The following is a 71889-nucleotide window of genomic DNA, read 5'->3' as shown; positions in this document are numbered from 1 at the left end:
GTGTAAAAATAAAACTTGTGTATTTGTTTTACTTATCTTTGTGTTATTTTATTTTAGTTGGCAATATTGGGATTTTGTATAATTTTAAAATTATTGAGTAAGTATTAATAAGTTTAACCGAGTTCATTTTTGATATAAGTGGCGAATTTAAAGTAATACATTTTACATCAAGTAATTTGTTGCATGACTTTTTAAATGACAAATATATGTTATTTTATTTATAAAAAAAATTTATATGAAAAATACGGGTCAACCCGGCTGACCCTAACTTCGACCTGACCCGCGCCGTTTGCCATGTCTTACATGTTCTATCTTGTGCCGCTTAGCACGTGTCATTCTCTAATAGTCTCCCTTTTTAGAGAATGAGATCGATTAGAAAGTAGAAACAACGGTAACCATACAAATTTAGAGCGCGAAACATATAAAAACAAAGAAAACACAAAAAACACACACGCTTGCCAAAAATGATTTCAATCCCACCCACCACTCTCGTCCTCCATAGAAACCCTAGCTTCTTCTTCTCCTTCCCCTCCACCACTACCAGACCAAACCCTAGCTTTCCCTCCTTCTTCACAATCCGATCCTCCTCTTCCTCCTCTGCCTCCTCCTCCACCACCAGCCTCCAAGAGCTCGAGAAGGAACAGGGCGAGCTCCGCTCCGAGCTGTACGCTTCGGCTCCGTTCCCGCCGATCAAGTCCGCGAAGAGAGTCATCCTCGTCAGGCACGGCCAGAGCACGTGGAACGAGGAGGGTCGGATCCAAGGGAGCTCCGATTTCTCCGTACTCACCAAGAAAGGCGAGGCTCAGGCTGAGACTTCGCGCCAAATGCTCATCGATGACTCCTTCGATGCCTGCTTCTCCAGGTTCTTTTCGCCTTTTCCCATTCGATTTCTCGAAGTACTTTTATTGCTTCTTAAAACAAATTTGCTCTTAAAGCACTTTTAGCTAATTGCTACTTAAATAGTACCTAGATTGTTTAGTTTTGCGTTTTCGTTGATTAAATCATTGTGTCATAGGTTATGGTAAAGTATAAATTGTGTGTAAAGTTTCAAAATTTGAGATTTTTTTGGAACTCTTCCTAGCTTAAGCTTTTGAAGAATCGATAATTTGAGATGGTATCAGAGTAAGAGGTCTTAGGTTGAGTAGTGTTGGGCCTCACTCAATGGTACCTCAGGTGGCCCACACATGAGTGGGGAGTGTTAGATTAAACGCTTACGCTTTTGGGAGAATTGGTAATTTATCAGCGATATTGATTTATTTAGTTTTGGTTTGGATAATAAAATGCTTTGGTTTGTAATTTGTATGAGTTTCTTTCAGCCCCTTGATACGATCGAAGAGAACCGCTGAGATCATATGGGGATCTCGCGAAACTGAGTTGATTACTGATTCTGATTTGAGAGAAATCGACTTATATTCGTTCCAAGTTAGTTTGCTTATGCCAGTTTTTCTTACTCATTTTTGGGGGAAGGGGTTGAATTGGGTTAATTTGATATTGCATTACAGTTTCTGAGTCTATTGGTGGAGTGTAGGGTCTTTTGAAGCATGAGGGGAAAGCAAAGTTTGGTCCAGCTTTTCGTCAATGGCAGGTAGATGCCGCAAATTTCAACATAGATGGTCATTATCCAGTTAGAGAGTTGTGGGCGCGTGCTAGGAGCTGCTGGACTAAAATTTTACTCCATGAAAGCAGGTCTGTTCTTGTGGTTGCACACAATGCTGTTAATCAGGCTCTCGTTGCAACAGCGATTGGTACTATTTTCCTTTCTCTGCTCTAACTGGATGTGGAAAATGTGCAAAGTGTGAATTTGAAAGTAGTTTCCCTCATTTTCTGTGGAAAACAGGTTTGGGAACGGAGTATTTTAGGATTTTACTTCAGAGCAATTGTGGTGTAAGCGTTTTAGATTTTACCCCACAGCCAGAGGGCGGGTCACCTTTTATATGTCTCAATCGTTTAAATCAGGTATATGGCATCTCTACTGAAAAAAAAAAAAAATTTAGGAAATTCTATAATTTCTACTGCTTTCATGTGGAAGATAGTGTCAGTAATATAAAGGAAATGCTTCTTGGTCTGAGCTAGTGAAGGGTATGAAGATCCACAATCTGTATTAGTATGTATGCTTTTTTTGGATAAGTTATTTATATGTATTTGAATAAATATAGTTAAATGGATGTTACTTTTTAGGGCGTTATTATCAAATGCACTTGTTTTACCTCTGGGAACTATTTTCAATTTCAAAAAATTAGGTTTTGAATGGAAAACTTTCAATTTTTGTGACAACAGTCTCTCCCCCTCTTTCTCAACCTTGCTTGCTTATATTGTTCCGAAAAACCAAGTAGTTGGAAAGGTAGAATTGAATTCTTGTAAAACTGTTTTTATGTGTGCACGCGCACACTCACTTGCGCGTGCATAACTTAGTCAGGGGACATATTACTCGGATGTAGCAATGGCTGAAGTAATTAACATACTTCATACTACCCAGATGTTATAACTTATATCTTCAACCAAAATAATAAGGGTTGATAATATATATTTGGACGAGGACATGGTTACTAATTAAAATTACTTTTCTGTTTGCAAATGTAATGTAGTGTAATTTAATTATTTTTTATATTTAAATTGTTTATGTGGTGCCACAATTGCAATGTTATGTAGGATGTGTGGCAGGTTATGCTGGCCTTTAATTGTTATTGAACTATTGCAGACCCCGAATTCACCTATTGCTGCTGGAAGTTCTGGAGGCAGAAAAACGAGTAATCGGATCATACTTGCCTGCCATGGATACACACAAAGCAATACAGAAGTAAGAAGAAATGACCAAAAAGTGTCTAGTTGGTTCTTTTAACACATAGTTGACTTCTCCTTCATCTTATTCTTCTTTGTTTAATTGCTTGATTAGATGTAATTGGTAATTGAATTGTTGTGAAAAACTTATTAACTATATGTTTCTTTCATCTCTATTTGCAATATGAGAAATTTGTGGTCTATTGATAGAGTTGTAAATTGATTCTGCCTGAGATATTTGAATAATGGAGTATGGGGCTGGAAATCAGATCACTTATATAAAATATTAATTCTCCCCTGACCTCTCTTTACTCATCCCATATCAGTAAAGCTTACATTATATTAAGAGACTATAAATGCCACTTTCTGTGTGAAGCTTTTCAGATTTAAAACTGGACAACAGTGGATAAGATCAAGGAAAATGTTTTTTATTTTTTTGATAGGAATCAAGGAAAATGTTGATTTTAAGAAGTATAGTGTAAGGGGAGTCATTGGGAAAACATTTAACTAGCTCTTGCACTATATTGGGAAATCTCAGTATGTGTTAATACGTAAACAATTTTATACCAGGCATATCACAAAATTAATAATGCACGAGAAATAGACACAGGGTTAAAATACCTCTGAAATTGTATTGTATATGTTAGAAGTATGTGGTTAAATAATTAAATTTACCACATCTCAATAGTTTAAGCTTTTGGAACAATCGGTAATTTAAAATGGTATTAGAGCAGGAGGTCTTAAGTTCGATCCCTGTCTCCTCCAGTCTATCTCCCATTTAAATTCTCATATATTGGGCCTCAACACCTATTAAAAATGTATTTTGCTCACACGTGAGAGGGAGTGTTAGAAGTATTTGGTTAAATGATTAAATTTACCATATCCCAATAGTTTAAGCTTTTGGGACAAATTGTAATTTAATGGTATGATATTGAGTTACATATCCATGATTGTTTGAAATCAAATTTCAACTTGTTGTACTTTATATCCTTTTTTTTTTTTGGGGGGGGGGGGGGAGTGTTAGAGTATCAGTGCTAGGAAAATAATCACCTTAAATGTTCAACAGGCTAGTACTTCTGAGGATCTACCAATGAACATGCTCGGGATGATACAGGTAATGCTTCTATTATCATATGCATAAGACAGGTTACAAAATCATGATCTAATTTTCTTTAGTGGTTAATGACAGTCCCAGAAAACTGCGGAGCTACTCCTCGATTTGAAAGTGAGTTCCATAATTAGCAGTCCTAAGAAAGCTTGTTTTGAGACAGCCATGGCTATCTCCAGAGTAAGTTCATTCTTAATACTGTTGAGTTGGAATGTACCAAAATGTTCTCTCTCTCACTCTAAAAATTATTTTGGGACGTGGCATTCATGTCTTTACTCGGGCTAGCTTAATTGGTTGTAGGTACAAGAAGCTGCAGATTGCTTGGGTGCTGACTGTGTGCCACGCTATGTGGAGATGAAGCAGATAGAGTACCTTGATGTTGAAAACACCCTTCAGCAATCAGACAGGGCAAGATATCTTAACTTTTAGAGATCTTTTCTTCTTGCTTTGTTCTGAAATATAGAAACTAAGACTAAGAAAATCTTGTAGCCCATGACTAATATTGAAACATTTGACATAGGATTAAACTACATTTTTTTATACATCCAAGCTAGTTAGTGATTAATAGCATGAATCTATACACAATGGAATGAAATATACATGTGCATATTACATACATAATGCATATGTATATGTTATTTTCCTATTTTTGGTTTTACTTGTCCATAGTGACCTAGGCTGTACTAATCAGTCTGAACTTGAAGATTAGCACAAGTTTTTGTTTTTGCTTGACCCAGTACTGTTTTTGATTTTGTTTTTTCCACAGGATGCAACTGAGGTTTCATCTCTTCCACCTGGTTGGTTAAATAAATATGAGGATAGAATTACATCAGCAGTATGGAATCAATCTGAGAAGGCTTGGCAATCGCTGTTGGGTGAGCTGTCTGCTGAATCCGAGCCATCAAAGACAGTTGTTGTAGTTGGCCACCCTGCAATTCACATAGCATTGATGGGTCATTGCCTAAATTTGACTAAAGAATGGATGGGATCATTTCATCTTGATGCAGGGAGCATTAGTGTCCTTGATTTCCCTGATGGCCCTTCCGGAAGAGGGGTTATTCGGTGCATAAATTACACTGCCCATTTGGGGAGATGGTCAATACCTATCACTAGATCAACAGTGGATGACGAAGAGTTTTGATTGTAAATCTGTATAGTTCTTAATTAAACTTGGAAATAATACTTCCATAACCAATTAAAGGAATATCAAGGTGTATGTGATCAAAATGTAGATTAGAGGAAATGAAATACTTACATAGTTACATGTCCAATTAATGGAATATTAATGTGGTTGTGATCATGATGTATATAAGAGGAAATGAAGAACCAGTTTTAAATTTCCAACATGCCAGTTAATGCAATATCTTTAAAGCATCAAAGGCCAAATTATTGGTGTTTTATTTTTTATTTTTTTTTTAACTTTTGCCATAGGAGTGTGAATTTTGAGATTAATAGTATGTTTTTCCCCCCTTTTCGGTAATTAAAAAAAAAAATAAACAAGAAATATTTTCCGCCCTTTAGGATTCATATATATATATATGTGGGTGGTGGAGAGTGGAGTGTTAAGCAAAAGGACTAATGGAATTTGGGATTCATACTATTATTATATAAATATATATATATATATATATATATATTTTGGGGTTATGTACAGTGCTTAAACTTGGAAAGAATACTTCCATTCCCAATTAAAAGAATATCAAGTGGATGTGATCATGAAGTATATTAGAGAAAATGAAGAACCAAGTTCTAAAATTTTAAGATGCCGGTCGATTTAACACATTTGAAGCATCAAAGACCAAACTATTGGTTTAAAATAAAATTCTGTTGCCATTGAAGAATTATAAATTTATAGGTGTAGTTTGGGATTCATTATGGTGTCCAACCTTCTAGGTTTGAACCAAAGATCTAAGGATTAGCTTTTAATTACCAAATATAATCATTAGTCATCTGAGCTAAGGATATATATAGTCGAGTTTTTTAGAGACATTCAAGTAGTGGGCTCAATGGACTTGAAAGATGTGTTATAAATTTAGAAGTCTCAAATTCCTTCAACCACAATATCAATCCACAATATTTTTGAAGTATTTTATTGACAGGGAGTTGAATAGTTTAGCTAAATTAAGACCTCACTTCCTTAATTCCTTTTTATATATAAATTTTTTTTGATTTGTTTGTTTGTTTAGCTGGGTAAACTAGGTGTGATCCCATCTAGTCTCAGTTTTATTTTATTCTTATATAACCTGTAAAAAACAAGGCCCATAAGAACACTAAGACCCAATTGAAATAGGAACATTTGAGACCCAGACAACCAAATGGGCTTGACCATTGACTCTGTCAGTCCAGTCCAGTAAGCTCTCTCACCTTTCATTTCATTTCAGCTGACAAATGATAGCCTACCCTTGGGTTTTACAGAGGTTTTAGGGTTTGGAAATCTGAAACTACCTAGGAAGTGAAGAGAGTAATGATTACTCTCTCGCCGTTTGAACAATCAATCCAGCAAATTCTAGGTATGTATGTTTCATTCTCTTAATTCTTTAATGCTTTCGATTTCATACTGAAATTATGTCTAACACAATTCAGAGGTTTGTACAAAACAATCAATTATCTTTCTCTCTCTGTTTGTCAATTTAATTTCAAAAACCCACTTTATTTATTTATTTTTTAAATCTAATGGGTTTCACTGAAAAAGTTTAACCTGAAAATTTTATCAGCTTAAATAAATTGAACTGTTTTCTCTGTAGATTTGTTGCAATGGCACTCATTGAGATTTTGGGTCAAAGCTGCTTTCTTGATTGGAATGATAAATGCAATCACTTTTTTTTTTTGGTCTACTCACATACACTGAATTGTATTAGGGAAATCCATGTGTTAAATGGGTCTGTAACTGTAAGTAGAAAACAAGCCCCTTTGAGAGTTGCAAAGTTGCAAGTAGATATTTCTCCACTTGTACTGAGTTGTGGATTTTATGGTCTAAATTGGGTGACCCAATACACTGACTTGATTTCTGATTATTATCCATTCTGATTTTCCCAAGTTTCATTTGACATTTTTATACTCAAGTTTTTACCGCCAAAAAAGAAGGTTTTTGACAGCTTACAGCTTTAATTTTGTATTGTTCCAATAAGCGATCTAATAGTTTCAAATTCAAATTCAAATTCTTATTTTTCTTTTGGTTTCTGGATCTTAATGCTGCATTTGAATGAATTAGAGGTCTGATGCTCTGTTTGTTTGATGAGGTTTTATGTGACACACAATGATGGCAGACCAATTACTAGCCATCCACAAGACATTTTATACTTGGAAGATGATGAGATGGTTGGGTTTTGTGATAACACAGGTCAATAATTTGTATTAGTAATACATAAAATAACTAACACAGCTCAATAATTTGTATTAATAATACATAACAATAACCAATTTTAAAATTATTATTATTATTAAAAAGGGAAATAGGCAAATCAATTAGACAATAGTTTTTCGTTTTGGTAATTTTTTCTTCTAATATTAACTTTAGCTAGTATCAACTAACTGCTTAGATGATTGAAAACAACACTTTTTGACAGATTTTACCAAATGCTCTTGTATTTTTTATTTTCTTGCAGCATTTTTTCATTCAACAATTATTGAAGAACAACACACTTTTAACTAGCTGTACTGAACCAACTCTAAGACTGTGAGGGAGAGAAAGACATTCAAAATGGCAGCTTCGGTTGCTGGAAGATCCACACTAGTGCGTGCATTTTGCAGAGCATCAATGAGTCCTTCTTCGGCGACAAGAAGATTCTCATTGCCCCCACGCATGTCCAATTTTGTGCCTCATCGATCTCCAACTTCCTCTCCTCCTTTAAGGTGCTACTCTTTCTCTCTATCTCTAGCTCTCTGTACTTTGACACTAATAATATCTAATCCTTTTTGAACTTTGATTGGCTTGAAAAGGTTGCTCCGAAGAGAACTGAGTTCTCTTCAGCCTGTCCACTCCGCAATTGCTTCCGCTTGCCTTGTCTCCAAGCTCCCCAGTGAAGCCAGCACCTCCACTGAAGGTAAACACTCTCTGTCTCTGTCTCTGTCTCTCTAACATATATTTATGCATGCATGTTGAAATTATTTGAAGAGATTGTAACTAATTCTAGTGAGCTGTACAAAATTTGGTGATGGGTATTGTATAATTGGGTCTTAATTGAGTTTGATTGATGCATGATCAGATACTAGAGAATGGTGCACTGTGGCTGGTGTCTTTAATTGTGTCAAGAGACATGACAATTGCAATGCTGGATAATCTTTATATAAGAAAAATAAAATAATGACCAATATTTATCTTTCAATTGGAATGGCAATTAATGATAGTGTAATATAACTAGTTGCAAAAAGCACCTAAATTTCTAAGAAGTGGATGATATTGATCTCTCTTTTTTGGGTGATGGTAGCTAAATAGTTCTATTGAAATCAATTATCATTCCTCATGAAGTGGACGAGCTGAAGAGGAATGACCATTGATTTTATGAGGAAACGTATCAGCTGCAGTCATCTCCACTTAGGTAGTAAGGTTGCGGAGATGTATCATGGTGTGAAGGGTCCAACATAACCTGGCATCATCAGTACCAAATGTCTCAATGTCAAGGTCACTAATGAACAGTTTGTTTGGCCTCTGGTGGGCATTTTTGTGAACTTTTTTTTTTTTTTTTGGAATTGGAAGGCAGACAAGTGGTTGAGGGAAGCAGTGCAGATGTTAGAAAGAATCAACCTTGTGAGAGGCATCCTTGATGGAACAAGAGTGGTTATTTTGTGTATGATACTGTTGAGTGTAACAAATGGTTGGTATTAATGATAAATGATGTTGGAGAAGAGCTTTGAATTTATTATGATCGGATGAGGGAACAGGGACTCTTATGCAGCCATGCTCTGAGAAGAGAAGTTGGACAGATAGGTTTTCCTGGAGTGCTGACTGCCTTTTTGATGAACTTTACTTGTGACTACTCTGTATGAGTGGCTATTTGAAACCTTTTTTGCGGTAAAGAAGTTAAGGATTAACCAAAAACAACATTCTTGTTGTCCCAAGTCCCAACTAGTACTGTAGAGATTAGAAGATGCATCCGGGGGAGATTGAGTGCAAATACACTGGGGACTTCAATTATCTCAAGCTTGTAGACGACATGATACTGTGTGAATTTATTCTGCTTTACTTGGAAATAACACAACAGTTGATGAGATCCTATGCCATGTAATTTTAATCTCTAAGAATATGTGAAAGGAATGTTAGGGGATTTTTTTTTCAGATAGTTGTTTGCAAACCATTTTTAAGGTTGCTTTGAATTTCGTGTAAAGAAAAGAAAATACAGATCTTACTTAGTTTATTTACTTATTATGTTTTGCAGTTTGTGAGAAATTAAAAGTTATGCATAAGTAAGCTGAAATAACATGTGAACCCCAGACTCTCAATTGAGTGGAAATTTATTGTCCTGGTTCCTGCAGCATTAACAAACCTAGATCCATAATGTCTCATTGTTTTGTCCACCATCTGGTCCTTGATTGGTATGAAGGAAACAAAATAAAGTGTGTAAAAACTAAAAATGTTAAATGAGATCTTATGGAGGCCTTTGCAATTTTATTTTTCCCTTCCCTTGTACACTTCAAGAGCCAAACTGCCATCACGTATTGGAAAGCATGGTGAGGTAAGAAAAAATGTCAATCAAAACCTTGATAATCAAATAGCAGTGAATGAAACAGGACCCTTTGTATGAATGAACTTCAGAACAATCTGGATAGAGGAACATATCACTCAGAACAAATAGTTTGTAAAGATTTACATTAAGTAAGGAGTCGTCTTTTGGCTAAAAAAAAAAGAAAAAAATGCAGCTTGAGATTTAACTATTTAAGCAGCTTTACCTGTTGAAATATTTGTATTTTCGGTTTGTGAAATTTTATTGATTGTTACTGTAAGAAGCAAATTCATAACATCTATTTCTTCTCACTCTTGATGACAGGTAGATTTGCAAACTATCTCAGTCCCATCTAGTACTGAATGCAAGCCAAGATCAGAGTTGTTCTACTTTTTATCATTGGCTCATTAGTTCATTTCTGAAGTTGGAGTTCAGGTCTTCCAGGCTTAATTGCTAAAAATGCTTTTCTAACTTTCTTTTACTAAGTAGCAACCCTCAAGCTATTTCCTGAAGTTCTCCTATTTTGTTATATATATGATAAATTTGATTCACCTTGATGAGGGAATCTATGTTTCCTGTTGTTTTAATTACTACCACATGAATCATTGATAAAATGTTTGGATGTAGAAGCAGAATAACTGCACATTGGTTATGATGGTAATTATTGAGTAAGATTAATCAATTATAAATAATGCATCACTTGCAGGTGTAGTTTTAGGAAAGGAAATTAATTCAAAGGCATCCTTTGGTTTTCAGAACTTATTGGAAATTGTCCTAGGTGGAATGTGCTGTTGATTGGTATGAAATTGGCTGATGTTGAAAACATATGATGTACCAGAATTGAAATGGGGAAAAATTTCATCTGCTAATAAAATTCTTGCCATTTTTTGAAAGAAGTTTTTCTAGAAACATAATAGTACATGAATGGTGAAACATTGGAAAATTTGGTTGTATTCGCATTATTTGCTTCGCTTGATCCTGATGAATCTGGTAGAAAGTTCACCAGAATTTTAAAATTTGGATGAAATATTACAATCTCTGGGAGTATTTAAAGGTTGTCAGCTGCTTGCTGAGACAAGCTTGGTTTCAATTTTGGACCTGGCAGAGATGTGCCAAAGTTAAAATTGTTCTTAACCATACAACTCTAGTTGGGCACCTATTTTTGAAAGAATGAGGTGGAGGGTGTGTTTATGAGTTCAAGAATGACTTGGTGCCTATTGATCTAAGAGAAATTCAAAGAAATGAGAGGTGCCTGTACACCTGAGCTCCTCTTACTGTTTAGTTCTTGTTACATTAGTTTTCTTGCCATTGCTTGAATTGGTTGCTATATGTATGATTTTGGATAGTTTTATGCAGCAGTAGGATCAAAGAAAGAACACTGCTTCTTATCGTGAAACTTTTTTTTTTTTTTTTGAGAATCAATCGTGAAACTTAAGGGTTAAGGACATCGATCGATCTTGGTATGAAAATACAAAGTTTAGGGTTGAATTACTCTCATTTAACTTTTCCCACTTCGCAGAATAGAAAGAAGAAAAAAGGGAAAAGAGGGGAAGGGGGGTTTGTATATACCGGCAAATATTCGATTTAGGTTCTGGGTCAAATATCCTTCAGATGCCAGATTAATTAGAATGAATCAAGCTGACATTATTGAAATATGACAACCATGAGTCTTTTAAAAGACACGTATTCATGATGTGATCTTAGGGAAAATTTGGTCAATATTACTTGCCTGGCTGGCTAGCCATTAGGGAAGTGTTCACAACTGGTCTTTGCTTGTAATAGGTAAATTCAACATTCAGTTCATTTGTACGCTTTGAATTAGAGTAAATCCAAAAGGCTAGCTGCAAAAGCTATATAGAGACATGTCTCATGCACAAATCTTTTGTGGGTTATCATGTTACATTAACATAATCTTACTCTTAACTTCATCTGCACAAGACTTGGACAAATAAAAATCTCTCTATGTAAGCAGATCTTTTATATTTGTTAACTAAAAGAAGGAAGAAAACAAAAATAGTTTAATTTTTACTAATTATTGGGTGAAGGAAAAGGTCCACTGTCCATGCAAAACTATAATACCAGTAATCAATTTCCTTCAGTTTCGGTGAATAATAAATTTTCTGGTATTTAATGGTTTCTTCCTCAACAATGGTTACTAATTAATGGTTTCTTCCTCAACAAAGTCGCAAATTTTGTGAAAGAAAATAAAAGTGGATTCTCTGCTTCTGGAAATATATATTATTTTTTATACCAAGGTATGTTTAATTTATTATTATTATTTTTTAAATAATTCGTTTCTTTGACTGAAACTGCCACGTTTTGTGTTTGCATTGTGGACCATTATAAAGTGCTTAAAATCAATTCTGATGGAAACATTGTCTCGTTTGGTAAAGCCATTCACGTATTTGCAATTTACCAAGTCATAAAGTGATCCTAAAAAAAAAGAAAAAAGAAGAAGAAATAAAGTGATAAAACCCTGTCAAACTCACTCTCTCATCTTAAATTTTTGCTAATTGATGGAAGACCCCTTTATATACATGCATTGGATAAAATGACAGACAAGCGCAGATGAGCGTTTTAGCTCAAATGATTGGCTTTCTGTTATTTTTTCAAACATAGACATTTAGAATGCAACCTGATAGTAAAGGGGACATCACGCCAAGGTGCGCAGTGGTAAGTGTTTGAGATTTAAAAAGTTATAGACACCCACATTAATTAAAAAATTTAACTTTTTTTAGCAAGTTTTTTTTAGATAAAATAGTAATTCAACTTATGTCGTCGGCCTTTATGATGATTGCTTTTTATCATTAGATTAAGACATCATGTTGGTTTTTGGTGTAGGCAAGGATGGATTGAACCTTAAATCTTTTATTTGACAATAAAAAACTTTACCAATTGAATTAAGTAAAACCCAAATTTTTGTTTGTGAGAAATTAATAAAGAAACCTGTTATTGTGGTCCATACACAGGTTATATACTCCTTATGATGACTATTTTAAAATACAATTCCATGAAATTGATGCACGTATTTCCCATTAAAAAAGAAAAATTAGGAAAGTTGTCAACTTGGAGAAAATTATTCGACAATTTCTTGGACTTGGATACCCAAGTTTTTTTAGTAAACTTTGGTGATTTTTTTATCTTACACAATAGACTTTGACATTTTTTTGGTCATCAATGTTTAGCCGAGATTCCTTTCAAAAAAAAAAAAAAAATTGTTTTCCCGATATTTTGCAAATAAATGAGACTAACTTGTGCTTATTGATGTTAAGATTTTCTATTTTCCAAATCAAGTGGAACTAAAAATGTATATATATATATATATATATATATATATACCCACATGGGGGGTATCATTGTGGTGAGTTTATCGGTTTGGGATGTGATGTGAACTCTGGAGGTCTTAAAATTAATCCACCACCATATCGGTTCATAAAGTTTATGAGATATTTTATAAATAGAGAGTGTAATAGTCTAACTAAAAATTGAGACACCACTTCCTTATATAAAAATAAAATAAAATAATACATATAGCCAGATGATAAGTTCTTTGTTCATTACATTTTTTGGTTTATCTTTTATGTATTTTAGAAATATTACATGTTTATGTTTGGGAAGAATTTTGGCTTGAAATTTTCTAAGGTGGTTTGGATAAGCACATCAGGTGCTCAATTGTCACCCATAACAAATTTCAGGACAGCTGCATAACTTTTCACTGAAAACATTGCGGTTGCTAGTTGCTACAAGTTGGACAATTGTCTGTCAATTTTTATACTTTATAATTTCAATTGGAAATTTAAAAATAATCTAGGAATGGAACTGCTATAAATTACTTTTGCTGAAGCATTCAATTTGGCTGGGATCCTAGAACTTTTCAAACATCACAGAAAAATTTCCCATACTAACAACAAGTGGATGAAATTAAAGCATATATATATATATATATATATATATATAGAAACACACCCGTGTAATACATTGACAAAAAATATTTATATATGATACATTTTTAATTAATAAATTAATAATTAAAATTTTGATTAACAAATTTATAGAAAATATTATTTCTAATTTAATTATAATTTTTTTTAATATTAGGTTGCTTTATCCAAAATATGGTGAAATCTAATTAGTTTAAACTAACACAGTTTAATACAATATATAACTCCAACAAATAAACTAAGGAAAAATATATTAGAAAGATGACTAATTTAATCTAATTTAATTTGTTTAGTGATAGGTTATTTTATCTAAAAAGATGGCGAATTCTAATTAGTTTAAATTAATATAGTTTAAGACTATTTGTAGTTCTATATTAAAAGTATGGTTTTTTTTTTTTTTTTAGAGAGAGTTTCAACTTATGGCGTTCGCTCTTAGAGAGAGAATTTCAACTAAGACATCAATTAGTTTTTGGTGTAGCAGGGATTGAATCCCAGATTTCTTATACAACTATTATAAACTTTACCAGTTGAGCTAACTAAAACCCAATTAAAAGTATGAGGTGAAAACCAATTGGTATCTTGACATGATAATTTACAGGTTGAAAACGCTATTGTATTTTTTTATTTATTTAATAAAAACATTAGAAGAAGTTAATGACAAAATCAATAGCTTTCATTATATATATGGGGGCTTGTCAACATAGATATTCACCGACAAAAGGTGAGCATGCATATCCCGTAGGATATGAGAAAATGGTGCAAGAAGAAGAAGGGAATTTCAAGTGTCATTTTCATCCATTAATCTGAGCTTTCTGTTAAGATGAAAATGATCTGTAAACAAATTCCAAGAAGCAACAAACCCAACAGACTCTTCAGTTGCAGTTTATTAGTATGTAATACCTTTGACTTGGTAAATATATTTATGGTCGAGTAGGACACTGCATTATTTAAGTCTATCTTATTTAAAATATATAGAGAGAGAGATAAATTAGCTTGGAAGAATAGAATAGCACATGCAATTAGGTAATGAATAATGTAAAAATAAATGGTTTCTATGGGACAAAATGTATTAAATGAGGGTGATGGGTGAGACGGTGGGTGATGACGAAGACTCTCTCAATGAAAGAAGATCGAAGATTTAGGTTAAGTAGTTGATACTTCTTATTCATGTGTCTTATTGGGAATCAAGGAGAGCTAGGAATACCACACGACATAATTAATTTTATTGTGGTGATGGGTTAGCGAGTTGTGTACAAGTCATCTTTGTTGCAAATTGCACCCTTACTTCATTAGTTTAAGGCAATTGTCGACTCGGACAGTGCAACATACACCGAAATTTTGAAAATTTTAGTTATAATAATTTGATAGTTCTGAGTTTTAATGCGACTTTTATTTTAAGAAACACAGACACTTCATTAAGAATATCATACCTGTGTCGTATTGGTGTTTTACTGGCTATATTGTGGTATAACTTTTCATAAATTGCTTTTATCGTTGTCTCGTACCCGTACTCATACTTGTACCTGTGTTAGTGATTCCTAGCTTCTATTGGGTCTTAAAACCTGTAATAATGTCTTCCCATGAACACATTAGATTATTGTTTAGTATTCCTGATGGCTAAACAAGTTAATCTATGTCCCTCTGATATTGTGCCTATTGATGATTGTAAAAGGAAATGTTTGTATTTGCAACTGAAACCAGAAACATGTACTCTGATCCTATATATATATATATAAAAGAAGAAGAAGAAGAAGAAGAAGAAGAAGAAACATGTATGCTGATTGATCGATGTAGAACAAGTGTTTTTGGGATTTCTCAAGAAGCAGAATAATCAAAAATCAAGGCAGAAGGGCACGTAATTCATTATAGTTGTCCCTTTTTTTTTTTGAGAAGGATTATAGTTGTCCGTTGATGCTTGTTTTCAGACCTTAAGTTTGGTTGTTCTATTTTAGCTTAGCTTATTCCGTTAATTTGGTCTTTTAGCAAAGTCATAGAAAATTTAAGTTTACTTTTTAATTTGTTAATTTTTTTAATTTTTTATAGTTTATAATTATAATATAATTTCAGAGAATTCTATCAAAAAGCCTAAGAGCTCCTATAAATATGTATTGTCCTAAACTAGTTTTATTTTATTATATTGAAATAAAATACTACTATGAGAATTTCACAAATTTTTAGTGGACTTTTTTTTTTGGGAGAAGAAATTTTTAGTGGACTCGAGACTCCTTTCCTTGAGTTTTCAAAGCTTTGATTAAGTTGGAACGATATGTAACTTTTCTGCATTTCCTTTTGGCGTTATTAATATATTAGGAAAATTGTTTAGCTTTGGTAACAAATATATATGGATGCAATTGATGCTAAGTTCACACTTTTTTTTTTAATTATTTATTTTTAGAGAGAGTTTTAATTTATAACGTCCGTTCTTGATGATAACTCTTTATTATCAGACTAAGACATTAATCTGTTTTTGGTGTTGTGAGAGTGCCTTTTTCGTGACACCCAGGCCCAAAGATCCCGGGCCTAAATAATAAGGATTTGATGAACCGGGCTTTGACTCATCGCAGCTAACGAGCTGTTTAAGAATCAAGTGGGATGCAGAGAATACTTCTGACAATATAAAGGAAATGACAAGCAAGGATATCGAAGAGTGCCAAAGATTAGCAAGATAAATTCGAAAAGAAAGAAAACAGGATTAGCAAAGCGATAAGAAATTAATGCTGAGGGGATCCTGGGAAATAATAAGCATGTTTCATTAATATATATTATCTGTTGGATTACAGAAAAGCTCGGTAGGACGTGATACAAGGTTCAATCAAGCTCAAAAATTACAGTCTTGAATGACTATTTCAGCCTTCAAAACTTGCAAAGTTTAATTCTCGTTGAATCTGAGTATGTGCAATAGTGGTTTTTACAGGATACCGGGAAGCAATATTTGTTTTTCCCTTAGTATTTTCTCTTCTGCACAGATTTTCTGATAGTTTTTTCTAGAGAATTTCTTCTTTCTGGTGTTTCTCTCTTTTTTCGTTACCTTTTCTTCACAACCCATCCCCTCCTTTTATAATGGAGTTTTTTGGTCTTCCCGGGGAACCGTTGGTTCTCCTGTTTTGCTCTTTTGCAAACAGAGCATGTCCTGTTCCCATCGTCTCGGTAAGTTCTTTTTCCGTTTTTTCTCATTCTTTCCTTCTTTTAACTCTGATTCTTTTGAAAGTTCCTGGTTGGCCATCTTCTTTGGGACGTGCTGAGGTATGCCATTCTCGGCATCCCTATTTCTGGCGTCTTCCACTTTTCCCTTTTCTTTCCTATTTGGGCGGAATCCTGTTCTGCCATTTTTGAAAGTCGTTTGTTATCATTTTTCTTCCCTGTCCTGGTTCCCCGAGGCCTTTTCTGTCTGTGCCATGAGAGGTCGCTTGCGTTCTTTTTTGCTTTTGTTTCTTGTTTTCTTCCTCTGTCTTCTTTCTATCGAGCTGTCCCAGTCTTCCTTTTTCTTTGTGCCTGAAGGGATCCGCCTATTGATGGTTCCTGAGGATCCTTGCTTCCTATACTTTGCCGTGGTCCTCTTTTTTTTGGATGCTTCTTTTTTTGGGCTTCAGGATCCTCCGGGCCTTTCTTTTATTTCCTCATTGGTCTCCTGTATCTATTACTTTGGTCTTAGCTTGAATTTTCCTTTTGGGCTTGATTTATTCTTTTTGGGCTTATTTCACTATGACCCTTTTTTAGACCTCAACAGGTGTAAACGGGAAATGAACCCTAAATCTCTTATTCAACCATCAGAGATTTTATTAGTTGAGCTAATTAGAACCTACCACTAAGTTTACACTTAAAATAATTAGATGAAATATTTTCTCAAAAAAAGAAGAAGAAAAGTCATAAGATGAAATCATGAATCGTTACATTATATGCCCTACAATATTGAAATTGATAATTGTATACCATTAATCCTAGGAATTAATTACCTATGACTGACTATTTTGGCGTATTATGATTTAAGAAAATCTTTAAACACGTTGGTAATAACCTCACATATTCCAAAGCTAATTAAGTTTGTGACAAAACTCACAAAACGATAAAATCCCAAATCTAGCTACTTGTCAGTTTAGATGAAGCCATACCCACCAAATACCATGTGCCATTGATGACCTGAAAATTCTAATTATGCATGACAACTAGACACTTTTAAAGCTATGTTTGTAAGTGGAACTCACTAAAAATAACTTAGCCAAATCTATTTTATTGGTGTAGCTAAAATTCTCTCTCTCTCTCTCTCTCTCTCTCTCTCTCTCTCTCTCCATTGAAAATTGGAAATCAGCAATTAATTGGTTGACATCTTTATAAACAAATGGGCTTTTTCTATTCTAAATTTCTAACGTGTTCTATTTTAAATTCTCCTCAACTCATCAATTTATTTATGATTTTTTTTGGGTAAGCATCAATTTGTATGAATGATTGCAGCTTTTAATTTATCCTTTTTTTTCTTCTTTTGCTCTTGGAAAACAGTTGGCTGTTATACAGTTTTCCTCACTTTGCAATTTGCAACACAGATTCCCACTTCAACATTCTTTGTATCATCTCCCTATATATATATATAGGAGAATGTTAACCAGCACCGTTTGGTGCTGGTTAAGGGCAGAAAAAAACAAAAAATATTTGTCATAAAAAGTAAAAAATATCCTAAAATAGTACTTGTAAATTGAAAAAGTAACATAAATTGATAAAAAAACACAATTTTTTTCAGAAAAAGATGTGCTTAATAAATATATATATATATATATATATATATGCATGGCTTAATTAATATTGCTTTCCGAAACAAGTACAAAATACATAACCAAAGAACTTACCAATAAGATAGGATAATTCATGACCTGTTCAATATTTTGCTTCTTTAAAAGTTTCTCACAATTTAGGAGGCCAATTTCAAGTATCTACCAAGAGAAATTCCTTTAAATTTTATGCACATTTATCGGTGATCTTTGGTGATAGCTAGAGATGCTTCACTTTTGTTGGTGAGAATTTCTTACTATTATAATTATTATTAACTATCAAGGCTAAGACAAGAATTCTTTCCTTTTGGTGGGATTCGATTTTCTTTTACATTGTTGCTCGCACGTTTCATGTATTATAGGGTACTTCACGGCCTGCCTTTTGAGTAAACTAACATCTTTATCTTTACTAATATTTACATATGGAGGAAAAAGAAAAGAAAAGGAAAGTGTGGAATCCCATCTGTCATCTCAGTGACCAAATGAAGAACAGAGTTGTGCCCTGAAATATCACCAAGATCGAGGATATGAGATTCGTATGGAACTATGGATTATAATTTTTTTAATTAATGGTCAATTTTCAACTTCTCGCATGTAAAAAAAAAAAAAAACAAATAATAACTCAATCAATTTCCGTGAAGCTTCAAGAAGTGATTTTTCTAGGAGTTGCATATTGGGTAAGCATACTCAAATACATGTTTTCAGTTTTTAAACAATATTACATGTATTTCTATACACTTTTTTTTACCCATATATATATAAAAAATACAGACAATATTACTTAAACTCCTTTACCAAATAGTCCATAAATTTTCATTTGTCAAGAAAAAAAGTATTTCTTATTTTTCATTCTCATTTACATAAAAATGAACACTATGGTTTACATTCAAACATGCATGGCATCTCTTACCAAATGAAGAAAAAAATTGTGCCCTGAAATATCACCAAAGATCAAGGGTATGAGAATCGTATGGATTATTTGTTAAATAATGGTCAAATATCAACTCCATCAATTAAGGGTCTATTTGAATATCGTTTATTACTGAAAACTGAAAACACTGTAGCAAAATAATTTTGAAATATGTGAATAATGCCATGTGACTCAATTTTAAAGTTGTTTTTGCTAAATTTCGTATTTGTGGGTCTTGTGAATAGTACATGAGACCCGCAAAAAAAGGCCAAATGCAGAGGAAATTCAATTTTCAGTGCAATTTAAATATACACTAAGTCCAAGAACATTTTGAATAGTAGGAAGTCTTTGAAAAATAGCTTAAGTAATCATATATAGTAATTGAACATTTTAAAAGCCGGTAATTTTCTTTTGAGTGGAATTCACTTATTTCTATATGTGGCATTGTGTTGCTTCTTTTCATATTCAACTTCTTCCACCTTATCAAAAAAATAAAAAATAAATAAATAATAATAATAATAAATAAACTTCTTCCATTGAAAGTGAGGGTCCGTTTGGATTGAACTTATTTTTGTTGAAATTGAAAATTGAAAACTGAAAACACTGTAGCATAATTTTTAAATGTGTGAATAGTACCGTGAGACCAATTTTTAATATATATTTTTAATAAAGTGACTGTGGGTCCCATGAACAGTGCATGAACAGTGCTGCTACTGTTGTGAACAGTAAATTTTGTCTCCCTGAAACGAATGAATGAAAAAAAAAAAAAGAAGAAGAAGAAGAAGAAGAGGAAAACGCTGAAATGAAAACGCAGACGCCGAATCCAAACCAGCATTGAGTGTAATTGTACGTTTGCGTCTAAGGAATAATTTGGAAATAAAAAATTAGTTTAACACATATAACTATGGAAGCCAATTACGTTATTCTAGTTGGAAGAAGCTTTACTTTAGCGTATGTTGTAGGGAATGATACTTGGGAGAGTTCTTCAAACATAAAAATATGTTGGGACGCTTAATATAAAAGGTTAAATCACTATGTTTAGCCCAATAATTTTATATGAATCACTCACTTTTATTATATTCTTATAGAGTTTTAACCTATGATGTCTACTTTTGATGATAACTCTTTATTATCAGCTCAAGACACCGGTTGATTTTTGGTGTAAGTGTAAGAATTGATAGAATAAGAAGTTATGGGGGTGAAAAAATTATGGTAATCGATGATCCTGTTTATATAATAGCAGACCCCGTGAAATTAAATGAGAATTGGAAAATTTTGTCACAAGAATGCAACAGTGTAAGCTCGAGAAAAGATGATTCACTCTGTATGTAGTCAAACTGTCAAAGTGGGGCAAAAGGAAACGAAATTAAATAGGATACTATTACTATTATTACTACTAGTGTAACATTGAAGCAAATGTGGACCTTGCATTTCAATATCAGAAAGAACAAGGAAAAGGCAAGGGAATCATATTTTTAGAACCTGTTCTTTTTTACAAGGCAGACATTGGATAATATATATCCTTGGGGAATTTATAGGCATAATTCAAGATGTACCCCTTCATTGTTCACCAACAATTTCACCTCAATGATATAGATGTGCAGTAAAATGGTCCAACCTAGTCACTTCAATTTGCAGTCACAGCTAAGCTTGATCCTCTACCCATATTTTCAGTCTCCTACAAATAAAGCCAAAGGTATAATATGTACTTCACCATAAATAAGGGAACATGCCCTAGGACCAGACAATTTGGGGTCCATAACCCTAAAAGCTTTCCTTCTCAATGAACTAAAGAGAAGTAATGAATGATGATCCCTCCTTTAAAACTGTATTAATGTTTCTTGTTGTGACAGAAAATTCCTCATCACATTCCAAGTCTTTCTTCATCTTCTCATTAAAGATATATGTCATAAACACTTAATGATAACATATGACATGACTTACATGTTCTTTTTAGTTGTTTTTTTTTTTTTTTTCACTCATCCTTAAAAGCTTTTCATGTAAATTGTAATCCATATCCCAAATCTACACTGCACTAGTAAATTTTCATTGATGATTCATTTTCTAAGAGGGAAACTGAGGTGACTTTGTGAGGAATAGAGGAGGGGACTTTTCACAATTGGCCCAAAACTTATAATAAAAGAGTTTCCAAGCATGTTGATTTTAATGTTCCTTCTTCCCCAACTGCATCCACATGATTATTAGTATTAAAGTAGGTAACAAGTAGACCAGTAGGAATTAAAATAGTCACACTCCTTAGTCCGTACTATATTAAATTGCTTTAAGCCTACTATCATATATTAAGATTAGAAAATTGGAATTAGAAATTAAGGAGCAAATAAGAGAAACCCAATTCTCACATCAAGCATTGCTTTTAATCATAGGTGTGTTGGGAGTAGGAGTTGGTGGGTCTACAGGCTAAATTTAATTTGTGGGTCCAAACATTCACCATCATAATCATCTCACTGGCCTTCATCATCGCTAGTAAAAGAATCAAGAATCATGTAACAAAAATTTATCCCATCCTATATACCACCAATTATAATTACCCATCACAATCTCTCTAAATTGACTATATTTACCGACCTTCAACGGTTTGGCCTTTATCATTGAGATAGGTCATAGGTGTCTTCTGGTGTCTTCTGGTAGAATTTTTAATCACACTTACAATGGATTGGATTTAGGATCAGCTTTTTAAGTAGTCTTTATGATAAACTAGAAGTGCTAGATTTATTTATTATTTTTTTAACATGTTGAGCTAGCCCATGACGGAGAAAGATTTTTTTTTTTTTTTTTCAGAGGCCAAGTTAAATATTTAAACTAAAAAAATTAAATCCAAATAATAATACACGCATATAAAAAATATTTATTTATTACTTAAACATGGAATGCTTGTAATTTTGATTTAAGAGATGATATTTTCTTATGTAAATAAAAATATTTAAATCAAATAAGTGTTTATATCTTTGCAAAAAAAAAAAAAAAAAAATTAGTCTTGACATTACTAAAAATATATAAGTCAATTTAATAAAAATATAATATAATATAAATTACGTATAGTATGCAATAAATTTAAATACAATTTAATTTAATGAACTATGTATGACCTGAGAGTAATTAGTATGCATTAAATACAATTTAATTTAATGAACCATGTATGATGTGAGAGTAATAAGTAATTAGAGGGGATAAAAAATGTATTAGTCAACTATATAAATACATGAGAAATGATATGTCTACAACATTTTTACAACAAATTCTAAGTGGCAAATTGTTACTAGTTATTTTTGTTGGGGCAAAAAAGTAATCTTAGCATTAGTTTGAAATTTGAACCAATAACAACTAACCACTTGTGATTTGTTGTAAAAATATTGTAGATATAGCATCTCTCTAAATACATTACATGTTTTTAGTAAAAACCTAGAGGGGGCAATTATTGAAAATTATGCCCAACTAATTTTTTTTATACCAAAAATACAAAGAAAGAATTTTTGAAAAGTCAAAGGGGCCATGGCCCCCCGCCCTCCCCTCCACCCCAAGAGCCGACATCGGGATAGAAATGAGCATAGTTAAGTGTTAAAAGTTTAGGATTCTTCATTAAATTTTATTTCAACAGTTTTTTAATCTCAATCTCATTATTAAACTAAATTATATGTTTAAGTTTGGTTCATTCTCTTATTGAACAATCTTGACCTTATTCACAAATTACTTGGTTAGTTTATTTTTATTTTTTATTTTTTTATTATTTTTTTATATATAATAAAATTATTACTATTTTTTTTTCACATTCACAAATCTATGCCAAATAATTAATAAGTAATTGTTATGTGTGATTTTTTTACTACTTGTCAAACATGATAAAAAAGTGAAAGTTAAACATGAGTTATAATGTGATGACGTGGCTGAACTTATCATTGAATTTTGTGTAGCCACTGTTTTGATTTGATCATATCACAATTTAACGTAAAAAATATAATAAAAATGCTAGAAAAATGTAAAATAATTGCTCAATATAAATGGATGTGATAAAATTACTATAATGTATAGCTCTCTTATGAGTAGACATGTCATACCCAAAAAAATAAAAATAGTGGGTATTATTTAATGGATAAAGTTTGGTTACAAACTTAGTTGTAGTCTAAGGCTACAAACTCTAACTAATAAAATTAACATAATTATATATTTTTAAAATTTAACCGTTGAATTTCATGTTTTTTTTGTTCGTAACATACATGTTAAATTTCGTGCTAATTGGATGTTATTTACTATACAATCTATAAACTTATTTTTTATGAATAATTTTAGACTACAAAAACTTAAGGAGACAATGAATAATTATAGATTACACATAAACTGTCACACACAATTGCATAAAAACCCAATTTTTGAATTTGAACCATATCTTGAAGTCATAATTTTGAACTTGAAAATCGTGATTTAAAGTCACAGTTTCGGTTCCAACTTCAAACATGAGATATGTGTAACATGTATTACTCTTTTTATTTTATTGTATTGTAACAATTTTGTCAAAGTCTTGAATAATTAGACCCAATAAAAAAGCACTCATAACTTTCCCCCATTAATTACATTTACATCTTTGAACTTATAAATTTCTAAAAACCGAATATGAGGAAATTAAAAGCAAACATTATCATGTCACAAACAGTGCTGGGAATCAGACCAGGTCTAACTCCCTTTTTATGCCTTTTCCCTTTCAGTTACTTTTGATTTTTAATACGTGAAATGAACTGGCACAAGTGAATAAAGAAAACATAATAAACAGGAACCTTGAACATATCTGCTTCAATCTCCTATTCTTTCCTCTCTCTCTCTCTCTCTCTCTCCTCATAGGCTGCAGAGTTTTTAAGAGTGAGAGAGAGAATCATATTTATTACATATGAGCCTGTAAAGAACTGGTTTTCCTTGCCTTCTTCTATTTTATCTCCATCTGTGTTCTCTCTTTAGAAAAAAAGATTAAGGAACCAAAGACAGTTCAAAAGTACCAAACTTTGTCCAACCTCCAACCTCCAATCTCTATAATTCATTTCTTTTTAGGACAGCCCAAAAGAGAAGCACCCATTTTCTCCAAACCTCCAGATCTGTCTGTCTGTTAGAAAAAAAAAAACTGTCTTGTATTTTCTCATTTCCTCAAAATTTGTTCTTTAAAATGAGAGACATAGTTTCTTGTTTCAGCGAAAACGCAGTAAGTGTGTCTAATCCTTCATGTTCAAGCTATTCAAACGCAGCTTGTATTAATCCAAGCCTAATCCCTTCAGTCCAAAACTCAGTCACTTGTGTTTACAAAATCACCCTCTCCACCCAAAAGCAAATCTTGGTCACAGCCACATGGTGCAAGAACAATTCTTCTCAAGGCCTGAGCATGAACTTTGGCGATGAACCATCATCCACACCACCCTTCAGACTCAACACGAATTCAAGGCTATTCAGGAAGAAGAAAGGGAGCAAATTGATGGAATCTAATAACTCAAACATTGAAGTCTTCTGGGATCTTTCTAATGCAAAGTATGACACAGGGCCTGAACCTGTTGATGGGTTTTATGTGCTTGTCATGGTTGATTCAGAAATAGGCCTAATTCTAGGTGATATGGCTGAAGAAGCTGTGACCAAGAGGTTCAAAACCGCTACTTCTCTTGCAAAAGTCTCACTCATTTCAAGGAGAGAGCATTGCTCAGGCAACACTGTCTATTCCACCAAGGCTCAGTTCTGTGACACTGGCATTGTACATGACATTTTGATAAGGTGCAGTGGAGAAAATGATGGCTTAAGGTCACCAGTTTTATCTGTCAGCATCGATAAAAAGACAGTGATTCGTGTAAAGAGGCTGCAGTGGAATTTTAGAGGCAATCAGATCATATTTGTGGATAATTTGCTGGTTGATCTGATGTGGGATGTGCACGACTGGTTCTTTAGTCCTGCATCTGGTTATGCAGTGTTCATGTTCAGAACAAGAAGTGGAATGGATAGCAGGCTGTGGTTGGAGGAGAAGTTGGTACAGAAAGACCAAGACAGAGTTGAGTTCTCCTTGTTGATCTATGCCTGTAAGAACCAATAAAGAAACTTATTCTTTTTTTCCCTTTTGCTTTTGTTTTCATTTTTTTTAAAGACTTCCTCTTCGGTTTTTATGTTTCAATTTTTGCTGTTGTTTTTCCTTTCTACTTGAAAGGAACAGAATTATTCTTTTTTGGTCATATATGAGAAAAGAAAGTAACTTGGAGTTGTATGTAGACTTGTAGAACATAGAACAATTGGCTTGTTTTTGAAGTCTTTTTAGTCTGTCTTGAATTCTTGGTGGTGCTGCTAACTTTTCTTGCTTTTTGGTACGTGATGGTACTGAAACTTTATAAAAATTACACGCAAACAAATCTTAGATTGGTAGAAATTTTGTGAATGGGGATGGTCTTTTATACATGGTGGTTTAAATAATCAAAAGGTTAAAAGAAGATAGGCTAACGAGCTTTTGGGGATTTTGGAAGATATCAAAGAAGATTTGCTGAAAGGGCAATTAGTCAATGAAGATTGGTTTAGCCTTATTAAGAATTTCCCATGGTCTTTTTTGCTAAGAGTGCCTTCTTCTAAAGGTTACTAAAATTTTCTTGCTTGAAAAACATGTTCATATTGGCAAACAGGTATCAGACAAGACAAGACAAGACAATATGAGGATTCATTATTTGTTTGTTTATGAAAATAGTTATTTTGGTGTTGTCGGGAAGTGAAATTACAATTTTCTCTGTTGTTCCCCAAATTTTTACTTGAAGACCAAAATCAATTATTGGTGTGAAAAAATTTCAGTGTAATGCAAGTTTTAATGTAACAAATCAACCTTAAAGTTTCGTACCCTTTTGCTTTACTAAACCGAGCATGTGGAAACATTAGGATTTAACCTTCAAAGTTTGATTTAATGAAGCTTAGAAACAACATAGTCATGCAATGTAATGTAACTCCTTTAGGCACAAATTAAGCTTAGAAACTGTTTTTGCTTCAAAATTCGACATCCTGTTTTTGAACCCACAATAAGCCAAAGCTCTAACTGGCTTCATTTAAGAGCATTAAAATGTTACAGAGAAGAGTAAATATGTTGGTAGACATGGCAAAACGGGTCAGACCCGTTTTGACCCGACCCGTTTGACCTGCAACCCGTTTGACCCGTAACCCGATTGACCCGTTTAAAAATGACCCGTTTTGACCCGCGACCCGATTGACCCGACCCGAACCCGAACCCGAACCCGAACCCGACCCGCACGTTTTGCCACGTTTACCAATGTTGAGTAGATTTAGATTGAGGTGTAATTTTTATAAAATATTTACTTATTTTTTTTTACTTAATATGTTATGTACTCTATTATAGTTTGTTATTTTTTACTTGCCACCTTTCTTTTCTCTTCCTACTTTAAATAGATTGAAGATTATACTAAGATTAGTTTCTAGAAAGCTAGAACAGGAGTTGCACCAAATTTGGGTATCAATTCAAGTGTTTAGTGGTAATTGGTAACAATATCACTAGTGAGAATCTAATCACAATTAAGGAACTCATAAACAATTGACAGATTGCATCTATTTCCACAAAAAAAAAAAAAATTGTTTGAAAAATACGGGTCAACTCGACCCGACTCACGCCCCGACTCAACCCGGGACCCGTTTGACCCGCAACCCGATGACCCGTTTTAAAATGACCCGTTTTGACCCGCGACCCGTTTAACCCGCAAACCCGATTGACCCGACCCGAACCCGACCCGACCCGCCCGTTTTGCCACGTCTATATGTTGGTCTAGGATGGAAAGCAACTTGACGAGGCCCTGGACAAGTTAAAGTCTACTTTGGGAATGAGAGAAAGCTTGGACTATGTCAAATTCCTGTTCCTCTCATAAAACTTTAAACGGACTTCTATGCTCAACTTAACTAGACCTCTTCACTCGGTCCTTTGCGACTCACTCACAAGACCCCCTTGGTCCCCATTGTCTAAAAACCAGCACATTCCCGCAAGCGAAACTAATGAAGCATGATTGTGCGTGCACAAGCCCCGACACACCTTGGTTAGGAAAGGTCGCCTCTGAACTCTGATGTGACCACCTGAGTGGAGCCAAATTTATACTTTTTTTTTCCTTTATTTATATATATATATTTTTGGTGGAAGTTGAAGGATGGGTTATTTTGATGCATTAGAATCAGCTTAATTTATAAAATTTTTGATAATTGAATAAAATATTTTGAGATTTAATTTTTGTCTAAACAAAAAATCGATTGGTGTTCCAGTCTGACGATAAAAAACAAAATCATCAGAAGTGGGATATCTTAGATTGAAACTCTATATATATAAAAAACTCTATCCAAAAAGAAAAAAGAGTTAGGGGTGAATCAGGTTTGGATTACCTATAAACCTCTCATTTGACCTAAATATATTGGATGAGAGATTCTCAGATCTATTGCAACTAAGGAATTGATTGAAATCGATCACACTGATTTCGAGTGATTAGTTGGATTTTGGACAAAATCAACTACAATAGAAACTTCTTTCTCTCTTTGAATTTTTCTCTGTACTTCACACATGTGAATAGCTTCAACAAGCTGCTAGTAGTGACCAAGAGAGAATGTGAGAAATGAGGAGTGCGAAGGTGATAAGATTAGGGATAAGGCCCATGAGGAAATTCCTAGAAACTATGGGAAATAGCCATGTCACATAGGTATCAGGTGACTTGGGTGTAACGAGTGGATTTTAATAAGGCAAGTTAGGTGTAACAAGTGCATTTTAATAAAACTCGCCATGAGTCCAATATATTGAGCTTGATTTCAATTGGTCATTTCATTGAAATCGTTTGTATCTTGTTAGGCTAGATGGTTCCTCTAGACCCATCAAAGTTATGATCAACCTAATTAGTATATAGTAAAAGTCATCCTAGGAGTTTAAAAAGGCAAAAAAAAAAGAAAAAAAAGAAGGCAAATCTTATGGTACGTATGTCATGTTTAGCTCGATAATTGATAAGAGTGAGCATATTTGTCATTTCTTGAAATCTTCCTTCTAATTTTTAATCCTAATAGAGAGAATAGTGGTTGGATTGATGTTGTTTTCATATTCTTATGCTCTTTGATATTCTGAGGAAGAATGTTCTCTCATGGATAAGGTGTAAACCGCATATGGACCATGTCAAACTTCAAATTTGACGACAACGAAGTACATTTTGGTGTCAATTAGTAGGCATGCCAATTGCCAAAGGCCTCTATATGCTCAACTATTATTGTAGTGGCAGTCAATATCATGATGCATAATAATAAATGGAACAAACTCTTTGTTTCAAATTTCAAGTTTTAAAGTGGACATTGAACAAATATTCTTGTAGCTTAATCTTTCTTTCTTTCTTCTTCTTCTTTTTTTTTTTATATTTTATTTTTATTTTTTTAATAATGAGAAAACAATTATAACTTATAAGTAAAATAAAAAAAATAAAAAAAATGAAAGCACTCATGGCTGCGCATGCTCGTTAAAAAGAGACAATTATAATTGCAGTAAGCAACAATCTTAAGCGGAAAAATTCATAACAGCATTGGGCAACATCATGAGTGGAGCAGACTGATCAATTTTTTTGCAGTCTTTGGCATTAAACGAGTCAAAGTGACTGAAAAAAAAAAAGATACGGTGGGATTTTAAGGATTTGTTTGGTTGAGTATTTCTTTTTGTTTTTTGATTTTATTTTCTTTTCCTTAACTTAAAGGTCACTCACACACCAACCAAAGATTACTAAAACAGAAAAAGAAAAAGCCTCTAGATGGTCACAGTATTTTTACTATTTAGCCGTGTGTCATCCATTTAAGCTTGGTCTCAGAGCTCAGACAATACGATTTCCCTTTTGAATGTAATTGTTGTAATGAGTATTATTGACTCAGTGGGATTTGAATTTGAAATCCACTTTTGGTAATTGGTATTGAGTATTGACATGTATGACTTGTCTTTGGTATAGAAAAATAAAATAATAAGGTTTTATAATCGTTTTTCATCATTCTGTATGACATTTTGTTAAGAAAAGCATTTTCCTTTTTCTAATGGAAAGTAGCTGATCCCTACGTAAAGATAATGGGAAATGGTTGAAAAAGAATCAAATTTTTTATCTTGAAAATGTCATTTCAAAATGCCCCAAAGATTCAGCTCAGAATCAAGTCATTTCTAAACGCTTTTTAAGATTCAAACCTGAGTTCTTAACAATCACATGATCAATTAATGTATCATATAAAAAATTGCTTAAGAAAAAGACTTGAAATTGTATCTTGTTTGACTTGGACCAAATTGGGATTCTTCTAGCGCTTAAAAGGTTGGTGTTTTTGCATTATGGTTAGGAAAACTTGGCATTTGGGTTCAATTGATGGCATTCCTGTATTATACTTTGCATCACGGCCTAATCTTTTCAATTCAAGGCCACCAATCTAGTGTTTGTTAGGACTTAGATTTTAGGACAGTCAGTTCTCTCTCCATAAGGACCACATACATAGCTTTCGTTACTCCATCATTTCTATTCCTTGTTTCTTGTGACTTACCTAATGTTTTGGTGTACCGCTCACCCAAGTCAAGTTAGCCAACTAAACGTAAACGCACCTAAGCCTAAGCTTGAAAGGGTCTCAGCCCTAGCCTTTATTTTGGGGGGGAATAAAAAATGCCTAAGCTGGAAATGAGACAGCTCTCAAGCGCACAATGTAACATGAAGGGAGATGAGCATCAACAACCTCAGTAGTGAAAATTGGACAAACTTCAACTCAAAACTAAAATCTTGTTGGCCCAAGGCCTGGCCACTAGATTACTTGTTGAATTGGTGTGAGCTTTAACTAGACTAAGAAAATTACAATTAAATGCATGTTTAACTAGGCAATGGGCAACTTAAATTCTATCTATATGAATTTACCTAAACAGAAGATTACAAACATGATTATTTTTTTAAGTTTAATAATACAATGAGAGAGAGAGGATTTGAACCTTAAATATATCCGTTAGAAATACAAAAGCATGACGATGATTAAGCTACCAGACTCAACTCATGATTAGAATGTACTAAACTTCTAATATCAACCACTCAACTGCTACAAATCCCAGCTAGCTAGGCAAATTTGAAATAGCCACCACTGCATCACCTTTTAAATTGGCCAACTTAAACCCTTCGACTAATCACCAAATCAATTGCCCGTATTAAACCGAAGGTTTCAACTGTTTTTGCTAAGCATCTTCACCCAAGCATGCACTAACAAATTCACAACCAACTGCTCTTGCTATAACGACTATACTTGTTTTCCTCTTGTCCCATGCAACATCCACTTTATATTTGTAATTTATACTTTTATTAATTAAAAATAAATGTGTAATTTATACTGTTATTCTTTCACATGTGCAATTTATATTGTTATAAACCTATGAAATTTACAATCCATTGGAATAGAATATATCCAAAGAAACAAAACTTTGTCAATAGAATAAACTTTTCTTTGGTAACACTTTTTTATTTTTATTATTTTTTTAAAGCTATAAGTTTATAACATTAAATGGACACAAATTAAACTAATCCAAAACTCTTGCCATTTTTTTATTATTATAAAAAAAACCCAGTACCTGTAGAGTATGAGTTACAAGAGTATAATTAAGTTTTGTTTTTTGAGAATCAAGTATAATTAAGTTAATAAAGAAAGATAGTGCTTCTTCTTTTTGTCGAATAAAAAAAAAGGATTGAGTCATGTAGACCTGTTATATATTATGAATATAGCCTATTTAGGCCAAACTACTTTAATCTTTATATTTCGTAATATTTAAAAATCAATCAGGGAAGTAAAACAAAATAGATTGAGCCACTTTATCATGTAATTCTTTAAGATTTTATTACGTGGCGGGGTCGGCTCCCATCTTTGTATTTTTCAAATGATAGATTTCAATATAATTATTTGCAACATCAATCATTTAGCAATGAACATTAGTCCACTAATCAAACCCCGCCAATTTTGTGGGCTTAGACCTTCTCTTTCACTTTTTTTCTTCTTCTTCTGCTTAACCTAACACTTTCTTCAAATCTAATGGGCCACCATTTCCAAAGTTGATGCTAAACTCGCTAGCTAGCTGTTCAATTTACCTCCCTTCCTCTAAGATAAACAAACATCGCATAAGCATTCAAGTTGGATCTAGTTGGTGGAAGTTCACCAACTATGGTATGAAAAAAGCTGGATTAGGTTTAGGTTGACTTAAATGAAGAAAAAGAGGTTGATAATCCAAGAGACATCTATAATATGATTTCAATTTGTCGTGCTAAGTGCTAACAATGGATAGGAGCTTTTTTTTTTTTTTTTTTTTTTTTTTTTTTTTTCTAGAAAGAGAAATAATAAGAGCTTATCACGTGTTTTGGCATTTCTTTTGGCCAGTTTGCACTTTGTAGTATTTTATTGTTTAAAAAAAAAAAAAAAACCAATTTGGAAGAAATTTTATGTAATATACTGCATGGCGGTTAAAGAGGTCATCAACTTGTACTTTTAGTCATATAACTCATTTATAAACAGTTTTATAAATTGTCAGATAATGAGTTGAATAAGATTCCTCAAAATTGATTTGGAAGAAAACCTTGTCATTTGATGAACTATTTTTGTTATAGTCAAGAAGTTCAAACGTATATGAATAACATAGTTTGAGTTATCTATACTATTATTAAGAAAATAAAATGTTTTTATCTTTTTTAAATGGTACATAATACCCTCACACATTAATTAAAAAACTTTGAATAATCCAAACTAAGAAAGAAAATAATAATTTTCAAACACCTAAAATTTAAGTCACATTTAAATTTAAACATATTAGAATAATTCCTTACAACCGCATGTATGTTTCTTGGAGGGACTCAGACCAACCGAAAACCAAACTTGAATGAATTAATTTGAAGACACGAGGTCGGATATCTAGGACATTCAACAGGGTAGTTAAGTTGACTAATGGAAAGTGATTCGTGCATTATCATGAAAAGAAGAGCCAATTGGAGTATTAGAAAATGCCAGATTTTTTATGTGTCCATGACATTCTTAACTACCACATTTTTGAATGATTGATGGCCTGAGGGAATCCAATTACATAGGGGTCAAATCACAAGAAGAATAGATTTTCAAACACCTTGGAGAAGGAGAAATTTGGGGGGGGGGAAACCAGTATAAATAGGGATTAGGGCTCAAGGGGAAAGGTATGCAACTGCATATAGTAAGGACTATATGAGGTTTTTCAATTATGAAGTTGCATAACTTTTTTTCTTCAATCCCAACAATCAGATTCATCAAATCCTTTACTCAATAGAGGTTTCCCAAATAAAAGAAAACGCCACCATCCACACAATTTTGATTACCAAATATGTTAGGGTCATATTTTCTATGTAATTAGTTAATCTTTTGACAAAACACACTTTACTTGTAATTGGGTAGATTTAAGTTGGGTTTAGTGTATCAAGAAGTATGTTGTTCAAATATAGCAAGTAATATCATTAAAGACATGAAAGTTGATTCAAGAAACAGGTGAATAAAAGTTGTTTTATTAAGTCTTGACACAAGCTCGACAGATGCTGCTATTGAAAATTAATGGAGAAGCTCGACACAAGTTTAACATAAGCTCAATCTATTGAGATCTATGATTTTCGAAATTCCAGATTTGAAATTCGGCCCTTGATGACTTGAATAATTAGGGTTTCTCTTCTTACAACCCTAATCATATATAAGACTTATGTTAAAAGTCATCATACAAAACAGAGATCTAGAACTCATACACTCTGTAAGAAGCTACTACATTTTGTGTACCTTAGAGTTTTGTAACCAAGTGTTTCCTGATCTTCATCGTTTATGAAGTGAAGAACTTTGCAGCCAATACCAATCATTCAAGTTGCTAGAGATAGTCACGTATTGGGATCCGTGCAAAGGAGTTAGTCACAGATTGGAGATTTTTGTAACAAAGGAAAGAAGACTACTACAATATCAAGTTCAATTGGGTATTGAAGCGAAGGTTCAACTATAAATTGGTATATTGGGATAAGTCAGGGTAGTGGTAAGATTCTTTATATTTGTAGTCACTTGATTATTGATTAGTGTATTATTGGGAGTGGTGGTAACTTAAATTCATTCGATGGGGTTTTGGCATTGCGAGAAGTTTTCCCCATTTGTTAGTAAATCACCATGTCAATTTAATTTCTACTGAATTTAGTTTATTTGGTGATTTGTTAGTGTCTCCATGATTTACATGTAATTTGACATTATTAATCAATTAGAGTAATTGAATTAATTAACCGGGGTCAATCTATTCTAACCCAACAAAATACTCGTACTTTGGACTATATAGATAGAGGAGAAGTATAGTGCTTATACTTTTTTGATAGTGTTCATAAAATTTTTTTTTTTTAAATTCTGATAAAAAAAAAAAAAGCCTCTAAAGTCTAAACACTATAGGTGTGTGTGAAAAGACTTCGGGTCTGTTTGAGATCCACTTATTTTGCTGAAAGTACTGTAGATAAAGGTAAAAGTTAGCTGGTATTGGTTATTGATTAGTGTATTCTTGAGAGTAATGGTGGCCTTAAATTCATCTGGTGGGATTTTGGCCTTGCGAGAGGTTTTTCTCATTTGTTAGCAAATCACCGTGTTAATTTAATTTCCACTGAATTTAGTTTATTTGGTGATTTGTTGGTGCCTCCATTTTTACATGTAATTTGACCTAATTGATCAACTAGGGTATTTGAATTAATTAACCATGGTCAATCCATTCTAACCCAACTAAATACTAGTACTTTGGACTATATAGATAGAGGAGAAGTATAGTTCTTATACTTTTCTAATAATGTTCATAAAAAAAAAAAAAAAACCTTTTCTGATAAAAAAAAAAAAAAGCCTCTAAAGTCTAAACACTGCAGGTGTGTGTGAAAGTACTGTAGATAAAGGTAAAAGTTAGCTGAAATAGTCCGGTAAGATTCATGAATAGTATCAAAAAGTGCAATAGGGCCATGAATAGTAGTAAAAATAAGCTGGCTTTTTAATTTGGAGCCAAACACACATTTCATGTTGTTGTTACTTGTTAACTTTTTCACACCACAATCTGATACTCTCCTTTTGTTTTTGTATTTTTTTTTTTGGTTTTTTTTTTTAAGAAAACAATATTTTTAGAAATATATAAGCATAGATAAGGAAGACATGGAAGAGTTGTATTCCAATAAGATTTTTAGGGATTGAGTTTGCATAAACACGTTATTTTGGTTTTTTTATTTTCTGTTTTAATAAATGCCATGTGGCATCTAGTTTGTATAAACTTACTATTTTAACTAGTTGCAAACCCATGCATTATAATTATTTTATAAAAATATAATGTAAATTTTGTAGGTTAAATAGTGTATGTGTTATATAAAAATATTTATTTTTTATAAGTTTTATGTAATGGAACATACTGTATTTTGCATTCAACAACAATAATTAGTGATAAATATATATATATATATATATATATATATATATATTGTGGGGCCCAAGTAATTTATGGGCCAGGCCCATTTTCCCGTGGGGGAACCAAAGGCCCAAGTCGGGGAGGGCTATGGCCCAAACTCGACAAAATAGCTTTGAGATGCTGCCGAGGACAGTTCAGTCCTCGGCAGACCCAAAGTCCTACCAGAAAGAGGGGTAAAAGCGGTATAGGACTAAAACTTGGAAGAAAAATCTAAAATATCCAGGGAAAGCTGCCCTTACTGCCATTCAAAACTCTGAACCTGACAGAGCCGCATTCTTTGGCTTTTACGACCACCCCCAACGACTTTGGGTATGGACTGATGGGACAAGTATCAGCTTTGGAGATGTTGATCCTATACGTGGACGAAGGACAGTGAATGCTGGGGAGTATAAAAGGAAAAATAAGTAACCTAGAGAGAAGACTGGGAAAAATGGCCAAAAACCAGAGCCTCCTAGCCCACCTCCAGGAGAAAGGTTCTAGGGGTGAAGAAAACTTAACCACGCATGACCATCACGAAAAACCCACCACCTGGTGACTAAGGCTTAGCCTTTCAAACCCACGCTCTACAAATGATATTGTTTGGGCCTTTCTACGTGCGAACCCAACACTGTTACGGTTCGTTACGAATCGAGTCCTTACATATATATATATATATAAAATAAAAAAATTTAAATTACGTAATTATAATATTGTTTTATATAAATTGATTTTTTTTTATTAAAAGGACTTTAAAAAAAACCATAATTAATTGACTAATTTGAACATATCAAAGAATATTAAAAACAAATACCTCCATATTCCATGAAACACATGTAACATGTTACATTAAATTTAAATTTTATATAAACCTAAAATTCTAGCATTTTTTTTTCTTCCTTTTCAAATATAATTATTGTACGTTTTTAGACCCCTTAAAATACAAGTTGTTTAACCTAATTATTTAGTTAAGTGATTACTTAGATAAATTATTCAGATCTAGGTTAAAACAAAACAATCATATCATGCAAAACAGCGGAAAAATAAAGAACAAAACGATATGATAACTCAGGAAAACCAAACCGGTAAAAAACCTAGAGAAGATTTAACCTAACTATCCTTAAGGTAAAAAGCAAATCCACTATGAAAGAATTGAAATTTGTACAATAGAACTTAGACTACTAATATTCTATTGCTACCTCAAGTAGAAAATTTACTACCACGACTTCATGATAGCTCCAAGTCCACAAACTACTTCTTTCCTAGGCTTTTGCAACACAAGCACCCACACTTGTGATAAAAAAAAAAAAAAAAAAAAAAAAAAAAAAAAAACACAAACTCTCCTGTTTGTGACTTCAAGACCACCCTTGAAGGTTTAGGTTATCAGTACCTTCGATGACTAGAGAAGGCAGCAACTTCTATAACATCGGATTTTGAGATTCTTCAAGGAATAACACCGGTAGAAAACATGAGGGAGCTTTTTAGGAATAAAACCCTAGATATAAAAGAGACACACTCTTCTCTCTCTGAAAAGCCTTTTTAAAAATGTGTTTAGTGTTTCCTTTATATACTAGTAGTGTTTTACTTGAAACCCAATACGTTTAAGTAGAGTTTGGGCTGAAATAAAATTCTACAGATATGTGTTTTGATCGGTCGAGCCTGGCAGTTTCTAAACTCTTCTTTCTGCAATTTGTATATTCTTGAATCTTGACTTGTATCACCTTGAGCATTGTCTAATAATACCTATAGACTCTAAGATCTATATCTAGACAAGTTTGTATTTACGATTTGTCAATTGTTCTAAACTTTTAGAAGTTAACAATTATAATGCTTATATTATTAAAACCAGAATTTTAAGGTAACATTTTGAATATTGATCATTTTATTACTTTTTTAGTGTCCATATCTCTAAATTTTAATGCCTATTTTATTTGTATTTTTTAGCCTAAAACTAAAGAGTTTGGCCAAAATAGAATAAAATTATATATTTTTCAATCCAAAAATTAAGAAAAAAGAAAAAGAAATTTTGAGTCCAAATTGAAAATGCAACCTACGAAAGGCCCAATTAGTCCAAAATGGTTTGAATGGAACTGAATTGACCGAAGTTGACCAAATTGAATTAAAGTAGACCGAATGAATAAAAGTATACCAAATTGGACCAAAATAGATCAAATGGACAGAATTAAACCAAATGAATTGAATAAACTAAAATACTAAGTTGACGTGGCTCAAAAAGAATGTAATAATAATCAACTTTTAGATATTATATACTAATGTTTACGGTGTTGGACTTTTCATACATTACGGCAAACATTATTTTGACACAAGAACAAAATGTTAAAGACTTAAATGAGAAATTTAAAAGGTTAGAACATTTTCAAGCATTGGCAAAGGTTGAGGTTGAGGTTGAGGACCAAAGCAGTAATCAAACCTTATTATCTATATCTATATATTACTAAAAGCTGAAGCGTTGCATTTATTATTGCTGAGCTCCTGTTGAGCCACCTCATCGCCATGTCATTCATCACATAATTATTATTTATTATTTATTCCTTTTATTTTATTATATATATATATATAAATAGATTATTGACTTTACATATTCATTTTTGTTGGTTTTAACATCTATATATATTTCTTTTTTATTTCCAATTTTCCTATAATTTTTTTTTACATTCACTTATTTTTTTAAATATTTACACTTTCTTCAAGCTTTCTTCTTCCCTTATCTTTTTATCTCCCCACTACCCTCTACTTTAATATTGCTATTCATTTTTCCCTTCATCTTTCTTTATTTGTCTCTTCTTATCCGTTCCCTCTTACTATAAATTTGTCACTTTTTTTCCATTTTTTGCATAGTTTTCTCTCACAAAAAAGTTTTTTTTTTTCTCTCTCTCAATGTTTTGGTGGATTTTTATTTTTTATTGCATCTCCACTTTAGGATGATAAATTTTTGTGTTTTTAAGAACTCTAATTTAAGTTAATACGATTTAGTTTTGTGTTTTAAGTTATTATTATTATTTTGCTCTTTGATTGTTAAATTTTATCTGATTACATTATAAAAAATTAAAGATAGTAGATAAAAATAAAATAGTATTCCATTACATAGCATAATTTGGATAATTTAGTGTTTATTGTTATATCTTTTAATTTTTCTTATTTTTTTTCTTCTCTTCTATTTTACTCAATATTGAAATTCAACCACATCCTCCTTGTCATTAAATTATTTATATGTTCTCTCTCCTTTTATTTTAAAAATAAAAAATGTAATATTTTACTTAAATTCAAATAAAAGAAAATTGTGCTCATCAAATTGTACTCATTTTTTTTTTAACATTTACACTTTCCCTAACTTTTCTCCTTCTCTTTACTTTTTCATCTCCCCAAACATTCTACCTTGATATCACTCTTCCTCTTTCCTTTTATCTTCCTTTATTTTATTTCTTTTTATTATCATCTTCTTAGTATAAATTTGTCATTGACTCTTCCATTCTTTACATAATTTTCTCTCACAAAAAAGTGGTTATTTCCCACTCTTTCTCCCTCAATTTTTTGGTGGATTTTTATTTTTACTTTTCTTGCATCTCTATTTTAGCTTGATTGTTTTGTATTCTTTAGAATTCTATTTTGGTTGATGGGATTTAGTTTTGTGTTTTAAGTTTTTTATTTTATTTTTATTTTTTATGACTTTGATTGTTAAATATTATCATATTGCATTATAAATAATTAAAAATAGTATATAAGAATGTACTATTATTATATTACATATAATTATTTGGACAAGTTAGTGTTTATTGTTATGTATTTTTTTTAAATTTTTTTTCTCATATCATTTTATTTAACATTTAAATTCAGCCACATCCCCCATATATATCATTAAATTATTTATATTTCCACTCCTTTTTTATTTTAAAAAATTTAAAATATAATATTTTACCTAAATTAAATAAATAAAATTGTCCACATTAAGTGGAGTAATTCTAGGGAAACACTCATTCTCACACCCAATGCATTAAAGGAAGAATGAAATACAAAACAAATCAAGTTAGAGAAACACTAAATTTAAAAATTAAATAAAAACTAATAATGCATATTTAATGTCATAGAATCATCATCAAATTTTGGAAAATGATAGGTTGCCAATGGAGAGAGAGAGAGAGAGAGAGAGAGAGAGAGATGGTAAAAAAAAAAATCAATACAAAGTAATAAAGAGTAGGTAAAGAAAAAAAACCAAACATCAATTCGTAATTGTTGATTGGAAAACAAAGAGGTTGTAAGGAGAAGTAAAAAATAAAATAGAAATTACCGTATAGGGAATATTAAAAACTTTACAATGTAATAACATAAACCGTTAAATTCACTTAAAAAATTAAATCAACAATCAACAATTAAATACAATCATAGTACTTAATTTAAATTTAAAACTAATCAAACTCTAACTATGGAAACCATATTAATCATAACTAAAAAAGAGATGTTCTCTGATAGTAGTAGAAATTATATAAGAAATAAAGTTAGAAAATTTAAAAATCCATTTTTTGACATTTCATATAACCTTATTTATAATATATATATATATATATATATATATATATATATATAAAATTTTCATACACTATTACTTTCAAAAATCTAATGAATAATGCTACCTCTCATTTATCGTCTTTATTATGCAAATCATTAGTTAGTAAATATATGATAATGGTAAGAAGCGTTACAAATGAGATCACTAAAAAAAAAATATAAAATTAATTAGCCACTATCATTATAGAGTAATAGTCTATAATTTTACGCATCCAAAAAAGTGAAATATATAGAGTTTTCTTAAAGGTATATGTAAAGATTCACTATATTTATGTGTGTGTGTGAAGGTAAAAAAGGTATATTTAAAGTTTTTATTAACTTAAAATCTAATAAAAAATCAATGATTAATAACTAAAATTATAGTATTAATAAAATATTTAATAAGGCTATACTAAAAAAATTACCACGCGCAACATGCAACTAGTTGTTAATATATCCGGACACTTAAAAGCAACACCGATTTCACCTTAACCCCTTAATTATCCTTATGCCACCCATCACAACAGTGGCTTGGCTAGATATTCTATTATTTGCTAGGAGAATGGCTCGGTACCCTGTTGGGCTTGAGATTTTGGTTGATGAAACCTAATGACATGACATGACAATGAGTGGCGTACAGAGTTACCGGGTGCATAGTTGCAGATTGCTATAATGCACTAGATGAACATCGTGTCCTCTAGGCAATTCTTCTATATATGCATGCAGTCAAGGCTTAGCACTTAGCAGTGAACAGTCCCTGTTGCTGTTCCTGCTGTGGTTTTCCTCTCACGTGGGTAGTTTGACTGTGAGGACTGAGGAGCAAGCAACTGTCAATGTCAATGCAATGAACACATTCCGGGGAAAAGAAGCCTTGGCCCATAATAATCTTCGGGGGAAAAACTAAAAAGCTTTTTTCCGCTTGCATAGTTTATAATTTCACTTATTATCTTTGAAACCAACCGATTTTCTTCTTTATGTTTGAAAAATTGGTAAATACTTCAAATTTATTATTTTTTTCAGTTGAATTTAATGAAATTACAATGATTATAAATGCAATTTAATAAAACAACAGTGCAATTTTCAACTTTTTCTCTTTCTTGTGGTATATAACTAATAATTTATTTAATAAATTTCATTAGATTTAACCGAGAAAGTAATAAATTGAGAATATTTGCGTATTTTCCAAATATAAAGGAAAAAATTGATTTTTTTTTTTTTTAGGGTGAAAGAGAAAAATTGGTCGATTTCAAAGATATAGGTGAAATTATGAAGTACACCAAACATAATTGGTTGAAATTGGTTCTTTTGCACTGCACAGTATACAGTCTTCATTTTAAGGTGCAGAGCTAATGCAGAAGCTACTTTTGTGTTGGGCCTTGTTTGGTTCTAGCCCATAAGGGCTTATTAGCTTCTTTTTTTTGGCCCAAATTCTTAAGTTGCTGACATAAAAATATACACAAAAACTAAGAAAATACAATGTGAGCTTTTCTTCCTCCTATTATTATGGCTATTGAAACCTATTAAAATAAATGTTTCAAAGGTGTTTGGGTTTTTTTTTTATTATTATTTTTTTTAATTTTTTTTTTTTACCTAATTGTGTGGAAGATTTCTTTGGGGTGATGTTGGGTTTTGTAAAGCTTGTCCGGATAATATTTTATTTCTCCAAGTTTGTTGTGTAAGCTCAAGATGTATGATAAAACTTAATTAAAAAACAACTGAAACTTGTTGATTAGTGGATTGTTTTTAGAGCTCAACTCATGGGGACGTAGGCTTAGAGCCGAATGAAGTGAATCTTGTGTGCATTGTGCATGCATTTTATGTGTTTGATGATTTGTCTAAGATTCCATATTATATATTTTACTAGCTTAGCTTTGGTATGTGTTATGGCTAACTCCCATTGCCTTTGTGATGGTAAATTCACACTTAAGTATTGGTCGAGATTTTGCTTTTACCGCTAAGTGGATTGTTTTTCTCAATAAGTGGTAACAGTCTAATAGAGCTAATGATTGTGTGTGGCAAAGTTATGAACATATCTTTTACATTTGGAGCGAGGGCAAGGTGGAGGACGAGGTGCCCACACAAAATAGTATAAGTAACAACACATACAAAGCTGCACAAACACCAGCAAATGAAATAATTTAGTGAATTTAAAATCCGTTTGATTTTTATTTGATTTTATAATATTATTACTTTTTTCAAAACTCTCCTCCCCCCAAATATCGAATGATCAAAAAAAAAAAAAAAAAAAAAATCTTGATAAAAAAAGAAGATGCTTCCATGGATGGTGAATGTGCAGTGAAAAAAAAAAAGCCCATAGGTAAGAGGGAGCTAATAGGATTTGTTTGTGATATACAACGAGGTCTTTAAGCTCACAAAAAGGTGCAACACTCATATGTGGGGAAAATATTGTTAGGAATAATTGAGCAAATGAAAGTTCCACATGGAAAAAAAAATTAGTTGAGATATTAATATTAACATATATAGATCCAAATCAAACTTTTAAGTTAAATGGTGTCCTTGTATTTTAAAATAAGTTGGCTTTGAAATTGCCACTATTGTGGTATACTTATTTCGAAAGTAATGGTTTTGGATCTCTTTCTAGTTCAGACAAAAAAAAGAAAAAAAGAAAAATGAAAAATATTAGTGTATAAGATTTTTCTTTGCTCAGAATACAGTGAACTGATGTTGTTTTTAACTTAAGATTCTTTAGTTGATATGAAGATAACGTCAGTCTTTTCATGTGACTTTAGTAGTTTCATGTGTGGTTTGCATTTTGCATATATGAAGAGGAATCAAAAGTCTCGTGTTTTCTGCTTTTCCAGACTCCCTGTTGCCCATGAAGACAGACATGAACACTGTTTTTGACTAGACATAAAAATCTCCCTTTCTTTACTGTCTTTTGACTAGACTTGAAGTCTCCCCTTGTTTGGTTGTATTTAGTATATGAGATAAATTACGTGCTTTGCAGAGATTTTAAAACCTATTGACGACTTCATTTGAAGTCAACAAATTAATTTGTAGTACCTTATAAATTATAATGACTTAATGAGGGCCTGAAATGTTGACCTATGGCTAGATCATTTCGATAATTTAGAATCCTCTCATGTTTATTCTTTGGTTAATGAAGTAAAACTGAAAATTTTACCCTTTGATTTTATTAACCTTAATTGTCTTTCCCATAGCTGTCTAATTGCTTCTTGTTGCAGGCCTTCCAAATTATATGATGCTTCCTTCATGATAACCATCACCATAGTTCATGTCTAGGAATGGATACACAAGCGATTATTACTTGTCAATATAATTGCCTAATTGTGGAGGACACGCTATCAGAAAATAAAAGCTGCTTACCAATCTTCTCTCCCAGACTGTGCAAAAGTGGGGGTTTTGTGCACTGTATACACCCTAATAGCCCAATTGGAAGTTTTGTGCACTGCATACAACCTAATAGCCCAGTTGTGACAATGAGGTATTGGAGAACAAAATGAAAAGCACAATAATGGGCCTTCTATCTTCATTTTTTCGTACTTCCAAATACACGTGCATGCTTTTTATCTGTTGGCTATGCTAAACTACGTTTCAGATTTAAGATGGATTTGGTTTTTGAGTTTTATCACCCTACTCTCTCTCTCCATCATGTTATGAGTTTATCAAGTATCCTATTTTTTTACTTGATCACAAGGAAAGGTTCGGAGTATTCAAGCAACAAGATGCTATCATTGATTAACAGCAGAACTGCCGATTGATTTGCTTTACTGCTCTTCTGCTTAACATTTTCATGCAAGATGCAAGGCACAACTTTGGGATAGTTGAAGTTGTTTTTCCTATTCTTCAAGGACACCTGGTCTTATTCTTGGACACCAATTATGGACTGAAGTGGCTTATGTAATCGACTAATAGTTCTACTTAGATAAATGTTGCTCCCGACTTAGCCATTGGGTTTGTGATATGTGTCTTATTTATCTTCCTGGTTGTTTATGTATCAAAGATTCTTTGTCTAAGAGGTAACTGAAATTAGCATAATGCCAGCATGAATATTGTTTGACAGTATATGTTGAATTGTTATGTAAGTTAAAATTTGTTGCTCCATTTGTAATATTTAGGTTTAGTTTTGTGTGATCCCATCGCTGCATTGATGCTTCAAGTAGATGTGCCAATTGCCATGTAGTCACAGCATTATTACTTGACACATTTTCCTTTGATTCTAGACATAGAGCAAACCCCTTCACCACTTTATATTTCAAATTTGTTATTCTCATTAATCTGGTGTGGAATATATTCTTAAATAAATTTACACCTATATCCGATCTTTCTATCATCTATTGGCTTTATCTATTATCCTTACCGAAGTGAATACCCAAATGATGGCCCACAAATTGAAACATCATTTTGTATCCCTGTTCATTGGTATAAGATCTGCGGATGATTTTATTTTAGAAGAAAAACTAGTTTGGTTAGAATAGATTTGTCATAAATAGGATAGCATTCAAAGCGTGATTAGACAACAATGACAAGAGAAAGAGGAAAAGATAATAGGCTTTTGCCATGACTTTGAATATTCAAATTGTGTATTACTTCCTTTATATAACAAAGAAGGAAACGATCACAAGGATCAAAGAAATCAAAGAGAAGATGACATTACCAAAGGGGTCCACTGTTCTGCCCATAGAGATGACCTTATCTTCTGCACAATCACCATTTAAATCACATAACATCATGTACTGCAAAAATTATGGTAAAACCAAATCAATTAACGTTAGAAAGGGCAAGGCACTTACTACACTCTTTTGGGTGGCATATGCATCTCAATCCAACTCCACAATTGCCATTAGGCTTCTCACACTCATTACAGAGATTTGGTACATGATCAGGAATGTCATAGGAAATCCTTGTCCCCAACTTATATTTTTCATAGTTGTCAGTGTCACCTGCCAAAGATCTATGTAACTGACTGTAATGTGAGCAATTTAAATCTTTTGGATCAAAACCTATGTCAAGCTTTTCAAGATCATCAAGAAGTAAACATGAACGAGGAACTTGTGGTTGTTCTTGTGATAGAACTTTACAAGAAGCTCCACATGCATGGAAGCTACTGCAGTTTTGAATAAAGTGTGGCATGGGGTGTCTTTTGTTTGAGCAGTTGAAGAGAAGAAGTGAGTTGGGCAGTGGAGGAGAAGGAAAACCAGCTGAGAGAAGTAAAGGAGAGATATAGTGAACTGAAGAAGAACATGGAGGGTGAGAGATGGTGAGGAATTTTGTGGTGTAATTGATGGAAGAGACTGGAAAAAGACCAAGAGAGGTTCTAAAGTATAGCTTGTGAGATTTGCATTGGATCATTTGGTGTAATAAAGATGACTGATTAGTTGAATTTGAATTCAAAAAGGGTGCTTGAATTCGGATTTTGCCACAAAAGCTTGTAGGACAATCTCTAGCTATGGAAGTAGTGAACAATAAATTGGCTATGAGAAGGAGAGGTTTGAGAAAATGGAGGGTCTTGCATGTCTGCATTTTCTTTCCTTGGATTGATCTTTCAAATTGTGAAGAATATTACAGGGATGGTGTCCTTGATTACCGTAGGAAACAGTATAGATAAAGGTAGAAAACCAAGCATCTACTTTTAATCTGATGAGGGATATTGCTATGTCTAGTATGAATTATTCCTTTCTGGCTGCTTTAGTGGACTTTAGCTTATATCATGTTCAAAAAAGTCTTATTATTTCCTTTTGCCATTCTCTTTTCCCAGCCTTTATTAGATTCTCTTTCTCTATGTGGTGAGATCAGATTTTCTCAAAATTTATAAACATAAATTGCACCTAGTCCCTCTTTGTCATAGATGTCTCTAACTTTCCCCTTTTTTTCCTCATAATTGTGAATCACTCAGTGATAGTGAAGAAGAAATATAGTGGCAGACATAGCGGTTAAGGTGGGACCTCGATTTGGCTAAGCTTTTCTTGTGTTATCGGTAACAACTAAACAATAGCTAATTTGAGGCAACAAAGTCAAAAAGCAGGTTTATCGTTTTTTAATTAGGACCCCATGTTGAGATTAGTAATTAAGAAAGGACTTGAGTCTGAAAGGGTACCAAATCCAACAATGACGTTACTTGTCTACTTTTGAAATTGCAATACAACTGTAACACAGATTCATAGTACAAGCTGGAAAACGTGGTCATTCTGAGTAACCCATAATTAATCATCCTAGCAAACACATATAGATGCAGACATAAATAAGCACATACATTACAAGTACTATTTCATGGGGTGCCTTAATTATTGTTTACAATGGTTTTTCTAGATGATCATTTCGGTGCCTTGGCAAGAACAGCTGGGAAATCAAGCAGCACAATCTTCTCAATAGCTGCTGAAAATGTTGCAGAGAACTCAACATGGTTAGGATGACTGACAAATGCAGTGAAGTCCTCCTTCTTGTTGAATGTCATCAAGAAGGCATGAGTGAAGCCCTGTCTTAGCATCTCTTGGCTTTCAATGTCTTGCCCCCTGTTAAGAATATGGTTCTGGTGGTCTTAATGATATTACTACTAAATGAAATCAACAAAAAATCAAATGGATGTCCAAAATATGGCTTAGAGGCTCAAGGACTCAAGCTTCTTCTAAACTGTAACTTGGTGTAAAGGGTGTGTATATAGTGTTTTTTTTCAATCAAATATTAGTTACTACAAGGCCAAATATTTCTTCTATTCTCTCATTCTTAACTTTTTTTTGGTTAATCGAAAAGAGAGGGTTTAAGCATGTTCCTGTTCAAGATTCAATAATTTCTTCCCTATCTTGCCAACAATGTTACAAATTATTACAAGTTCTGCAGGCAGATTGTCGATATTGAAATAAAAAGACATGTTGGACTATCCTCCTGTTTCCCTTGTTTAATGTCAATAGAAGATTATCCAAAAAAATAAAAAAATAAAAAAATAAATAAAAATCTTATTACAAGTATATTGAAGCTCTATCATGACTAGCATGAAAGAAGATTATTTTTGCTAGGTAAATAGGGAGAGGTGGGATTTGAACCTCGAACACAAGAACTACAAAGGGTGTTAATATCATTGGACTATCACTGGAACCTCGATAAAGAAAGAAATTAATAAGAAGAGAAAAGGTTTACCATTCGAAGGACTTGACAGCATCGATATCAGAAACCAACTTCTCCATCCCTTTCAAAACCTCCTCCACCACCACACCTTCATTGAACTTAGCAATCACCAAGTGCTTAAAATCCCCCATGTTTGCTGCACCTTAAGCACCCCTGAACCAAAAGGTTAGCCCCAAGTTCAGTTTATATATACACATAACGTACTCATTATTTGAGTGTCAACTTCCACAGTCTTATCTGTCTACTGTCACAACCCATGACACATTTTACCATTCGTGTTGGCAGCAATCAATCACTAAGGGAGCCAGCCCCTCCTTTCTTGGACAGTATCTATTACTCAATATTTGGAAAGGTACAACTTCATGGGGCTATAAACGCACTAGTCAGCAACTTCTTCGCTTAACTTCACATCTAAATTGTCTAATGCCATTGTCGTAGCCTTAGTTTTGGCACATGAATGGGGTCCCTGATGTCGATTTTTTTTCTTGAAGTTCGAATTTTCTACTGGCCTTATTTAAATGGGCATGATCATTACTTGACAGACCCTTATTTATTCTTTTCATTACCTTTTTTTTATCCTCTGATATCTAGAATTAACGCAATGCTTATTGCTGGCCCTTTCTCTATGTCCTTGCCATGTGCTTCAAGATATATTATTGGACTTTTAATCATGGTTGGCATATTACTTCTTATCTTCGAGGAATCTTAACTATGGCATCAGAGGTGGAACCACGTCAGAAAATTTGTAAACTTTATATAATCTTCTGGTGCAAAAGAGTAGTTTAGAGCGTAGTTCACATTGTGATGCACGAATTTCAATCACCCAATTTGCAGCAAGACTTTTGAGTGAATTTGTTTAATAAAAACTCTCTCAATTAGAGACTTTTAGGTTTTGCAAAAAAAAGAAAAGAAAAAAAAAACTGAGAAGAATATAGAAGGGATGTGTTCCCAGAAAAAAAAAACTAAGCTCAATTTCATCCCTAAACATTAAAACTCTCTCAATTTCTAGTGAAATAGAAGGGATGTGTTCATGTTAAAAATTGAGAAGAATATAGGACACCCAAAATGGACATGTCCCTTTATATACCTCAGCTTAAGAGTAACATTCAAGAGTTTTCTCGTAGTATTTACAAAGTGTTATGAGGCTCTTAGATTGTGGGTTATGTTTGTATTACTCTAGTAGTGTGCAAAACAGTCGAAGAAATGTTTTGTTCATGGGTTATACACAAACTGGAATTTAGAACAGGTTTGAATTGCTAGTCTGCGTGTAGGCTGGGTCTGAACAACGTAGAACAATCTTGAACCTCCTGTTTGATAGTACATTTTAGGCCAAGAGAGATATGCAAAAAAAACCAATTGTTAAATTTCCACTGCAAATCTCTGTTACTTACAATTCAATTATGGAAAACTGATGTACTCTTAAATTCCATTTTTGCTATTGACACTTTCACTAAAATTACTATTTTGGATCTTCTTTTTCTTCTAAAAGCAGTAAATCATCAAAACTATAAACGTTTCCGCAAAACAGTTTTTTGGAACTTAGGCCAAAGCTATTTTTCCATCTAGTGAAACTGATGCAATTCGACTAAAAGCATCACAAGAAGTGGTTTTTTAGTATAATACTTATCAAGCCAAATGCTTGCCAAAAATTTAAAATTATTTATTCATGTTATTAGCTGCCTTATGAATTCTTTAAAAAAAAAAAAAAAAAAAGCCTTTGTAAGTCAGTTGCGATTAATGAATTTTTACAATTTGAGCAAATTGTAAATCAAAGTTGGTAAACTTGATTAAAACTTTTTTCACCCATATTCAATTAATTTTCTTCTATTCCCATAATAAGTGTCTGTTCAAATCTTAATTCATTTAGTTTAGTTGCAACTTATGTAAATTTTAATTAGTTCAACTAGTAAAGTACATTATTGTCGAATAAAAAATATGAGTTTTGAACTCCATCTATACCAAAAATCAATTAGTGTCTTGAACTAATGATAAAAAAAAAAAAAAACAATCATAGTGGAGCAAACACTATTGATAGAAATTCTGTCCAATCTATAAAAACAAAAAATCTGCAACTTATTATAGACCTTATAGTCCTTATCTAATTAAGATGAGTAACCATGATATGGGCCACTTTCACAATCATTTAAGTTTACCAAGTAACTGGGGTGAAACTTTTTTCCCTTCTATGTTTTCACCCCACCGACCCTACCCTTTTTTGCATTGCCGACAGAATCAGCAATCCCCTCGTGCATGAAAGAAGTAATGCCCTACTATATTACTATATGTCAATCCCATAATCCATCTACCCTCTTCAGTAGGGACTGTACCAGCAGCACTGGCCGCTCTCTATGGATTTTGGACCGAAAGCAAAGGGTAGGTTTAGGACAATTGAGTGCAGACAGTGTACACTATCACTATGCTGACACTTTAACCAACAAGTTTACCTCAATTATTTTGGCGTTTCAGAGAATCAGTCACCACTCACCAATGATTCCAATAACTAACAAAATATAAAATTCTTTTGAATGACATTAACCTCAAAAATGCATGCATGTGTATAATATAATATAATTTATTTTCTTATACAAAAGAAGTACTTTAATAATTAAGCTCACGTAATAAAAAAGTAATATAATTTAATTGACACTTTCTCGTGTTTCTAGCAGAGACGTTTAAGATTTAAAATTTTCTTCCCTCAACTGTTAAGTTATTAAAAAATGAACAAATTTTAGTTATAACCTTAGGTTATAACTTTATTCAATATCTTTTTATTAGAAGTGAATTTTGATGAATCTATTATTAGATGAAATCTTTTTCTTATCTCCATACTTGCAAAATTTCTAGAAAATTAAAAATCAATAGTTATGTTATTAATAAATTTTTTAAATTGCAAGTTTTTGTATTTTTAAATTATGGATAAAATATAATTTTATAAATCATATAGTAAATAATATTCGATTGACATAAAATTTGACATATGTATTAAAATCGCAATTCAATAGTTAAAATTTCAAAATATGTAATAATGTTTATTTTACTGAGTAAGGTTGTAGTTTTAGGCTATATATATACATACATACATATATATATATATATATATATATAACCAAGCTCACATACACATACGTATGACCAAAATTTATTATTTACATTTAAGTACTTTATGAGATCCTTTCTATAAAAAAAAGGGTACTTGTGAGATCCATAAAACAAAATAATGGATCCCCATAAAACAGACTTATCAAAAAGTTTTGAAACCATCAAACCAAACAATTACATCTACTATACGGAGTGATTGATTGAACTAGTTTAAGAAATGAAACTACGATATCACAAAACCAATTTGAATTTATGCTAGAATAATCTATCGTGGAAACTATTTTCTTAATTAGATGCCTAATGAAAAATTATAGAGAGATCCATAAAGATGACCATATATTTTTTATTGACCTTAAAGCGTATGAGAGAGAGAGAGAGAGAGAGAGAGAGAGAGAGAGAGAGAGAGGTGTCTATTATGCTAGCATGATCACATGCTTGTGATTCTAGGCCCGAATGGTAAATTACAATGTTATTTGATCTAAGAATTTCTTGGGCTCTACTTGGAGAAGATTCTCTCGGTGTTCTGATGAGAAGATTCTCTCGGTGTTCTGATGGTCGAAATATTAAAAGGCCCAAATTTCTCTTCCCTTTTCGGCCTTTACAATAAATTTCTTTATTAAAAAAAAAAAAAATCTCTTGGTAATTTTTTTTTTCTAGGAAATATACTCATGTATGTTTGAGATCGAGGATTTAAACTCTCACAGTCTCTTCCACCAACCCATACTTATTGGCCCAAATGTCATTGGAGTGAGATGTTAATGAGTTAATAGGATGACATTCTTTTTGGTGTTAATACTATTATACAAAATAGTATAATTTGTTATGTTATGTGATTGTCTCGCATTATATTAGAGATTGTATTATATATGGTATAATTTAATACACTTTTCCTTCAGGTTATTATGACTTTTAAGTGGAGTTTGTGGTATACATTTGTATTAAAATCTCATCCTCTTTTCCTTGTGTGTGTGTGTATTTTTATCTCTAAAAAAATGTTAATGAAAGAGGGTAATTGTTTCAAATTGATTAAGAGAGTATATTTTGTGTAGTATGACTTTTTGCTTCCTCCCTTAAAATTTGCGACCATGCCTTTTGAATGGAATTCATGGTGTGCCTTTTGTGTGAGAACATTATTTTTTCTCCCTTGTGTGTTTGTGTTTGTGTGTGTGTTTATTTCTTAAAAAAATAAAAATAAAATAAACAACTATGAAAAATGAACAAAATATTCAACAAAAAAATAAAAATATATTATATCTAAATAAAACCGTATTAGAACGTGGGCATGTATACTTCTTAACACTCATACATATCTATTATTTTAAATATATTTTTTTTAACTCTACTTTAACCAGATTATCTTGACATGTGTTTTATTATTTTAATATTAAAATTTTCTTATTTATTACGTTGTTCAAGCAAAAAGAATGCCTCAATCATTAATTTTTTAATTTGTTGGCAATGTTATTTAATGCAATTCAACGGTTATGTACATCATCAAAGGGCATAGTCTTGTAGTGCCTAATCCCTCTAGATAATTAAAAAAACTACGTTTTTTTCTCTCTTTGACAGACTCTAATGCATGAAAAGATGAAATGGAAAAAGTAATTGAAATGAATGAGTGACAAAATATTTATAGATAGAATGACAACTGTTCAAATGTGTTCAAGGTGAATACAGATGGCTCGTCGCTTGGCAATTCCGGGCGAGCGAGAGGTGGAGGTTTGATTCGAGACGATAAGGGAGAGTGGGTCAAAGGCTACGCTAGAGCCATCGAATGCATAACCAGCGTGGCGGCGGAGCTGTGGGTGCTAAGGGACGGCATCAAACTGTGTATCTCCTTAAAGCTTCCTACTGTGATATTTGAACTTGATGCGAAACTTATTGTAGACTTGTTACAAAAGGAGGAAGGTCACCCAAACTGTATACGTGCATTAGTTAGCGACTGTAAAACTGGGCTGAGGGATATCCCAATGGTTCAAATCCAGCATTGCTATCGTGAGGCTAATAAATGCGCTGATGCCCTCGCTAGAAGGGAAGCTTTACTCCCCCAAGATTTTGTTGTGTTTTTAGACCCTCCGGCAGAGGTGTCCTTGTTACTTAGTTTGGACTCTGCAGGGGTGTCCTATGAGCGCTGTGTTCCGTTTTGTAACTTTGTTCCTTAGTTTTTAATGAAAGTTCCTTTCTACCCCAAAAAAAGAAAGTGAATATTTAAACTGTTCTAGAAACAGAACACAACAATAGACACATTGTTCTGAAGTCTGAACGAAAAAAATAATTAAATACTATCAGAATTGGATAGGCCCAACCCACATAAGCGTCGATGACACCCTTGCACCCCGAGAGCTAATAGCGACTCTATGATTTTTAAATCAAGGTGTACTTGAAGATACGCCATCATGAAGCTAGGAGAGAGAGATATTTGGAAGAAGAAGGGAAAAGAAATAAAATGTTGAGAGGAAAAAGTAAATTAAAAGAGAGAGTGAGAGTTTTTTTAAAAAAAAAAAAAAAATTATAGAATGAAGTAAAATACATTATTCAAAACATTTTTTTTTTTGTGTCTCGAATTTGACTAGAGATGACAAACACACTTCAGTTAGAGCACTGGGATTATTATTATTATTTTTTCAAATGAAAAATACTTCTAAGCTGCCAAATATAGAAATTAGTGTATATATATTTTTTTGAGAACAAAATGTAGAAAATATAGTTTACCTAAGCAATGCTTTGTAAACAAAAAATTTGATAACATTTTTTATATAAGTTAGGTTATAAGTTTGTATACGCATACATATAAATTAGACTAGAGTAGAATTCTATTTTAAATTAAAAAAAAAATTACTAGTTCCTTTTTGGGTTCACCACTAAGTACTAACATTAATTTTTTACCTACTACTAATAGTCTACTATATCAACAAACGTCAAATCTGTTATGTTTCTAGACTTTGTCTAATTACATGGGTGATAGTATTAATTTGGCAATTGGCAAAGCAAAGCACAGTTGCTTGATTTCCCACAAGGACCGGACACATTTCACAATATTTTTATAACACTTTTATAACAAATCATTGTTGGTAAGTTGTGAGCAAAATTTAGGTAAAGTATTTAGGCATTATTTCTTAAGTTCTCATCTTAAAATTTAGTCATGTGACAGTATTTAATTAAATATATACTTCCATCTTATGAGAAAAAAACCACATGACTGAATTTTAAGAGGAAAACCTAAAGAACATCACCTAAGTATTGTACCTAAATTTTTCTAGTAAGTTGTTATTAGTTATAATTTGAATTCACAATTTAAATTACCTTTTTGTCCATTTATATCAGCAAATAACATCTTCTTGCCAAAGTGTGTTGTGAATAAAGATTAAAAAAAAGAAAAAGAAAAAAAAAAAAACCGTTGGCTTCGCGGCTTTCTTCTAACGGCTTGTAATAAAATTCTAACTATCAACGGCTTTTCTTTTGGCATTATCTTCTTCTCCAACTGTATACACCTGTGACCTCTCACAACTTCAACATCCAATTATTTAAAGTTTAGTTTTATTAAACATATAACTTTTTTTGCAAAAATTACCATTTAATTTAATCTCTCTCTCTCTCTCTCTAAGGGTCTCGTAAATTTTTTTTTTTTTTTTGTCCGGTGGGATTCGACGTTAAAGGTCAGTTTTTTCGACATGGCTTTTTTTTGATTTTGCTATTTCTATCCTTGTATGCATGAAATTTTAGTTTAATTTTTTTGGAGTTTTCCTTCTTCTTTTTTTAATGTATTTTTTTTGCTATTAACTTGTTCAGATTGTTGAAATTCTGGTCTTTGAAGTGAATTTTGATTTGGGTTTATTTTGTTACGTCTTTTTCTGCTTTTGGTTTCGATAGATGTGTACAAAATCTATTTTTTGAGGTAGAATTCTGATTTGGGATTGATGATTGATAGCTTAGTTTGATTATGCATTTTAATTTTGAAATGATGGATTTTGCAATAATAAAAATGATTAAAAAAAAAAAAAACAAGAAATTATGTATTTCAATTTTGTAAATTTAGATTTTTCAGAGAGGACCCACTTATTAGAAACTCATTTAGAACCCTAAATTCAAAAATTTAACTACCATTTCTGATCAAATTCACCATTGAAAGACTGATCAAGTGTCTTGGAACTTTCTTTGTATAATTCTGATCTTCTTTTGGGATGTTCATATATAATGTGTGCATAGAATTGATTGTAATTATGAATTTTCTTTTCCTGGTATTTGATCTCACCCAATTGTTGAATATTTGATAGGAAAAAATGACAGAGCCTAAACCAAACACCCCCTTGATCTCGCAATCATCATCGCGAAACCTCCCTGATTTCAAAAAATCGGTTAAACTAAAATATGTGAAGCTTGGTTACCATCACCTCATCACCCATGGAATGTATGTCTTCATCACCCCTCTTGTATTCATAATTGCTGTGCAGCTCTCGACATTTTCATTACAGGATCTTTATGATCTTTGGGAGCATCTCCAATACAATCTAATCTCTGCGATCGTATGCTCAGCTCTCCTTGTTTTCTTATCCACTGTGTACTTTGTCACTCGTCCTAGTCCCGTATACCTTGTCAATTTCTCCTGCTATAAGCCTGAAGAGTCTCGAAAATGCACTAAAAGGATGTTTGTTGATCAATCTTGGCTGACTGGTACATTTACAGAGGAGAATCTTGCGTTCCAGCGCAAGATCCTCGAGAGATCTGGCCTTGGTGATTCTACTTACCTGCCAGAGGCTGTTTTGAATATTCCTCCAAATCTATCCATGAAAGAAGCTATAAAAGAAGCTGAGGATGTGATGTATGGTGCTATTGATGAGCTTTTTGCCAAGACTACTGTCAAGACCAAAGACATTGGCATTTTGGTTGTGAATTGCAGCTTGTTCAATCCAACCCCATCTCTTTCTGCCATGATTATCAATCACTACAAGCTTCGGGGAAACATAGTTAGCTACAATCTAGGTGGGATGGGTTGCAGTGCAGGTCTTATTTCAATTGCACTTGCTAAAGATCTTCTTCAGGTCTATCCCAACTCCTATGCATTGGTCGTCAGCATGGAGAATATCACATTGAATTGGTATTTTGGAAATGACAGATCAAAGCTCATTTCAAATTGCTTATTCCGAATGGGGGGAGCAGCAATACTGCTTTCTAACAAAAGCTCTGATAGAAGAAGATCCAAATACCAATTGGTACATGCCGTCCGTACCCACAAGGGTGCAGATGACAAGTGCTTTGGCTGCATCACCCAAGAAGAAGACTCCACAGGGAAAGTTGGTGTCACTTTGTCTAAGGATCTTATGGCAGTTGCTGGTAATGCTCTAAAGACCAACATTACCACTTTGGGGCCTCTTGTTCTTCCAATGTCAGAACAGCTGCTATTCTTTGCCACATTGATTGGGAAAAAACTACTCAAGATGAAGGTCAAGCCTTATATTCCAGATTTTAAACTTGCTTTTGAGCATTTCTGCATTCATGCGGGAGGTAGGGCTGTTTTGGATGAACTGGAGAAGAACTTGCAACTATCTGATTGGCATATGGAGCCGTCAAGGATGACACTTCACCGATTTGGCAACACATCAAGCAGTTCTCTGTGGTATGAATTGGCTTATACAGAAGCAAAGGGGAGAATGAAGAAGGGAGATAGGACATGGCAAATTGCTTTCGGTTCTGGGTTTAAGTGTAACAGTGCTGTTTGGAAGGCTCTAAGGACCATAAACCCAGCAAAGGAGAAGAACCCTTGGATGGATGAAATTCATAGCTTCCCCGTGGATGTTCCAAAGGTATCGGCAATCTAATAGAAAGAAAAATGTTAGATGTTGGAAAGTTATATTTTGGCACTTGGTGCTGGCTTTCACAAATGGTGAAATTTTTAAAATTTTTTCTTCATTAACTGAGGTGTTGGATTCATTCCTGCTTCTCATGGAGTACATTTGAATATATTTATTGGGTGAATTATGTTCATGGGGCTAATTATGTTTTGGTTATTTGGCCAAGAGGTGAAATTTCTTTACTTAAAGGAGGCAACAGTTGGGTTCAAGGTTCATTTATAAGGTTCAAAACATTCGGCAATATTTATCCCACAATCATATAATCTGTAATATATTTACTCTATATATAATATCTCAAAGATGCATCATATACATCTTATGAGTTGGCAAAATCAATGCTAATTGATTCGCTTTTCAAACGATGGTAACTTAGAAGCTGTTAATCAGTATATTTCCCCATTTCTTGTGAGGTAAGAAAGTAACTTTCAATTGTGGGAGAAATTATCTAGTACAATTGGTGGGCCATGTCAATTGTGTCTAGTAGTCCCCTGACGAATAAAATGTTGCCATTTGTTAAAAAAAAAAAAATTATATTAAAGTCACAAAGATGAAAGGGAGGAACCATTGATTCCGAATAGGGAGAACTAAAAAGCAATTGGAATATATGTTTTGAAGCTCGATCATCTTAATTAATATTTATAAATATTTATTTTTATTTTTAATTATCTCTAGAAGTGGTTTCCGACTATTGATTGGATTTGCTTTACTAATATTAAAAAATTTGCTATTTAAACTAACAAAATAAAATTTAGAGGAACAATAGACTTTATAAGAATTAAAGGCACAAAACACAATCATGTCCTACTATTGTGAAAATTGAAGCAATCTCCCAAAAGATCATGTCCTACTATCATAAAGAAAAACTTCTAAAAGATCTCACATGTTTTTAAATTTCATATAAAATAGCTTTATGTTAACTAATAACAATTTTTTTCTCAAATCTATTAAATTATAAACCTCACATTCAAAATTTCAAAAAAAATTCTAATATTCAGGCCAATAAAGATTTTTTTCCCCATTTATGCATGTGCAATATGATACATTACTATAAAAGAAAAGGTAAAAAATAGAAAAGACTGACAAAGAATATGTATAAAAAAAACCATGGAATAAGTGATGAAGGTTGATAGAACAATATACATGTTGCCACAATGACATACCCATCAAATCAAAACTCCAAAAGTCCATAAAAGGTTCTTCGCGGCTTCATCCCTTTGGCAAAAAACCAGTCACACATTATCGTAAATCTAGCACAAAACTCTGACATCAAAAATCTCAAACAACCAAAGACCCATATTCAATCACAACCCTCACAAAACCCATGATGACCTTTGACCTCCACATCAAAAACACAAGTTGATGTCTCTCAAAATCAAAACAATAAGACCTCTTTGTGGTTGTAGTAACCTCATACGGGTTAGGATGAGATGGGATGGCATGATGGGTTAGACAGGTGTAGTTGATGGGTTGAAGCTAAGTGACATCCTTCTTGGTTTGCAGAATTACATGTGTATTTGAGTTGGGATGATGTGAAGGGCTATGGGCAAGTATATATAAAGGAGCAGAAGTGCAAGAGGTGAAAACCCAAAGCGATAAATAGAGAGAGAAAAAAGTCTTGAAATGATGTAAGAGAAAAACATCAATGAGGGGGAGGGGGAAGGACATATGCATAGATAGCGAAGAAAGCCTGAATCATGGTGAGGACTAGCAGCAATGTGGCAGCTAAGGCTGATATGAAAGACCAAGGAGTATTAAAATAGGTGTATTTGAAGTCCGCCCATCTTACATGCCATTTGCTCCTACAATGCTCATTCACATCCTCAAACAACTTGAACAAATAGCTTTGTTGGAAATCAAAGGGCACGTCTTTGCTAATGTTACTAAAGAAACGAACAACTTCCTTGTCTGTTCCAAAATCGTTCTCGATAACATTTTGATCACTTAGAAACCCAACATCACTTGGTTTCCTGATGAGGCAAGACATGAATGTAGTGTAGCTCGTTATGTGTTTTGAGCAATCACTGTAACATTGTTCAAAAGCTACACAATTGAGAAAAAATGAACTGATAGAGTCATCTATAGCTAAGTGTGGAATTTCTAGCACCCCATTATCAAATTTAATGTCTAACAAGCTGATGCTGTCACTCTTCCTGGGCTTGAATTTAATACCTGCTACATGAAGCCTCTGAGCTGATGGAATGGTTGTAGAAACAGAATCTTTCATTCCATCGCGCAAATAATTTTTTTCATTTGAGCCTTTAGATTGGGGTATGAAACTTAAGCGAAATAAATCAAGCAAATGAAGTGCTTGAACATTGTAATACCTCTTTATCACTTCAGTTGGTCTTTCTATGACATAGTCGAATGAATCCAAGGCAAGCTGTGCCAAGGAAGGACCTTCTTTATCTAAAGATGTCATATACATATCAAACAAAGTTTGAAGAACAAAGAATGGAATTTGATTCTCAAGCCTTAGAAGATCTCTCATGAGAAAAGGAAACACCCATAACATATTAAAGATAGGATCTTTGGGATCATTCTGTATTATTTTTCCAACTATGCATAAAATTTCAACAATAAAACACCCATCAAGTACCATCATCTCAACAAATTCATTGCTGTTGAGATCAATTGCCTCTGAATAACACTCTCTAATGCTTTCCTCTTTTGATGCTATGGCTTTGAAATAGTCATCAAGGCATACACCTTGATTTTCGGTTCGAGCAATTAGAGTGTCAAGAAGTCTCCATTTGTGCTCTTGGATCATCTTGAGGTGATCTTTTCCATGGTGGTAAGGGCCAATTGAAACTATATGTGGTTGGTAGGCTTTCTTATTGATTTCCACAAGACTTTGAGGGACTCTAAATATGCAACAAGAAATATTACCTGCTGATTTCCTTAGCAGCCTTGGCTTTTGCTTGCGTTTCTTTTCCATCAAAGTTGACCAATTGCTTTCCCCCTCCATGATTCTGATAGCATGAAAATTTGCTTCTTTTTCCTCCAGGTTTTGGTTGCTAAGGACTTCCATCTCTTTCTCCATTTGATTCTAGTTTTCCTCAACTGTTTTTCAATACATTCCAGATAAACACTAACGAATTTTTAAAAAAAAGAGATTGAGACATTAAAATTATTAAATTGAGTAAAAAATTATATATTGAGACATTATAGATGGCAGATGCTATGGAATCTTGGATCTACAGCTAGGAAGGAGGAAAACCTTCACTTAAAAATTAGTAGTCTTTAATGTATATTAGATTAATATTGTTGCGTGAGGTGATAACGACTTATGCAAAAATAAAAGACACTATTGATTTAAGTATGATAACGACTTATTAGCTAATATTGGTGAGAAAAAATAATTTTTTTAGAAAGAGAAAAATTGATTTAAGTATAATAAAGTAGTTGATTTAAGTATGAAACAAACTCACATAAAAAAAAAAGTATGAAATAAATTCCCTTATATACACATTGTCCTTTTTGGTAATTTATTCCTCAAACTGCTACTTTTATAAGTACTGACTAAACACTCAGCATTTTCATTATGCACTTTTTAACAGCTTTTACTAAATACTCAGTTTTTTGAAATTCCACTTTTTTATTATGCACTTTTAACAGAACTCTACTTTTTCATTATGCACTTTTACAAAAAGCTGAACCAAACTCACCCTATACATAATTTCGAAATCCGTTTCGGTTTGTTTATTAGAACGAAATATTTCGGTACTGGTCTATTTCGGCGTACCATTGCATGCTGTTTCAGTTTACAGCAATTTTTATAAATAAATAAATAAATAAAGGCGAAAATCACATTTTCGTCCTTACATTTTCAGACGATTCCCACTTTAGTCTCTAAATTTTATTTTCATCGCTTTTAGTCTCTATCCTAAAAAACGCTTCTCGTTTTGGTCCTTATCGTTACATCAGAGACGGAAAATACACACGTGACAAATAGAGTACACTGTTGACACACTAAAAACTGATGTGGTCATTAAAATAATAATAAAAAATACCACGTCAGCATCTAAATTAAAAAAAATTAATTTATTAATTTTAACTAAATAAAAAAATTAAAAACTAAAAATTATGATCTAAGTGTATCTTAAACAAGAACACAAACCCAGATTCAAGAACTCAAACCCAGAAATTAAAAAAAAAAATCTTTGTCCCTGAGAAACTTTCTGCTTTGCTTGGTTCCAAGAAAACACAAGATGAAAGATCTAACGTTAGCAAACTAAGAAGATGAAAGATCTAGGTTTTAATCACAGAGCGATATCTTGGTGCAAAGCTCTTCAGGACTGAGATTGTAAGAGCAATCCACGTTCTCGAACCCCCCTAGAAGATTGTCAAATGCATCGCTCCCACTCCCAATCCCACTACCGCTCTGTTTCGACGGTGATAAAACTACAACCGATGTGAAAACGTCTTCGTACTTCACGTTAGCCGCCGAGCTCTTGAGCCCGAGGATGCCGTCAAAAATGTCATCATCGTAAACCGGCTTGTCGTAGACAGGTGGAGGAGACGTAGCGAGTGGAGCCGAAGAGATCGCCGAATCTGGAACCGAAATCTTGGGATTTCTGCTGTGGGTTGGCGGTGGTGAAGAGAGAATCGCGATCTTCGAAGGAATTGGAGGAGGAGCGAGGATGCGTTGATGATCCTCCGACGGTGGAGGTGGATTTGGAACCGGCCATCGGAGCCGATTTGCCTTGGGGTTTGAAGCCGAAATCGGAGGCTAATAGGCCCTCGAAGTCGTTCATTTCGGCCGGAATTTCGGAGGGCAAAATCGGAAGAAGGAAACGAAAATTTTCAAATCTGAGGGATAGGAGAAAGTTTCTCAGGGACAAAGATTTACTGGTTTTTTATTTATTTTTATTTTTATTTTTTATAAATTTCTGGGTTTGTGTTCTTGGATATGTGTTTGTGTTCTTGTTGTTCTTATTCAAGACACACTTAGATCTCAATTTATATGATTTTTAGTTTTTAATTCTGTTTTTTTTAATTTAATTAAAATTAATAAATTAATTTTTTTAATTTAGATGTTGACGTGACATTTTTTATTATTATTTTAATGGTCACGTCAGCTTTGAGTGGGCCAACAGTGCACTCCGTTTGTCACGTGTGCATTTTCCGTTTCTGATGTAACGGCAGGGACCAAAATGAAAAGCATTTTTCAGGATAGGGACTAAAAGTGGTGAAAATAAAATTTAGGGACTAAAGTGAGAATTGCTTGAAAATGTAGGGACGAAAATGTGATTTCTGCCATAAATAAATATATGTATTATTGATATAAAAAAAACCATATGAATTATTAAGGGTTTTAAAGGTTTTTTCTTTGTTGGTAAAAAGGATTTTAAAGTTATAACTTATAAGTACATATTTAAACTAATATGTAATCTTTAAACTAATACTAATTTATATATATATATATATAAATTAGTATTATTATCTAGTCATTAATAAAATAAATATTTACTAATTACTATTATAGAGCCAAGTGATACAAAATAAATGAATGCATTTAATATAGTGGTTTAAAAAGAAATTCATAATAAAGGGAATTAGATTGGTTATTTAAAAAAAAAAAATTCAAATTTGGTTTTTTTTTTTTGATTGGGAATATTACTGCATAACATTAATAAAACTTAAGTGCTACAAGCAGCTACATCAGAGGCCAAAGCAGCTTCTAAAAAGCTGAGGGTTTCTTCAACCCATGCCTCAAAATCAACTACAGACTTAGCATGATGAGCTAGAAGATGGGCTGGCCTATTGCCTACCCTTTTTATGTGAGAAAAATCAAAAGAACGAAAAGCTTGAAGATGATAGAGAATGCCTTTCAACACGTTAGCAACAGCAAGTGGGATTAAGGAGCCTCCTTTAAGAAAATTGTATACTTGTAGTGAGTCCCCTTCGAAAATAATCTCTTGAATTCCAACATCCCTTGCAAACATCACAGCAGCTTCCATCGCCTTAACTTCAGCTTCAAGAGCACCTAATGGAGCATATATCTGCTGACTTAAGGCACCAACAACTTGACTATCAGCATCACGAATAATCACACCCAAACCAGTAGTAAGTTGCTCCTTGAACACAGCTCCATCAACATTTGCTTTATACATACTAGGCATGGGGGTTTCCACCTAGCATGGAGAGGGATTGTAGGCAGTTTGGGGCGATCTTGAACAGCCTGAAATTCTGCTATTAGCCGAGAAGCTTCAGGAACACTATTTGTCATAGATTTTGGCACATCACCATGTCGAATCCTATTCCGGTTGTTCCATAAATTCCATGAGATGGCCATGAAGTGAGCAAGTTCAAAAACTGTTGGACCAGAGCCATTCCTACATTTCCAAATCATATCCTCAAAAGTGTAATTTCTATCCACCACCAGACCGCAAGCTTCCCATATTGATTGAGCAAAAGCTTAGTGCAGAAGAACATGGCTTATTGTCTCCCTACCTTGGTCACAATGCTCACAAACCTCAGAACTGACCACTTTCCTGTGGAATAGATTAGCTTTTGTAGGGAGAATATTCTGACAAGCCCTCCAAGTAAAGTTCTTTATTTTATTGGGCATATCAGCACTCCAAATGGACCTCCAAAGTTGCTATTGTCCGCTAGGGCCTGAGGTACTTTCATTTTCTGCACTTTTTATATCCAAAGCCAACCTATAAGCACTTTTCACCATGAACTTACCATTTGGTGTTGCTGCCCAGACCACTTTATCCCTAAGCATATGAATGCTCAGAGGAATATTGAGGATAATATCTGCTTCAAAGTTTAGGAACAACTCCCTTACTAGATCAGATCTCTAAGCGCCATGGTTTACATCAATCAAAACATTTATTGTTGCATCCTTAGGTAACAAGGTTCTAGGAGAGATAACTTGATAGGTGGATGGATTTAGGATCCATTTATCTTTCCAAATGCAGATATTCTCCCCATTTCCAACTTGCCAACGCATCCCATGCTTAATTATTGACTGTGCTGCTAGAATGCTTCGCCAAACATAGGACGGATTCCTGCCTTGTTGAGCTTGTACAAAGGAAGTGTCAGGGAAGTACTTACTTTTGAAAACCCGATAGAAAAGTGAGTTTGATTGTTGTTGCAGCTGCCACCCTTGCTTAGCTAGAAGGGTAAGATTGAAAGATCATAGGTCCCTGAAACCTATACCACCACAAGCTTTTGGAGTACACAACTTTTCCCATCTCATCCAAGCCAGTTTACGCTCATCATTTTTCTACCCCCACCAGAATTTGCTTACCATACTATTCAAGTCATCACAAAAGGACTTTGATAGTAGAAAGCAACTCACAGTATGTGTTGGGATTGCTTGCACAACAGCCTTAATCAGCACCTCCTTACCTGCCATAGACAAAAAATTTTCTTTCCAACCAGTAAGTTTGTTGGCCACTCGTTCCTTTAATTGTTGGAATGTATTATGCTTGTTTCTACCCACTAAGAATGGCAAACCCAGGTACTTCTCATGCTGACGGATGATATCTACCCCAAATCTTTGCTTAATATCTTCCTGGATCTCCATGGCTGTATTGGGGCTAAAAAATGACGAGGTTTTTTGTCTATTTACTTGCTGCCCTGTTGCTCTTTCATAGACCAACAACAATCTTTGGATTTCTTCATAGTCCTCAGAGGTAGCATTACAGAAGAGAAGGCTGTCATCAGCAAAGAAAAGATGAGTGATGTGAGGGCTTCTCTTGCAAACTTGGAGACCTCGAAGGGTGCCCGCCTTAGAAGCTCTGTGTAATAAGGCTGAAAGACTTTCTGCACACAAAAGAAACAAATAGGGAGAGAGAGGGTCTCCTTGACGTAAACCCCTAGTTGGAGTAATACGTCCTTAGGGAACGCCATTTATACGAATAGAATATGTGACAGAGGTGACACAACTCATAACCATAGATATCCACCTAGGTTGAAAGCCCATCTTAGTCATGATTTTTTCCAAGCAACTCCATTCAATCCTATCAAAAGCCTTACTCATATCAAGTTTTAAAGCCATGACTCTTGTTTTCCCACTTCTCTTTTGACTAATAGAATTCATAATTTCAAAAGCAACAAGCACATTATTCGTAATAAGCCTCTCTGAGAGAAAAGCACATTGATTTTCAGTGATAAGAGATGGAATAAGAGTCTTAAGTCTATTAGCGAGAACCTTTGATGCCAATTTATAGATGACATTAGATAGACTAATGGGCCTATATTTTGACACCTTTGTAGGGCTCTTTACCTTAGGAATACGAACAATATGTGTATCATGAAAATTAGGAGGTGCCACACCAATGTTTAAAAAATTAATAACACAATTAACAACACTATCCCTAACAACATGCCAAAAATACTGATAAAAGAGAGGGGGCATACCATCTGAACCCGGAGATTTTAGAGGGTACATTCTGATCAAGGGCTTTTTTCACCTCTATAGAACTGAATTCTTTGGTGAGCATATGGTTCATTTGAGGGGTCACACCCGGATTTATTGCATCAGGAAATTCCAGAGTAATATCTGGTTGGGAGGTGGTAAACAGCTCCTGGTAGTAATCAATGATCACCTCAGAAATCTTGTCCTCATTTTCCTGCCATATATTGGTTTTGTCCATGACACCCATAATTGTGTTATGTTGCTTTCGACTAGAGGCCTTTGCATGAAAAAATCTTGTATTTTTATCACCTTCTTTCAGCTAGGGGTTACAAGACCTTTGTTTCCACATCCTTTCCTCTAGATCAAGCAAGTGGTTCACTTCTGTTGTTGCAAACACGCGATCAAGTCTTTCCCATATCCAACCCAAATCACTTCTAAACATACTCCACGTAAACCATGAACCGACATATCCAATATCTTTCAACCCACAAGTATCGATACAACACCAGAAATTTTCAATCTACCTACTCGGCCTATCCGACCCACCCTGCTTTTCCGTAACACTAAGGATCTCATTGAAGTCCCCCACACACATCCAAGGGAGATTATTCAATGTAGCAAGTTGAGAAAGACGAGCCCATGACTCTGGCCTACCACCTGTATCGGGGTTGCCGTAGAAACCTGTCAGACGCCACTTCCCAATACAGCTCCCAGAATCAATGACAGCATCGATATGCCACCAAGAGAAAGATTGAATATGAACATTAGTCTTTGGTTTCCAAAGCAGTGCAATTCCACCACTCTTTCCCTCACTTGGGACTACCAAACCTTGTGTCAATCCCAGAGAGTGTTTAATGTTGGACATTCGTTTCATGGATTTCAAAGGAAGTTTGGTTTCCATGAGGAAGACCAAACTGGGAGCTTCAGCTTGCACTAATTTCTTTAGTGCATTAACTGTACGGGGGTTCCCAAACCCCTGACAGTTCCAACTTAAAGTATTCATTGTGCCCGGCGGGGTTGCCTAGCAACCTCCGCCAATCCAAATTGATCCTTAAACACCTTCCCCAAAGACACAGCATCATCCAACTTGATTTTCTTTTCTGCCCCTGATGTCGTAAAATTAGTCCAGCCTTCAAATTTCCTCTTAGGCTCATCTTTTTGAATTTCCATCACCATATCCTCAGATGCCTCTGTTTTTTTTTGTCTCAGTCCAGTTCCTTTTGTACCCTTGCAACCACCTTTGCCCTCAGTATATTGCCCAGATTTTTTTGGCTGCATATGAACAATCCCACCTTTTGAATTAGCCACCTAAGTAAAATTATCTCCAGGACCCATAACAAAAGCAATAGGGACCTTATTAACCTCACCTTGAGGTACTTCAAGAGTAGGCCCATGTAGAGGGGTGATATCAGCCCCATTTGACTTGGAGTCAACATCATTTGAAAGTGGGGATATAGAATCAGAAATTTCCTTATCCTTTTCAACCATCTCCGATACTTTCCACTCAAGCGCCCTATCAATCTCCCTTATATGCGCCTCAAAATCAATTTGAATGGCTGAAATTTTTTGAATTGAAGGGAACTTTGGATCTTCAGGGACATGATGTACAAGTGGAGAACTAGTTACAGAAATATTGGGATTTAAGAGTACCTTGGGCTGCACCATATCCCCTGTACTCCCCACATGCTCCGCCGCGGTCCGGCATAGATTCTCAGGACTTTTGGTACTGTCGTTGACTTGGTGAGTATCTTGACAACTAACCCACATGCTCCGCCGCGGTCCGACATAGATTCTCAGGACTTTTGGTACTGTCGTTGACTTGGTGAGTATCTTGACAACTAACCCGAACAACTTGCGGCTTTTGTAAACGGTCAGAATTAGCTTGGAGCCACGGACCATATGACTGTGCATCTCTGTTCAAAGAACCATTGCTCTGAATCCACATACGACAATCTTTTTCATCGTGGTCAAGTTTGCCACACTAGTAGCAGAAAATGCGAAGACGCTCGTACTGAAAAGACACCTAGTGTCGGTCCGAACCACCCAACCGGACCATTCTGCCCCGACATAATGGCTGGGTAATGTCCATTTTCACTCGCACACGCATACTGGTTCCCCAAGCCTGACCACCCTCAGGAGCATCCACAGAGACAACCTCACCCAAAGAGCTCCCAATGAGTTCTCCATTTGCCTTCGTCATGAGTCGGCTTGGTAGATTTGAGATCTGAACCCAGAAAAAAGCTTTGTCATAGCGAACAGAACCGACACATTCATTCTCACCCAACTTATGAAGAACCAGTAGATACTTATCAAAAGTCCACGGGCTCTGCAATAAGACCTTATTCATGTCAACTTCATTGGTGAAAACAATAAGGGCCTTGTTATTTCCCAAGTCCCTAAATTCAAAATCGCCATTAGACTTCCAAGCACTTCGAAAAGTCCTTGCTACTGCTTCGAGGTTAATCTTTCGTTTTGTAAAAAACTTGGCCACTAATGCGAATGAATCGTCTATCACACCATCTGTAAGAGCACACTCATTGCCTTAACATCGGTCAAAGAAAGCTTTTCCCACTTCTTAGTAATGTCATCCATGGAGAGTGCAAGGAGAAAGAGATAAAGCTATTTTAGAGAAATAGAAGGGGGTTGTTTGAGAGAAATAGATGGAGGGTATGGAGGAAAGAGTAAAGATGATAGAGAGAAATAGATGGGAAAGGTAGAAAGGAAAGCAAAGAGGGGAGCAGATTTCACCAAAGAGTCTGGGAAAATGACGGCACTTGTAGGCAAGTGAAAAAGTTCCACCGTATAGGGTTTCAGAGAAAACCTAGGGACGAGGAAAAAAAAATCTCATATGGATTGATCATGACTCATACATATCTAGATATTACATTCCAAAGCTTTTTTATTCAAAGCCTTGTAAAAGTCTCACACTCTTACCTTTTTTCTCTGGAAGTGGCAGAGACCTAAGCTTGAAGAAGTGAGTTTTAATGGCAGCACTTGAGTGTCCATGACTTGAATTTCTCTCTCTCTCTCTCTCTCTCTTTTCTTCGATCTGTGTGAACTGTGAAGGAAACCCAAAACACATACTAGCCGAATTTTTAGTTTCGGCTGGTATTTGCCGAAACACACCGGAATGACTGAAATGCCCTAGAACTGGCCGGATTTTGACCTAAGGTGGAACAAAGGGTATTTCGGTTCCGGATTATATACCGGTACGAGAAATTCCGTCCGTTTTGGCCGGAATGGAATGTAATTCATAACATTTCTTTCCACACATGTTAATTGCATAATATTTTCAATAATGCTAACATCGACCCATTATCACACACACTTGCTGCAATTGTCGTACGAGGCAGATTTTGAGTGGGTGTTTGTCACTATCATATAGACTCATAATTTTTTTTCTACCACTTACATACAATCTGTCATGTATGATAGTGTAAAGTTTTGATTTATTACTATGTTTTATGTTGGTTTTATTCTATGACAAAAAGTGTTATAATTGCATTAAATTATTTCCTTGTACTTTGTGGGATTTTATTGTATTAGGTTTAGTATTAAGTTGATGAAGAATCAAGTATGCTATGAAGATTAGTGCAATTTCGCGACTAGCTTGCAAGAAGCTCGCGAGTAAGGGAACCCGCAAAAAGGCCATGTGAGAAGCATATGCTGGAAGCTGAAGAGTCAAGTGTCATGTTACATTTCGTGAGTACTTCGCGAGAAAGGTCATCTCGCGAGGTACCTGCGAAACTCTCTACTTGGAGGATTTTAAATGTGACTTTCTTACCCTTCACCCATACAATATATACCCTCATTACCTACAAAAGTAAACAGGAGGCTATTCAGAGAGAAAACCCTAAATAGGTTTCTATAACACAGCACACCCACCTTTTAAAGAGAGAGCTACTCATTCCTTAGTGAGAAATTATTGCAATCTGTTCTTCTTCCATTTCCCATTATTATACCTTGAGAGGAGATTTGTATCCAAACACAACCCACACATTTTCAGAGTGTAGAGATTGTTTTGGAACTTGGGAAGCATTTGAGATTTGCCAAAAGAAGTCGGTGAGGCTTGGCGGATGCAATCGAGCAGTATTGCAGGATCCAGAAAGCTAGTGAAGACAAGACTCCGAGAAGTCCATTGGTAGCAGGAGATTGGAAGGCTTAAGTACATTGGGTAGACTAGACTTGGAGGGTTTTTTTGTTATTCGTGTACTCTAACTTATTCACTAGTGGATCGATTTCAACTTGGAGGGTCACAGAGAGGTTTTTCGTCGAGTTATTCGGTTTCCTCTTCGATAACACGTCTTGATATTATCTTGTGTTTGCATCTCTTTTTCCTTACTCTTTGTACTTTACATTTATTGTTTATTGTTCATATTTATGCATTAGAGTAGTTCTAGTTTATTACGCTTCATTTACTCTTGTTCTGTACTTAGATAAGTTAGAATAAAAACAATTAAGCTGTAATTTAAAATTGAGGGTCTACACAAGTATTAGTATTTTCACACTAAATTTGAGCTTTCAGATAGCTATGGAAAAATATATATGGAAATATGTGTTTGTAGTTTTTTTTTAATCAATGCCAACTGCGAAGCTAGTATACCAATAAAAATATATATAGGTGCATCTTCTTTTCAGAGTACTACGAACTATTGTTTCGTCCTTGTGTTTCACAACTAATTGCTGAGCACAGTTGTGACGACAATATAAAAAATGCAGCATTCATACTTTGAAAGTCCATTCAGATACCCAATTAGGGGTGGAGCTTGTGTCCAGTGGCCAATGCCACTGGACACGTTGCAATGCGGACACGTGTCCAAGACTAGACACGTGTCCGTATCTTAACGTGTCCAGTGGCCATTGGACACAAGCCAAACCCCTCAATTAGAAGGTGCCAAAATCATATACTCACCTCAAAAAGTTAAAAACAGGCACTCATGTCATGTGATTTGTTGGATTTGAGAGCATTCATGAGGCAACAAAATTGTTGATAAAATGTTACTTTCATATGATTACCGATAAAACAATTTTCATTGTACAATTTCATACATATCAATCCAATCAGTTCTATTTTTAAACTACGTAGCAAAATGTCACCGTTTTGAAATTTGACATTATTGATGTCAAGTATTAGACAAAATTCTATGCGAATTTTGCCACTTATTTATTTATTTATTTATTTTATAAAATTTTGTGTAGAACTCGACTTTAATTCCACTTAAAAATATGCATAGAACTTGATATTGTTAATGTCGAATTCTAGTCAAAACTCAACATTAATAATGTCGAATTCCATTCAAAACTTGACATCAACAATTTCAAATTCCAAAAGAGTAGTATTTTGTTAAATGGTTTGAAAAGAGGGTTGTTAGTTTAAAAATTAAGACTATTAGCCATTTTTCCCTTACTAGTACTCCCAATTTTTTGCTTTTTTACTTTATAATTACAATGGATATTAATCCAATAGCACTAAATATGTGGGGTAATTTACAAGAGACTAACAACCACAAGCAACGAAAAACACAAACTAACAATCAACATCCAAAATAATAGCATGAAAAACTTGGTGTCTTTATATAGCACTTATCTATATATATATATAAAACCGAAACCTCTAAAGCTCCCACAATTTTCCACGTCACCATTATTTTCTTTTTCTTTTTATTTTAGATTTTATACCTTATATATTTATTATTTAAATAACAAAAATAATTCATACTAAAACAGTGAAACCCCTGACTCTATTTTATAACCTTAAACTCAAAACCCTAAAGGGAGCCATTGTCTTTGCTCTGAAGATTGACACTAATGTGACTGAGGTTGAAGGAGATTTTGCGATTGTTATCAATTTCCTTTACTCTGAAGGTTGCTGCCTGGCGGGTTGTGTTCATGTGATTAAAGACTCTTAGGTAGAAGTAAATTAAAGATATTAATTTTATCTCTTTTTCCAGTGTCAGACGCAATGGTATTAATCCTGAGGACATATCTCTTTTTGTAATATGTGACAAAGTTTTGATTCAATAATATCACAGTCTTGATTCAATAAATCTTTGGTTTTCAATGCGTGATTTTCTCCACCGTTGCCGACCTTTGCTTTCCAATGTAAGGACTTTGGTAGTGTTCCTCAAGGTAAGCTTTCTTTTTCTCTTTATTTTTTTGGAGGGCTCATCCTTATGAAGAACACTAATTGTGCAAGGGTTATAAAGGTATTATATGAAAGAATTAATATATGAAGAACCATTATTATTATATTTTTTGGATATTGTTGGAAGTTTTGCAAATCTTAATTTATGAAGTGTGAGTAATATCTGAAGCATAAGTTCAGCCATTGTTCTCCCTGAAAAAAAAAATCAGCAATTGTGCAAGTTAACTCTAATTGTTATATATATATATATATATATATATATATAAAAGTATATTCTTTATCTCAAGAGATAAAGCAACCTACTAAACAAAAAATTTTGGTCTACTTTTACATATCTCATAATTTATTTAGTTAGTTTGTAGCATTTACATTATAGAATAATAACTACTACTTATGTGTGTATTGCTCATACAAAATAATCTATGCTTTTGATAGTTGGAAAAGCTGGTGTGTATTAGTTCCCATTTTATGAAGTGGTGGACCTAGATTTGGTTTGTTATCCATTTATGCTTTTGACAATATTTGATTGAGGAAAATTGTGGTTATTTAATTTTTTTATATTATTGTTTTAGCTCTTACTAAATTATCAAATAGTCATAATACAATTGTAGGATAACTTATGTCTCTTAAATTTATGATTTGATTCCCTACAATATTTTTTTGGTTAATTGATATTGGTCTTACTTTACAAGAATCTAAAAATCTTGATACTAGGATTTGTGGTAAGTTCAACTTTAAGTGGAAGTTTAGTGAAATATATGTATTCTTGCATGATCAATTTCTTGCAGTTATTGTTGTGTGCTTATATTGCATCTTTTGATATGAAATTGTTGTTTATTTTTGTGTGCCACTTTCTATTTTGGTGAGCCTCTTACATATTTTCAAAAGAATGATTGCATAATTGAAGTAAATATTATGCTCTTCCAAGCATATCAATTCCTTTATAAAAATTTTGTCCTTAGTGTAGTCATCATAATCTCTCTCTAAATGCAATTCTTATATAATTATATTTGATGATCAAAGTGTATTCTCAATTGGTATTGTGAGGTGAAGTTTGTGTGTGTATATATATATATATATATATATTTATGAACTTTTATATATAAATTGAATTACTTATTATCATTCATTTTTAAGTCACTATCTCTTCAAGCAAAATATATATATTTTTATTAAATTATACCGTGCATCGTACGGGTTAGTATTATATATATATAAAATTGAAGCCTTTGACTTTTGGTTAACCTCTTCACAATTTTTCCGCATCAGCATTTTTTATTTATATTTTTTAATTTGATTTAAATCTATCAGGAGTCTCTCTCTCTTTTTTCCTTAATCCTAAAGTCTTTTTTTTTTACGTGAGTCTTTTTTTTTTTTTTTTTTTTTGAAACCTAAAGTGAGTCCTTTTTTTTTCTTTTTTTAAAAAAAAAATTCTAACGTGAGGTCTAATTAAAAAAAATATAATTATTTTTTAATCTTAATTCTAATGTAAGTCTCACAAAAAGTCAAAAACTTCATTTTTATATTATATATAGATAATAATAACGATGTGGCAGGCTTTAAGAATATGAGAATGCAATTTGTAGATTTATTATCAAGATAACATATATTAGATTGGTAATAGATATTAGATTTAATTGTAGTTGAGTATTATGTGAAGTCATCACCATAGAATAGCCCATGCCAGGATGTATTATGTGAAACCAATGATATGAAAGAAAAAGAATTTTTCTAAACCATTATATTGAACAAAAAATTACTTATTTTCATTCATTTTCAAGTTATACATTTTTTTTTTAAGCCAAGTCATAGAACTTTAAACAAAATAAATACTTTTAATTTTTATTTAACTATCCCGTGTATCGCACGGGTTAGCGACTAGTTGCATGAATTTTAGAGGTTCTTTTTTCACAATACATCATAGATGTGAAAATCACTGTCACAGGCTTAACAATACAACGTTACAAAATTCTTTTCCAAGTTGTATAAAAGCTTCATTTATAGAACAAATTGTCTATACAAAGAATAATTCCCCAGCACGTTGAGGTCAATTGGCAAATAAGTTGGTCTATATTTTTCATTTCACTACGTGCCCATACCCACTTGTCGGGCCAAAAGAATATATATATAATCAC

At 33.3% G+C, this 71889-nt stretch overlaps 7 protein-coding genes across 7 annotated transcripts; 4 read left to right on the top strand and 3 right to left on the bottom strand.

The window, feature by feature from the left end:
* The first annotated feature begins 404 nt into the window (after nt 1-404).
* On the top strand, nt 405-5232 carry LOC115979961 (probable 2-carboxy-D-arabinitol-1-phosphatase). Its single transcript, XM_031102090.1, has 9 exons — nt 405-862; nt 1317-1422; nt 1529-1745; nt 1838-1956; nt 2699-2797; nt 3845-3892; nt 3968-4066; nt 4187-4294; nt 4653-5232. Exons 1-9 carry the CDS (start codon nt 465-467, stop codon nt 5025-5027), a joined length of 1569 nt encoding a protein of 522 aa, XP_030957950.1. The 5' UTR covers nt 405-464; the 3' UTR covers nt 5028-5232.
* A 972-nt stretch (nt 5233-6204) lies between these two features.
* LOC115979952 lies at nt 6205-10228 on the top strand. Its single transcript, XM_031102079.1, has 4 exons — nt 6205-6396; nt 7492-7738; nt 7826-7929; nt 9871-10228. The coding sequence occupies exons 2-4, from the start codon at nt 7587-7589 to the stop codon at nt 9900-9902; spliced, it is 288 nt and encodes a 95-aa protein (XP_030957939.1). The 5' UTR covers nt 6205-6396; nt 7492-7586; the 3' UTR covers nt 9903-10228.
* A 13721-nt stretch (nt 10229-23949) lies between these two features.
* Nucleotides 23950-25309, top strand: LOC115979883. Its single transcript, XM_031101998.1, has one exon. It carries the CDS (start codon nt 24325-24327, stop codon nt 25228-25230), a length of 906 nt encoding a protein of 301 aa, XP_030957858.1. The 5' UTR covers nt 23950-24324; the 3' UTR covers nt 25231-25309.
* An 18399-nt stretch (nt 25310-43708) lies between these two features.
* Nucleotides 43709-44848, bottom strand: LOC115979941. Its single transcript, XM_031102063.1, has 2 exons — nt 43962-44848; nt 43709-43867 (listed from the first exon to the last, which is right to left on the bottom strand). Exons 1-2 carry the CDS (start codon nt 44689-44691, stop codon nt 43764-43766), a joined length of 834 nt encoding a protein of 277 aa, XP_030957923.1. The 5' UTR covers nt 44692-44848; the 3' UTR covers nt 43709-43763.
* Nucleotides 44849-45262: 414 nt separating this feature from the next.
* LOC115979947 (stress-response A/B barrel domain-containing protein At5g22580) lies at nt 45263-46486 on the bottom strand. Its single transcript, XM_031102074.1, has 2 exons — nt 46303-46486; nt 45263-45680 (listed from the first exon to the last, which is right to left on the bottom strand). The coding sequence occupies exons 1-2, from the start codon at nt 46419-46421 to the stop codon at nt 45482-45484; spliced, it is 318 nt and encodes a 105-aa protein (XP_030957934.1). The 5' UTR covers nt 46422-46486; the 3' UTR covers nt 45263-45481.
* Nucleotides 46487-53446: 6960 nt separating this feature from the next.
* On the top strand, nt 53447-55436 carry LOC115979931 (3-ketoacyl-CoA synthase 11-like). The gene has a single exon (XM_031102052.1). The coding sequence runs from the start codon at nt 53670-53672 to the stop codon at nt 55203-55205; it is 1536 nt and encodes a 511-aa protein (XP_030957912.1). The 5' UTR covers nt 53447-53669; the 3' UTR covers nt 55206-55436.
* Nucleotides 55437-56239: 803 nt separating this feature from the next.
* On the bottom strand, nt 56240-58424 carry LOC115979804 (UPF0481 protein At3g47200-like). The gene has a single exon (XM_031101891.1). It carries the CDS (start codon nt 58276-58278, stop codon nt 56878-56880), a length of 1401 nt encoding a protein of 466 aa, XP_030957751.1. The 5' UTR covers nt 58279-58424; the 3' UTR covers nt 56240-56877.
* Between the last annotated feature and the right edge of the window lie 13465 nt (nt 58425-71889).

The sequence above is a fragment of the Quercus lobata genome, chromosome 1 (genome assembly GCF_001633185.2).
Source record: "Quercus lobata isolate SW786 chromosome 1, ValleyOak3.0 Primary Assembly, whole genome shotgun sequence".
NCBI classification, from domain to species: domain Eukaryota; kingdom Viridiplantae; phylum Streptophyta; class Magnoliopsida; order Fagales; family Fagaceae; genus Quercus; species Quercus lobata.
Note: the sequence above shows the minus strand (reverse complement) of the source record. Positions and strands in the feature narration are given on the sequence as shown.

What these genes read in the sequence shown, in the direction of transcription:
- LOC115979961 (XM_031102090.1), top strand. Translation starts at nt 465, where the DNA reads ATGATTTCAATCCCACCCACCACTCTCGTCCTCCATAGAAACCCTAGC. An exon ending in TCGACTTATATTCGTTCCAA is followed by an intron (nt 1,423 to 1,528) that starts GTTAGTTTGCTT and finishes GGTGGAGTGTAG; the next exon opens with GGTCTTTTGAAGCATGAGGG. An exon ending in GTCTCAATCGTTTAAATCAG is followed by an intron (nt 1,957 to 2,698) that starts GTATATGGCATC and finishes GAACTATTGCAG; the next exon opens with ACCCCGAATTCACCTATTGC.
- LOC115979952 (XM_031102079.1), top strand. Translation starts at nt 7,587, where the DNA reads ATGGCAGCTTCGGTTGCTGGAAGATCCACACTAGTGCGTGCATTTTGC. An exon ending in ACTTCCTCTCCTCCTTTAAG is followed by an intron (nt 7,739 to 7,825) that starts GTGCTACTCTTT and finishes TGGCTTGAAAAG; the next exon opens with GTTGCTCCGAAGAGAACTGA. An exon ending in AGCCAGCACCTCCACTGAAG is followed by an intron (nt 7,930 to 9,870) that starts GTAAACACTCTC and finishes TCTTGATGACAG; the next exon opens with GTAGATTTGCAAACTATCTC.
- LOC115979883 (XM_031101998.1), top strand. Translation starts at nt 24,325, where the DNA reads ATGAGAGACATAGTTTCTTGTTTCAGCGAAAACGCAGTAAGTGTGTCT.
- LOC115979941 (XM_031102063.1), bottom strand. Translation starts at nt 44,691, where the DNA reads ATGCAGACATGCAAGACCCTCCATTTTCTCAAACCTCTCCTTCTCATA. An exon ending in ATGCCACCCAAAAGAGTGTA is followed by an intron (nt 43,868 to 43,961) that starts GTAAGTGCCTTG and finishes GTGATTGTGCAG; the next exon opens with AAGATAAGGTCATCTCTATG.
- LOC115979947 (XM_031102074.1), bottom strand. Translation starts at nt 46,421, where the DNA reads ATGGGGGATTTTAAGCACTTGGTGATTGCTAAGTTCAATGAAGGTGTG. An exon ending in GCTGTCAAGTCCTTCGAATG is followed by an intron (nt 45,681 to 46,302) that starts GTAAACCTTTTC and finishes TATTCTTAACAG; the next exon opens with GGGGCAAGACATTGAAAGCC.
- LOC115979931 (XM_031102052.1), top strand. Translation starts at nt 53,670, where the DNA reads ATGACAGAGCCTAAACCAAACACCCCCTTGATCTCGCAATCATCATCG.
- LOC115979804 (XM_031101891.1), bottom strand. Translation starts at nt 58,278, where the DNA reads ATGGAGAAAGAGATGGAAGTCCTTAGCAACCAAAACCTGGAGGAAAAA.